The following is a 72,089-nucleotide window of genomic DNA, read 5'->3' on the forward strand; positions in this document are numbered from 1 at the left end:
TTGTAAATTGTCCAGTCTTGAGTTGGCACTCCAACCTAATCTTACATTGGGAGGGCTAAATATCTGTCCATCTATCCCACAAATTGCCACACTCTCGTGCAACAGATCAGAAAGAGTGCAAATTCACTCATCATTTACTATCAGCTTTAGATCCTTTGTCTCTCAAAATCATAACTACTTGTCATTTTCCCCGTTCTTTAGAGTAAACTTTACCCACGGAGGGGAAATGTTTGTCAGGCACTAACTTCATACGCCGAACATTGTTGATAATTCCTGCTATCTACTTACAAATAGAATAAATAGAAAAACTTATAAATATAAAGGAAGAATTATCAACAGTGCTTTGCCCGGAGGCCCACTGAGAATGTTACCTACTCGGGTGAGGCTGCGCTCTCTCCTGCACTTCTTCGGCTCTTCTTGGGTCTCATTCACTACCTTACTAATGCCACTGTGTTCCGTTATTTTTTCCACATCTTTTCTCACAGCGCCTTTCTTTAACGACCCACACTGATTTTACGTGTCTGACGTTACCACAGTGGAAAACCCTGAGATCATTCCAACCTCTTAGCCTTATTTTTTTTAATCCTGTGATAAATCCTTACCAGTGTTCTCCACACTTTGTTCGCAGTTAGGGCACTCCTTTTCTCCCAACGCCTTTCCATCACACGATGAAACGCAGGCCAGGAACTTGCCTTGTGCATTACGATATATTATCTGCTAATTCTGCTGTCGTTTTCATTTCCTGAATTTTCTGTTCCTCCACTGAAATTATTTCTATCTCTGCAAGTGGGATTGTAAACCCCTCCAACGTATAATCGTTCGAACAGCCTCGAAGGTTCTTATGTATTCTTAAAGCACGCACCCATCCATCAAATTGACTATGTTTAAATCCTTCCAACTCAACATAAGTCTGACTTGGTTCTTACTTTATGTTCCTCAATCGCAGTCTATATGCATTTTGTTGCCAGTTCAGATCACTTAAAAGAACCTGATTGACCTCTTCGTAATGCCTTGACCGCTCATCTGACAGCGCCACAAAGTTCGGTCTACAAGTTTATTCTGAACTAGCAATACTCATAAATCCTCTGACCGCTCCATATACCTCGCCAAGTTTTCAAGTGCAATAAGTAAGGTTTCAACGTCTTTCTCATCGAAATGTGGCAGAGTTTTGACATATTTGTATATATGACAACCATCCTTTAATCTTCAACCGGTTAACTTGACTTTGCTGACTAAGTTGCAACTTCTCAAGTTCGCGTTCTCTTTCTTGTTATTTCTCCCTTTCTTCTCTCTCTGACCAACTAAGAGCCATTTCTCTCCCTGTCGTTTTCCTCTCTCTGTCTCTTTTTCTCTATCTCTCTCGCTCTCTTTCTCTTTGTTTTTCTTCTAACTCCATTTTCCTCAATTGTAATTTCTGTTTTTTTTCTAGCTCTACTGCACGTGTCTCTTTCTCTGACACACATAAGTGTTTGTGTAACTTACTTACAATTTCAACTTTACTTTGGCTTTAGTTGAACACAAATCTAACTTCTTAGTTAAATCAAAAAATATGTTCTTTTTCTTTATTTCTAAACTTTCTGGAATAATTTGAGAATTCTTGAACTGCTTTCACAATTTTAAGAGCCATTTCTCTCACTTTTAATTGAAGCAACCACAAGTCAAAAAATTAAACAAATGCTCTCACCTAAATTTTATTGAAAGATCCAGGGCACTAACTTGCAAGTGTTCAAATCTGCTGGTATTATTGTCGTTCCTTCAAATCTGTCTCAACCAGTTTATATCTCAGATGAAAGACCACAAGCTGATAAATTCCAGCACCGAGACCCAAGTTAAGACATGGGGTTAGCCCCAAGCACTCCCGCCCCTATCCCCCTGATTTAAACCAGAAACACAGAAATTATTTAACCAGAGTCGTTATTTGTGAAAGTTCGAGAAGCCAAAACCATTCAAAATGTCACTGTTCCAAGTAAACTCTAGCAATACTTGTCAGGTCTAACAGAGAACAATTAATTACTCCATCTAATGCTCTTTTAGGGAAATTATTAACCCTATTGTCCCTGCACGTCTCCCCTCTCACCCTGCATATTTATTCCATTAATTCCAGTTGTCTCTTTGGGGACCTACAGAACAAACCTGATAACGTCACCATCCCGGACTTATTTCATGGCTCCACCCACAAAGCCTCACTTCAGTTATTTTATCCCTGATCACTGCTGTGATGCTCACCTTAACCAAACATGCAACACCTCCTCCGCTCCTTCCTAGACGTCTGGCCCTCCTTAAGCACCTGTACACTGGTTCATTAAGTTGTCAGTCCTGTCTCTCCCTTAGCCATTTTCCTGTAATGGCCATGATATCCCTATCCAATGTATCTGTCCACGCTCTGAGTTTATCGGTCTTACCAATCAGCTGTCTTGCTTTGAAATGGAACCAATTTAATCCAATAGACATTCCTTGCTCACTGTTGTGTTCCAGCCTGACCTGTATGTCCAAATTACTATTTTCTGATTACTATGTCTCCTTCTTGCCTCGGACTTGCTTCCCAGCTGTTTAGGATCACACTTCTCCTACCAATTATAGTTTTAACCCTCCTTTGGAGCCTCGGTGCGATAATATGCCCCCCCCCCTCCAATCCAGGGACAGACTTGAATAGGTCACCTCTGCCACAGAAGAGATCCCAGAGATCTAACAATCTGAATCCCTGCACATTACACTAATTGTTCAGCTACGCATTTATCTGCCATATTCTCCTGTTCATGCCCTCACTAGCACGTGACACTGGAAATAATCTTGTACTATCATTGTCATGGTCCTGGTTTTTAACGATTTCCCTCGCTATCTGCAGCAACTCCACAGGACCTCACTGATATTTCTATCGATGTCATTTATACCAAATGTACAATGGCGTCTGGCTGCTCACGCCCAACATCCACACCCACACCATCCGAGGACGTTCTGCAGCCACTTGTAGATAACGTGTACCCTGGCACCTGGGAGGCAACACTCCATGCTGGATTCCCATTTGCGGCCACGACGTTTCCTCTCTGCTCCCCTAACTATAGAGTCTCCTATCTCTAAGCAAACCCCCTTACTTTTATCCTTTCCTGCCTTGCCCCAGAGCCAGTTGTAGTGCAAACCGACCTTGCTACCGCTGCTTTCTCCTGAATAGTCATCCGCCTATCATTATCTGAAACAAATTTACTTGTTTATGAGGGGAATGGCCACAAGGGATTCCTTCACTCTGCCTTCTCCCTTTGCCTTTCAGGGTGGTCAACCAGCTACTCTCTGCCTGGAACACGACAACTAGCAAGGAACACCTGGTGGATTAAATTGCATCTATTTCAATGCAAGAGGGCTGACAGGAAAGGCATGAATTGGTATGTGGGACTGGGATACCACAGTCATTACAAAAGGAGGAACGTGGGTGTGATCACCTCACTAAATTTCTTGTCTATGAAGTGCTCAGCATCTCGAATGATCCTGAATGCATCCAGCTCCAGCTCCCGAAAACGTTCTCCCCGGATCTGCAGATGGGTGAACCTCAAACGCATGTAGTCATCAGGGATAGTGGCAGCCTCCCTGAGTTCCTACATTCAGCAGGAGGAACACGCAACTGATCTAATTGCCGTCTCAACTCCTGTAAGACGGAAGTTTAAAGGACTTTACATGAGCTAACCAGTACTTTTGGCTGAGCTGCCGCTATCTGAAATCTCTTGAACCAAACCCTTACTTCTGACAATGTTACCAAAAAATTTAGCAAAAGCATATCACTCCACCCCTCTACAACTCTAATCCTCCACCAATCCGTTTAGATTTGGTTTGGGAAGGAGGGAGACACTGTAATAATGTAGTGTTTGGACCTTTAGCACTCTTCAACAACAGGCCCAGGATGTTCTTCTGCACACTGCATGTCACTGGTTGGCCTTGGAGGTTGTTTGCCTGATATCTTCCATAACAATCTGCATCATCACAGTCGTCTGCTTGTCCTTTCTAGCTATTAGTATGCATTTATGAATTCCTTCAATCCGTCGATTGCATTCCAAACTGTGCCTCACTCCAGATGGAGAGAGGTTGATATTCCAGTGAACACAGGGCTATTGGAAAGAGTATATCAAAGACATAGGAGCAATAGCATTCCTACCCCTCACTGAGTCTGACTTTCCTTTCAATAACATTGTATTTATTCTGACAATCCCCTTTTCCACTTCCCTGCAATTATACCCAGAACCGTTGTTTAAAAAATATTTCTCTCTCAGCCTTGATGATATTTAATGATTCCATAAGTCCATAAGAAATAGGAATAGAAGGAAAGGCATTCGGCCAATCGAGTCCACTCCACTATTCAATCATTGCTGATGGGCATTTCAAAAGCCACTTACTCGCACTGTCCCAGTATCCCTTGCCCTTGTGAGATTGAACATTATATTAAACTCTACCTTGAAGACATTTACTGTCCGCTGCGCTCTGTGGCCATGAAGTCTCCAGGCCCACCACTCTCTGGCTGAAGAAATGTCTCCAAATTTCCGTTTTAAATTGCCCCCCTCTAATTCTAAGGCTGTGCCCACGAGTCCTGGTATCCTCACCTGATTGAATCAATTTCCAGTGTCCACCCTTTCTAAGATATGCATTATCATATAAGCTTCCATCAGATTTCCCCTCTAACGAATACAACTCCCGGCTCTTCAGCCGTTCATCATGTGTCAGGCCTAACATTCCAGGGACCATCCGTGTGAATCTCCGCTAGACACGCTCCAGTGCCTGTATGTCCTTCCTGAGGGGGTCCAGAACTGGACACAATATTTTAAATGCTGCCTAACCAGAGCTTTATAAAGTATCAGTCGCAATTCACTGCTTTTACATTCCAACCCTCTCGAAATAAATGACAACATTACATTTGCTTTCTTAACCACGGACTCAACCTGCAAGTCATCCTTCAGAGAATCCTATACAAGCACTGTTAAATACCTTTGTAGCTTGGATTTGGAGATGCCGGTGTTGGACTAGGTGTACAAAGTTAAAAATCACAAAGCACCAGGTTATAGTCTAACAGATTTAATTGGAAGCACGTTAGCTTTCGGAGCAATGCTCCTTCATCGGGTGATTGGTTGAGGGCTCAATCCTAACACAGAATTGATAGCAAAAATTTACAGTGTGAAGTAACTGAAATCATGCATTGAAAAATTGATTGTCTGTTAAGCCTTTTATCTGTTAGAATGCAGTGATAGTTTCACTTCTTTCATGTGTAAATCACAAAACCTTTTTTTAATAAAAGTTGCATTCTCAGGTTAGATATTAACAATGGTGATATCTAGACAATATGTTGAAGGTGTTAGCGCCTGGTGTTCTCTGTCTATGCCATGATGTTTAGATTGATTCTAATCTAAAAGGTGAGATAACGGAGTTTTACATAAATTAATGCAGTTTTTGAGCTCAGAGGTCTACATGAATGTATGCAGTTTTTGAGCAAAGTACAATGCAACCCTGAAAATACAAATACACCTCACAAAATATATGTGTGCATGTGGGTCTTTGTCTGTGTGTGTGTGTCTGTCTGTCTGTCTAGGGTGTGGGTTGTGACTGTGAGAAAGTGTATGTGGGTGTGTAGTGATGCAGAGTCTCTTAAGTCTGTGAGGGGGTGCATGTGTGAGTGTGGTAGTGCGTGTATCTGTAAGCGTGTGTGTGGGTGTCTGTGTCCGTGTCTGTGTGTATGCATGTCCGTGTGTACGTGTCTATAGGATTGCCTGTGTGTGTGTGTGACAGTGTGTGTGTAGGAGTATCCGTTTGTGTTAGTGTAATGGTGGTCACCTGTAATGTGACATCAACCCAATATCCCAGTTGAGGCCCTCCCTATGGGTAGCTCACGTTGAACACCATGGGTCCTCATCTTACTCAGCAGCCTCCAGTCAGGCATCTTACCAAAGGCGTTTTGGAAGTCTAGTTACGGAACATCTACTGGGTTTCTCTGGTCTAAGTTACTTGTTATTTCTTCAAAGAATTCTAATAGATTTGTCAGGCACGACTTCCCCTTACTAAATCCATGCCGACTTGTTCTAATTAGCCCCTGTACTTCCAATAATTTTGAAATGCCATCCTTAACGATGGTTTCTAGATTTTTATCGCCAACCGAAACTCGTCTAATCGGTCTATAATGTTCCATCTTTTGTCTTGATCCTTTCTTGAACAAAAGGATTACAACAGAGATTTTCCAACCACCTGGGACTTTCCATGAATCCAGTGATTTTTGAAAGATTAAAAACAACGCCTCCACTATTTCTTTTGCCAGATCTCACAGAACTCTACGGCGTAGCCCATCCAGGCCAGCAGATTGTTCAGTTCTAGATCTTTCAGCTTATAAGTACTTTCTCCTTTGCAATGACCACCATACTGAACACTGCCCCTTGACTCTCCTTGATTGTTGGGATATTACTCATGTCTTCCACTGCGAAGACTGACACAAAGTATTTATAAAGTTCTTCAGCTATTCCCTTTTATGCCATCACTAGACTTACTGCATCAATTTGGAGAGGCCAATTTCAACTTTTCACTCTCGTTTGTTTCTTATGAATTGAAAGAATATTTAAATTTAATTTCTAATATTACTGGCTAGCGTACCTTCACATTTGATCCTCTACTTCCTTATTTCTGTCTTTGTTATCCTCTCTTTGCTTTTGTAGCCTTCCCAATCTTCTGATTTCCCAGTGCTCTCGTGACTTTATAGGCTCGCGCTTTTTCTGTGGTACTTTTCCTGAGTACCTCCTCAGCCATGATTGTCTAATCCCAACCCAGGTAATCTTTCTTTTCTTTGGGATTCAAACTGAACAGCCTTCAGAATTTTCTCAATTGTTTCCCGACAATTAATGACAGAATTGATAGTCTTTATTTCAATGGCGTATTTCTCACAATCTGAAAATTAAACCTGCATTAGATGTATCTGTCCTATCAAACCCCCTCAGTGACCAGAGGCAAAACGAAAAGGAAAGAAAATACAAAAACCTGTGATCTCCTCGCTCATCTCCCACGTCATCCGAAGGTACAGCTCATCCAGATCTGCGGATTTGCCTACTCTTTATCCCGCATAAACTTCCAATTCTTCCTGAGCTTTTGCATCAGTCTATTCGAGGATCTCACTGTCATTCTCCCTGAATTCAGTCACGGCTTCTCCAAAGTGAAGATAGATATGAATTGCGTGTTTAACATATTTTTTAGCTCCATGCACATGCTGCCTCCTTGGTCCTTAATACAAGCAATTCTTTCACGTGTTATCCTCTTCCCCTTCACAAGCCGATGCAATATCGTTGGATTGTTGTTAATTTTACCCGTTAATGTTATATCACATCACCTTTTTGCTTTTCTACTCACTTTCTTCATTTCAGCACCACACTTTCTGTACTCTTCTTGTCCCGCTACTGATCTGCTCACATTATACCTGCTTTAAGATATCATTTACGTCTTCTATTCCATTTTGAAAATTTGTCGACATTCTAGGGTCTCTGTGCTGGTTTTCCAAACTTTCAGCTTCGATGTAACATGTTGGGCCGGCACTGACATCATTTCCATTTAAATCATGTGATCCCATCTCACCCTGTTCTGCTGCAATGTTAAACAGATATAACTGCACTTTCGCCAGCTCCTGTCATTTAAAAAAAATCTGCCTCCGCAATCGAAAAACATCTTATTTCTTAGCCCTTTTGTTTTGACTTTTCCTGGACAAATTGAAAATGTACGAGACATGGTTACTGGTCCTATAATGGTTTCCAAATCCTGCCTGGAATAACTGACTGGCTTCACTCCCCACAATGAGGTCCCAGTATTCCACCATCCCTTGTTGAGGCTTCTACATTTTAATATAAGAAACTCTCTGCAATAAATTTCAAACCATCTGGCTACTCTGAAAAAAAAGATATCACGGCCCCAATAAATGTTGGGATTTTAACAATCTCAGTATAACCATCATATTACTGTGTTTATATCTGCTTCTGTATTTACATTCATCTGTCATCGTTTTAATCATAACCTCCAACCACAAAGTCTCGCTTGAAGATTCTTCCAAGATATCATCCCTCCTTAAATCAGTAACTCACTCCATGATTAATAAACAAATCCACCTCCAGTTTTACCCCCTCTTCTCTCCTGGCTATGGTTCCTGCACAGTAGAATACTGAGTAACCCGTCCTGCTCTCCCTCAGCCACATTTCTGTGATGGCAAAAATGTCACACCTCCACATCTCAAAGAAAAAAGAACAAAGAAGAACAAAGAAGAAATAAAACTTACAGCCTAGGGACAGGCCCTTCGGTTCTCCAAGCCTGAGCTGATCCAAATGTACTGTCCAAACCTGTCGTCAATTCCTAAGCATCTGTATACCTCTGCTCCCCACTAACTCATGCATTTGTCCAGACGAGTCTTAAATGAATCTACCGTGCCCGACTCTGCCATCACTCCTGGCAACGCGTTCCAAACGCCCACCACACTCTGTGTAAATAACTTACCGCTTGAAGCCCCTTTAAATTTTCTACCTCTCAGCTTGAAAGCGTGACTTCTAGTTATTGAAACCTTCACCCTAGGAAAAAGCTTGTCTCTATCCATCCTGTCTTTGTTCTTCATGATTTTGTAAACCTTAATCAGGTCCCCCCCCAATCCCTTTTTTCTAATGAAAATAAACTAACCTACTGAACCTTTCTTCATAGATATACCAGGCAACATCCTCGTAAACCTTCTCTGCACCCTCTCCAAGTCATCCACATTATTTTGATAATATGGTGACCAGAACTGTATACAGTATTGAAATGCGGCTGAACCAATGTATTGTACATTTTTAACATAACGTGCCAGCTCTTATACTCAATATCACGTCCGAAGAAGGCAAGCATACCATATGACTTCTTGATCACTCTATCTGCTTGTGCAGCCACCTTCAGGGTAACAATGGATCAGATCTCCCAGATCTCTCTGTGCATCGACTTTTCCCAAAGCTCTTCCATTTACAGTGTAGTTCGCTCTCGAACTAGACCTCCCAAAATGCAGCACCTCACATTTGCCCGGATTTGAATTCCATCAGCCACTTCTCTGCTCAAATCTCCAGTTTATCTATATTTTCCTGAATTTTTTAAAAGTCCCCTGTGGTTTCTGCTACTCCAGCAATCTTCGTGTCGCCTGCAAACTTACCAATCAGACCATCAATGTCCTCTACCAGATCATTTATTTATATTACAAACAACAGTGGCCTCAGCACTGATCCATGCGGAACACCACTGGTCACGTTTCTCCATTTCGAGAAACTCCTTTCAACTACTAGTCTCTATCTCCTGTTGCTCAACCAGGTCTTTATTCACCTCGGTTGAAGACAGTGCGCACCATGTGACTTCACTTTCTTCATTAGTTTACCCTGGGGAAACTTATCAAACTCCTTACCAAAGTCCAAGTATATGACATAGACATCACATCCTTCATTCCTTCATCTATGAACTTGGTCACTTCCTCAAAGAATTCTAATAAGTTGGTAAGGCACGAACGCCCCCGCAAATAACCATATTGCCTATCACTGTTGAGATCATTATCTACCAAATAGAAATGGATCCTATCCCTCCGTACCTTCTCCACCAACTTTCCCACCACTAACAGGCACACAGGTCTGTACTAACCTGGAATATCCTGAGAACACTTCTTGAACAGGGGAACAACATTAATCATGCTCCAGTCCTCTGGAACTTCACCTGTGTTTAAAGAGGTGACAAAGATCTCTGTCACAGCCCCTGCTACTTCCGATCTCACCTCCATCAGCAACCTGGGATTGATCCCATCCAGTCCTGGGGATTTACATAGAACATAGAACATAGAAAATACAGCGCAGTACAGGCCTTTCAGCCCTCGATGTTGCGCCGACTGAAGCCTACCTAACCTGCACTAGCCCAATAACCTCCATATGCTTATCCAATGCCCGCTCCAATGACCATAAAGAGGGAGAGTCCACCACTGATACTGACAGGGCATTCCATGAACTCAGAACCCGCTGAGAAAAGAATCTACCCCTAACATCTCTCCTATACTAACCTACCCTTAATTTAAAGCTGTGTCCCCTAGTAACAGCTGACTCCATACGCGGAAAAAGATTCTCACTGTCAACCCTATCTAAACCTCTAATCATCTTGTACACCTCTTTCGAATCTCCCCTAAACCTTCTTTGGTCCAATGAGAACAGCCCCAAGTGCCTCAGCCTTTCCTCATACGATCTTCCTACCATGCCAGGCAACATCCTGGTAAACCTCCTCTGCACCTGTACCAGTGCCTCCACATCCTTCCTCTAGTATGGCGACCAGAACTGTACACAATACTCCAGATAAGGCCGCACCAAAGTCTTATCAAACTGCAACATGTCCTCAGGACTCCGGAACTAAATTCCTCTACCAATAAAGCCCAGTACGCCATATGCCTTCTTCACAGCACTATTTACCTGGGTGGTAACTTTCAGAGATCTGTGTACATGGACACCAAGATCCATCTGCTCATCCACACTACCAAGTAGCCTACCATTAGCCCAGTAATCCATCTTTTTATGACTCCTACCAAAGTGAATGACTTCACACTTAGCTACACTGAACTCCATTTGCCACCTTTCTGCCCAGCTCTGCAACGTATCTATATCCCGCTGTAACCTGTCACATCCTTCTTCGCTGTCCACCACTCCACCGACTTTCGTATCATCCGCAAACTTGCTCACCCAGCTGTCAAGCCCCTCCTCCATGTCATTTATTAAAATGACAAACAGCAATGGTCCCAAAACAGATCCTTGTGGAACACCGCTAGTAACTGCACTCCAAGATGAACTTTTACCATCAACTACTGCCCTCTGTCTCCTTCCAGCCAGCCAATTCCTAATCTAAACCTCTAATGCACCCTCAATGCCATACCTCCGTAATTTTTGCAGTAGCCTACCATGGGGTACCTTATCGAACACCTTGCTAAAATCCATATACACCACATCTACTGCTTTACCCTCGTTCACTTCCTTGGTCACCTTCTCGAAGAACTCAATAAGGTTTGTGAGGCACGACCTGCCCTTCACAAAACCATGCTGACTATTTTTGATCACATTATTCCTATCCAGATGTTCATAAATCTTATCCCTTACAATTCTCTCTAAGACTTTGCCCACAACAGAAGTGAGACTCACTGGCCTATAGTTACTAGGGCTGTCCCTACTCCCCTTCTTGAACAAGGGGACCACATTCGCTATCCTCCAGTCTTCTGGCACTATTCCTGTAGACAACGACGACATAAAAATCAAGGCCAATGGCTCCGCTATCTCCTCCCTAACTTCCCAGAGGATAATAGGATAAATGCCATCAGGCCCAGGGGACTTATCTATTTTCATCCTTTCCAGTATTCCCCGGACCTCTTCCCTACATACCTCAAAGCCATCCATTCTAATCACTTGTGACTCAATATTCACATCAGCAACAATGTCCTGTTCCTGAGTGAATACTGACATAAAGTATTGTTTTAGTGACTCTCCAATCTCCTCTGCCTTCACGCACAACATCCCACTACTATCCTTGACTGACCGATACCTACCCTAGTCATCCTTTTATTCCTGACATATTTGTCCACCTTATTATCATTTAGCGTACCCAACACATCCTTTCTCCTTTTGTCCCTCATGATATCAGTACTTTACAGGACTTGTAATGTTGCCTTCTTCAACAACCCTCCCAGGCAATGCATTCTGGCTACATACCATCCTCTTTGTTGAAAGCAGATTCCACAAATACTTTCACAATGTCTTGTTTTTCACTTTAATCCTGTGTCCCCTAGTTTTCAACTCATTTACTAAGTGGAACAGCTACTGTCTGTTCACTCTATCCGTACCTCTCACGATCTCTGTCAGGTTCATTCTTCAACCTTCTCTGTTCAAAAAGCAAATCTAGCCTATCTTCATGGTTGAGTACTCTCTATCTTGTTTTTTCTTTCAAAGTGCAGCATTCACATATTCCAGCGTTAAGTTCTTTGTGGGTCATTGTGGGCCATCTGAACAATCTGTTTCTACCATCCTGAAACCGAACACGGTCCTCCTCACTGTGAATGACCCGGCTAAGCATTGTGTCATCCACAGCATTGTTTATAATCCTACAACACCCCCTCCATCGCGCACATTCTAACCATCAACATTTATGAATATCAGAAACAATACTTTATTTTCTTCCTCTTCTACACAAGCTGTTAGAGAGGAAGAAGTCATAATTCCATTCTCCCTTATTTTTCTCCCTTCCTGAATTTGTAGCGTGTTGCCGTTGAGGTCTTTTGTGAGGGAGCCACAAATAGTATTTTGCACATGGAGCAGAATTCTGCCTTTATACTCTGCTCTGCGTTGGCACAGTGGTAAGCACTGCTGCCTCACAGCACCAGAGACCAAGGTTCAATTCATCATCACAGGCTACTGTCTGTGTGGAATTTGCACATTCTCCCGGCATCTGCTTGGGTTTCCTCTGGGTGCTCCGGTTTCCCCCCATAGTCCAAAAATGTACAGGTTAGGTAAATTGGCCATGCTAAATTGCCCGTTTTGTTAGGTGACGGGATAAAATGTTGGGGAATGGGTCTTGGTGGGTTGCTCTTTGGATGGTCGTTATGCACTAGTTGGGATGAACGGCCTGTTTCCACACTGGAAGTAATCTATAATCTAATGTATTGTGCATAAGACTAGTACATCATTACTTTCAGACAAGCTTTTGGCCCTGTGCATTGTAACATTTCCGTTTTATGCGCACCTGCAGCTTATTCTTTATGTCTTTCACTGCAATAGTCAGATCTGAAGATCTTTTTTCATCTACAGGATGGACACAGACTCTTTCGTTAAGTTTGCTTGAAAGAGCTCGAGCGATGAGAATAAAGGTTGCATGAAATTTTACAGTTAAACATTCTGTAGAAGATCAATTTTCTCGTTCTCATCCCTAGGTTGAGTTGGAAGCAAATTCATAGAAGAAACAACCACGGTTCTGAATATTGTTTTAAAAAGTGACGTCATGTTGAAATAATGCATTTAGGAGAAAAGAAAATGTTGTGTGCACTTGACAGACATACAGAAATGCAGAGTGAATGCACAATATGAACAAGAATCTAGTGTTAATTTTAAAAGTAGGAGAAATCTTTTCTGAGGTTTCAAAGGAAACAAGACCCCAGATTTCATGAACAGTGCGATTTGATTGTCCATCAATCTCACTTTTCCAAATCCAGGCTTTTCTTTTCCACTGATGTTTTTACAGCCATACTTCCTCTTCGCCTTCCTACACTTTCCTTTAACATTTACTTCCGTTGCATCGCGCCTTTAGCTGCTACAGACTCTTCCACTGACCATTTCCCTTCACACTTCCTGCACTGTATGTCATTCCACTTCCCCTATTACTCCCACTTTCCCTGACTATCACTTTCGCTTTTTGCTCTCAACTAGCTGCTGAAAGTTTCAGATTTCTGTGCTACTGCAGGTCTTCAGTGAATGATGAGTTTGGAATTATCAATTTCCAACAGCTAAGACAATAATATGTTTCCAACTACTGCTGCACTGTGAACTGAAGATTTTGGTCAATACTGATACAAAGAGGAGCTTCTTTCCATCCCTCTTTCACAAAACTTTACCAAAGAGTCTTATTCCTAATAGGACAGAAATCTTCAGACAGAATTAAAAGTCCGCGACCAATTTACTTTTGAAAATTTTGAGGACATTGTTGAATAAAACAGTTCTCTCATCTTTTGCTCTTTATTCTTTCAATGGATCTTCCAGTGTAATTTGAGGTGAGATAAGAGTAAACTCCCTTTCCATCGAAGCAGAACTTGACGGATGGTAGCATCAAGGACCCTGACCACATTGTGACAAATCCGAATTAGAGAATATTCTGCACTAGTATTGGGAATAGTGAGAAAAAAAACAACTTTAGCAAGTTATCTTCCAAGTTACATGTCATTCTGTCTCGGGACTAATTTGTTGTTAATTCACTATCAGTTGTTACAAACATGTTGAAATGTCCCTAAAAACATGTTGAAATGTGTATATGTGCATCACTTGGAGAAAAGAGATTCATTCAGACAGCTCTCTGTCACCTTCTGCAGAATGATCTGGTTTGTCAAATACAATCTTCCAATGCTAGTGCGTTCAAAACTCATGGATGAATATGTCCTGTATAAATATGCCAAGATATTTTATGTTTCATAAAGGTTGAGAACTTGCTAGATGAGTGCGACCCCTGTGACATCAGGAAAAGACATGACATTGAGGTAATGCGGATTGGGGTTTTTACTTGAATCGATTACTCTCAGACGGTTGATAATGCGAAATCAGGGCCATTGATTTCAACATTTTCATGGCGAATTATGAGAGTCCATGACGTTATCGATTTTGAGAAATTTGTCAAACACAATTTTTTTTAAAAAATTACATTCAAATACTTAACCAAATGCTTGAGAGCTTCACCATCTCCTTTCAGGTCATATATATATCCTGTCCAAAAGAAAAAAGACAGTTGAAAGCGCAGGAAAACTTTAGCACATCTGTTAGCATCTGAGCAGCGAGAAACAGGATTTACGTTTTGAGACCAATATGAGTTTTTCAGAACAGAGTCACATCAGACACAATATGCCAATTCTGCTTCACTCTTCGATCCTGACTCATCTGATGCATTTCGCCACCATTTTCTGTTTGCATTTCAGATTTCCATGTTCCCGAGTATTCCTTGTCACAGTAACGAAGGTACGGTGGCACGGTGGATCAAGGGTTACCGCTGCTGTCTTATAGCATTATGGGCCTTGGTAAAATTGTATCCTTAGTCCAGTACATGTATTGAGCTTTCACATTCTTCCCTTGATTGTAAGTGCTTCCTTTAGCTGCTCCTGATTCCTCCCACCGTCCAAACATGTAAAGTTTAAGGGAATTGACCATGCTAAATTGCTCATCTGCAGCTACTTGAGTTGGCTCTGGGAGGAACAGGGATAGGGGAGGTGGCAGGATAGCCATAGGAGATACATAGATAGGGTAGCAGGTGGTTCTGGGTGCAGTGCTCTTCAGAGGTCAGTGTAGGCTCGATGGGCCGAATACCTCACTATTACAATTTAGGATTCCACGTGAAAATTACAACAAAGGCGGCAGTTACTGAGACCATCATCTCTGCACCAGCTCGGAATAAGTTATTTCTTGACTTTGATGTTCTGTATTCTCACATGGCCCTGTGCATTGTGTTCTCTGTCTGTGTTTTTAATTCCGAATATCCTATGCATATATTCTTAACCTTATCGATCTGTATATCCAGTGATTAAAGTTTATACATAACATACTCTTCTCTCCTTTTAAACTTATCCTGTTTGGTTCAGATTGTGTTACGTCCTATCTGGCAGAAAGAGAGAAGATGACTGGGGTGATATCTCCACAACCACTGTTCGCATTTCTTTCTGTCTCCTAGTTAATGATATATCCACTCGGTCCCTGACACATGAATCCATGGTTTTTAATGACAAGTTTCACTTTGGTCTGAAGTCAAGAAAAGTCAGTTATAGTTTTACAACGTGTAATACAGCAATAAGATGCTTACAATTTTTTTTTTAAAACATGTATCGTGACCAGCACTCTGCGTTGACATGACAACGTGGACTTCTGAGGGCAGTGAGAGGAACGTCCAGACAAATACAAGCTCCTTCTGAAATGCCAGGGCAACTCTGCCATTTGACAATCTTTTGGTTGGCATTTCTTACAGCGGAGGACAGAACAGCACAGTAACAACAACTTGAATGTGTGATTTTTAGGGAGGCAAGCGGTTACAGCATTGTATATGGAGAACATTCTGAATTAGTTAACTGGGACTGTTTGTTCAGAGACTGTGATTGATGTTAGACTCCATGGATCCAAACTGTGTCACTGGAGGCTTTCTCTCTCCTATTAGTACGGTGCTTCATTCAATGTGTTATGCCATTGTAGCAAGAGCTGCATCAAGTCCGTCATGAATAGAGTTCAGCAGCTCCAGAGACAGGGCAAGGAGCGATAAAAATCTGAGAAAATTCGACTGGAATGCTCCAACAATCGATCAGAATCTGAGAACAATGGACTGGAATGTTGAATCAATGGATCCGAATCTGAGAACAATGGACTGGAATGTTACAATTACGGACAGGCGTTTCTCCGAAGGTCTTTCCTGGTTCCACAGATCTAAGTCAGATTTACCAAGACTGATACTATGTGTACTCTTGATGATTCAGGCAGGTTATTATCCAGTCCTCGCTATTGTTGGTGTTCCTGGTAAGTCCTTTTAATTCTGCTCATTTATTAATTTCAGAAACCATGTTGTTTTTTTCTGTTTTGTATATCTCATAAATATACAAACTATTGTATTTAGTTTCATTATAACCTCCATTCATTATCTGCATAATTCAGAACATTTCCTCACAAATATCTGAGAACAAGACAGCAAGCACCGTTTTTGTCTTGAACTAAGTTATATATTGAATTATCTTCCATCACCAAACCTGTCCACTACCTGTTTCATAATACCCCGAATCTCCAACTCTGCGTCAGTGTGGTTGCTGAATAAACCATTATCTAAGCCAAGGTGAACATCAGACTTTACAGTTCCGGTTCTCTTCTGGTCACTGATCCAGTTCCACATATTTCAATCACAAACTTGTGCGTGTCTTCAAATTTGCTTCATAATGGGGACAATGTATCATAGTAGGAAAGTCGCTGGATGGATAAATCAGAACCACAGGTCATTTCACGAAAGACACTGTTTTATGTCCTACCACAGCTGGTAGCAGAACTTAAATTCAAATAATAAGAATCGAAGTTAAAAAAAAAACAAATTGCACGAACTGTGACCATAAAATCAGCAGTATTTTGTCCAATAACACATCCGTTTTACTGATATCCTTTGGTAATGAAATATGACACTGTTACCGAGTTTGGATTAAGAGTGACTTCATACCCATGACAATGTGCTTGGTTCTATACTGCCTTGTGGAACGATCACAGTCAACGGAAATTAGTGATGGTCATCAAATGCTGCCCTTGCTGAAATCCCGTAAAGTAACAAAATAAAGGGTAAACCAAACAAAGAAAGATACAGGAGATCTGAAACAGAAAGATGCAGAGTGCTGGGGAAACGGACAGGTTTGGCAGACTCTGTTGACAGATAAACAGATTTTTGAGTACACTGATCACGGGTCAGGTCTGAAATTATTTGGGAAATAGTGTAATGTGTGTTGGTGGAGTGATCTAATATATGAAGAAATAGAGAGAAAAAATAAGGAATCGGCAAAGGAATTGTTGATAATTATCTGGGATGGAATAAAAATATGAGATTAATATCACTGATTTCTCACTTTTTTCCATATTCCTGAGTATCATGCCCAGGTCAGGATATGGCCCTGTATAAAGTGAGTTATGTTCCTTCTGTTTCGATTCCTTGAGTGTGGTCATCTTCTTTTATTCACTAATTGTGCATCAGTGTTATTTCTGAGTCAGTATATGTTTCCTTTTCGCAGTTGCCCTTGATAAGGAGTTGGTGAGCTGCTTTCTTGAACCACTGCAGGATGCCAGTGCTTAGCCAGAAATGCAAACTAATTAGAGGAGGCATTTCTAACATTAGCGGGTGTACCACGTACATGAAGATTTTACTTGTTCCTTTTCTTGGACATTCAGCGGAAATTCACTGGATGGTAATCTTGGATTTGAGTTGTCAGTTGCTCTGATTGTTCAGGGTGATCTGAGGGTCTTGTATCCCCACAATGAACAAGGTGTAGGTACTGAAATTACAAATTGTCTGGGTCTGCAGAGACCTCACAGGGAGGGCCAAGGCACTCCACTCTCATTTTAGCTATTTCCCAATGTTGTGTCCTATCCAGGTCCAAAGTGGAGGTCACAGAGCTTTATAACGTCATTCAGCACAACCTGTAGTTCCATACGACACAGAAGACTGTCGTGACAATACCCAACAAATGTTTTGTTTTCGAGAACAATCCGAACATGTGGGGCTGATGTATCAAATATGCCACAGTGTCATCCTCTCACGTGTTTGCTACGTGACAGAGGCCATCTCTGTTCGAGGTAAAATGTTGGTTGTTTCTCCACAGAGGAAGCAACAGAAAATCTTTTGGAAATGGGTTGTAGGTTTGCTCGCTAAGCTGTAGGTTTGGTATCCAGACGTTTCATTACCTGGCTAGGTAACATCATCATTGGCGACCGCCAAGTGAAGCAAAGCTATTGTTTCCTGCTTTCTCTTTACATGTTTGTCCTGGATGGGATTCCTGCAGTTTGTGGTGATGTCATTTCCTGTTCGTTTTCTGAGGAGTTGATAGATGGTATTTAGATCTATGCGTTTGTTTATGGCGTTGTGGTTGGAGTGCCAGGCCTCTAGGAATTATCTGGCATGTCTTTGCTTAGCCTGTCCCAGGATAGATGTGCTGTCTCAGTCGAAATAGCGTTTTGTTTGATCCGTGTGTAGGGCTAAGAGGGAGAGAGCGTCGTGTCTTTTTGTGGCTAGCTGGTGTTCGTGTATCCTGGTGGCTAACTTTCTTCCTGTTTGTCCTACGTAGTGTTTGTGGCAGTTTTTGCATGGAATTTTGTAGATGATGTTGGTTTTGTCCATGGGTTGTACTAAGTCTTTTAAGTTTGTTAGCTTTTGATTGAGAGCGTTGGTGCATTTTTCTTCTATCAGGATTCCGAGAGGTCTTAGTCGTCTGGCTGTCATTTCTGAGACTTCTTTGATGTATGGTAAGGTGGTTAGGGTTTCTGGCTGTGTTACGTCTGCTTGTCGTGGTTTGTTCCTCAGGAATCTGCGGACTGTATTTTTTGAGTATCCGTTCTTTTTGAATACGTTGTATAGGTGGTTCTCCTCTGTTTTCCGAAGTTTGTCTGTGCTGCCGTGTGTGGTGGCTCATTGGAATAGTGTTCTGATACAGCTTTGTTTGTGTGTGTTGGGATGGTTGCTGGTGTAGTTAAGTAGTTGGTCAGTGTTTATCGGTTTTCTGTACACGCAGGTTTGTAGTTCTCCATTGTCCTTTCGTTTGACTGTGACTTCCAAGAATGCGAGTTTGCTGTCGGTTTATTCATCCTGAGTGAACTTTATGCCTGTGAGGGTGTTGATGATGCTACATGTCTCTTCTATCGTGTTTCCTTTTGTGATGACAAAGTGTCATCTACGTAGCGGATCCAGATTTTTGGTTTGATGGTTGGTAGGGCTGTTTGTTCTAGTCTTTTTGAAATTTTAGAGAACAGGGTGACTGGCGAAAGTGAGGAACTTCAAAAAACTAGAGATATGAAAGTTTATGTATTGGAAAAGTTCATGGTAATGAAGGTAGGTAAGATGCTGGACAAGATAAGTGATGAATTTAGAGGGCTACAGAGATAGTGTTGGAGAGTTGAGCTCGATGGATAACACTTTTTGGACCTGGTAGAGACCCTCTTATCTAATATTTTGGTAGGCTGATTAGCTTCAATCTTGAGGGTGCTCAATGATCTCCTTCTGCACCGTCAATTCCTTAATTCTATGTGGGAGGAAAAAGTTCATCAAAACACTTTGGATGATGGAAAAGCGTCCTGCAGACTGCAAAGTAACCTGTCTGAACGCAAAGTGGAAAAACAGAAAAACAACAGATCGATAACTTGACGTCGGGTATGAGGAAAATATTCGCATTTTTTTTGTAATTAACGATATCCAGACCCTTGGGGAATAATGATATGATTTAGCAGAGTCAGTCGACATTCATGACCAGGAAATTATTTTTGCTAAAAATACTGGAGTTTATAGAGGATGTTGGTTGTGTCATCAACGAATGAGAAGCAGTGGGAGTGGTGCACTTTAATCTGAGAAGATATTTTCACATGGTTGCGCACAGGTGAGTGAAGAAAGTAACACTGTAGGGTAAGGGGGAATATACTAAATGCATTTAGAATTGAATGCTGGAGAGAATACTGAGAGCAGGGCCCTGTTCTGTCCTGAAGGCTACTACTCATTGGTATTGCATGCGTGAGTCATTGAAACGCCACTATTCAAAACTCAAATAAATGATTTGAACAACAAATAATGTGACCATTGTATACAGTCCATTTCATTTTGTATTACTTCGAAGGTGAGAAGTAGGGAAGCGTTTTTCTCGAAACGCACCTTGATGCCCTTGGTTATAAGTCACTAACAGAATTCATGCAGACCATCCATGAATCAGTACAATGAATTGCATGCTATCTTTCACTACAAAATGACACCCTCGTACAGCTGTAGAGAGTTCCTGAAGCAGTATTTGGGGTATTCTGGACAGAGGTTATCTCCTTTATAAGCAAAAGTCTCCACATCACAGAGACAGTGCAAAGGATTTTCACCAGACTAATCCATGGGTTGATGGTACTATCAGGAGAATGTGAAGGAAATAAGTGTTCAATTTGTAGCACTCTGACAGAATAAGAGGTGATGGTATTAAATGTTGAAGATTATGGACTAACACTCATTATGTCGAGTGAAAGACATTGATAGCAGAAGAAATTGCATTTTCGCGATAATGCCTTGCCTGATGGTTTAAGTATCTTTGTGGGGCCCCCCCTTTGGCGAGACAGAGCTCCAGGCTCTGAATACATTCTCACTATCTCAATGTGCAGTTGGCTTGTGACCCTTCACTGAAGATCATGTTGTTCATAAATCTTATTGCTGAAAGAGGTAGCAAGTCCTACCAGCTTCTGACCTCCAAACAGAGCACTGGCCTGTCTTATTGGAGATGGAATTTGCTACTTGAAGACTCTGCACATAACACTAACTCACCATCAGCAAACCACTATAAAGTACCACGTGTGTACCATTAACACTGGAGCCAGGAGGAACAACGTGGAGCAGTCTGTCCCTCTCGTCCTTGCTTCGTGGTTTGTCATGTTGGGGGCGTTGATATCATCCTCCTCAAAGTTTGGGAGAAGATTTGTAGCTCGGATGCACGTTGTTGTGGTTCTGTTCGTCGAGCTGGGAATTTGTCTTGCAAACGTTTCGTCCCCTGTCTAGGTGACATCCTCAGTGCTTGGGAGCCTCCTGTGAAGCGCTTCTGTGATGTTTCCTCCGGCATTTATAGTGGCCTGTCATTGCCGCTTCCAGTTGTCAGTTCCAGCTGTCCGTTGTCGTGGCCGGTATATTGGGTCCAGGTCGATGTGTTTGTTGATGGAGTCTGTGGATGAATGCCATGCCTCTCGGAATCCCCTGGCTGTTCTCTGTTTGGCTTGCCCTAAAATGGTGGTGTTGTCCCAGTCGAATTCATGTTGCTTTTCATCTGCGTGTGTGGCTATCCTAAGTAGCCACACACGCAGATGACAAGCAACATGAATTCGACGAGGACAACACTACTATTATAGGGCAAGCCAAACAGAGAACAGCCAGGGAATTCGTAGAGGCATGGCACTCATCCACAGACTCTATCAACAAACAAATCGACCTGGACCCAATATACCGGCCACGACAGCAGACAGCTGGAACTGACAACCGGAAGCGGCAATGACAGGCCGCTCTAAATGCCGGAGGAAAGATCACAGAAGCGCGTCACAGGAGGCTCCCAAGCACTGAGGATGTCACCGAGACAGGGGATGAAACTTTTGCAAGACAAAGTCACAGCTCGGCGGACAGAACTACAACAATATCATTCTCCCATTTGAGGGTCCTGAAAGACTGAAGCCTCCTGATCTAATTGAAGAAGCTTAAGGTCATGATTTGGCTACCGCTGGTTCCTACTTAACAGCTCAACATTTTGACTAGTTTCTTTCTCTTCCTGTTTAAATAGCAGGAGGGAGAGAATGTGCTATCACTCTTAGCTAATATTTTGGGAGGCTGATTAGCTTCAATCTTGAGGTGCTCAATGATCTCCTTAATTTTTCTGGGGAGATATGCACTGTCTAGCAGTACTATTACATGTATTTTATTCACACTTTAATAGCACAAGCCTGAATGTTGTCCAATCTTGCCGCACATGAACATCCACCACTTCAGGAGATGAGGGGGCCACATTGTTGTGAACATTGTATAATCTTCAGCGGCCATCCGCACTTCTGATCTTATGATGGGCGTAACATATTGATGAAGCAGCTGAAGATATTTATGTTGAGTAATCTATCCTGAGGATCGCCTGCAGAAATGTCCCATGACTAAGATGGTAGATGTCCACGAACCTCAAACATTTCCTTCGTGCTCTAAATCACTCCAACCAGTGGAGAGATTATTCCTGGTTGCCATTAAATTCAATTTTCTTCAAGTTTCTTGATACCAACCTCAGTTAACTCTTGCTTGATATAAGAACCTGACACTCTTCCCTTGTGTGCATATATTTTATTCATGTCTATAGGTCACGGTGTACGTGCAGTGAGTGCTTCGTTTTTGCAGAGGGTAGTGACGGACGGGACATCTCCTCTCCAGAGAGTTAGGGGAGATCGATCACTAAGAATAATAGAAGATAGGTATTGATAGATGTTTGACATGTCAGGCAGTTCAGGAGTTGGGGCCGAAAGCTGATAAGCCATGGTCTGATTGAAGGGAACGTTAGGCTTTAGGGGCTGAGTGACCTACACCTGCTTCTCATGTTATTTTATTCTGTGATGAGTGGTTTCACTGTTTTTATTTTCCCAGAAGTCCTGTGAAGGAATTTTGCAGTCAGAGAGACCGAATGTTTTTACGAGTAATGTCTGGGTGCGGCATCAGGCATGTATTCATAGTGAATCTGGGTGTACAACATGGCTAATAAATAGAGACAAGGGAACTTCTGCAAGAAGAAACGAAACGAGGGGAATGTTTCTCTGTCACACCTGCTCTTCCCTCAAGAACGTTTTCCAATCCAAATCAAACCATGCTTTACTGTGAGCAGGGGCTGAATTTTTTCCGCTTTTTTTTCTGTGCATCAGTTACAAGGAGAAAGTGGTCTTCAACTGCTCCTGTCTTGCAATTTTGAGGAGCTGACTGAAATGAGGTGACGTAGAACTGAGGAGCAGGAGTTGTTTTATGTTCCACCTGTCACAAAGATTCTGGCTGATCAGATTGTGGCTCCATTTTCCCATCTGTGGTTCATTATATCATCGAGTCACTTTTCCGAAAAATATTTAACTAACTCACAGCTTTGAATAAATGTACACACACAGCTACGATAAACTTGTGGAGAATTGAATTCCCATCAAACGGCCTTTTGAGAATTTCTCCTGATTCCCCTTCCTACTGTAGTTGGAGAGTCACTGTTTCTTTTTCTAATCCCACTTCTCCATAAATCCCAACAAATTCGATACGTGAACAAATGTGTCTTGTGGCAGTTGATATCGGTCTCAGACTGGGTCAGGTTCAATGTTACTAGCAAGTCATGCAGATTGTTACATTTTAAAAAAATAAGTTATAAAACAAAGTTACTCGAGCTACGATGGAATGATAAATGAGAAACAGTTTGGACATCAATAATATGTCCATCAATATTTATTTTTCTGAGACGCAGAAATGTGCACAATCCTGCAAAATATTAGTTCAGAAGAGCTTCCTCCAAATAATAATAAATTCCATGACAAAAAGAAAATTGCGATTGTCTCAGTTGTTATTCTACCTCAGAAGTTTTCTGTTCACACAAGCTGCTAGCATTGGGGTGCCTTCCTGGAATAGTTTGATTCAGCTGAATTTCCTTTGCTGCAGGCAGTAGAGATATTCCATTGAATCCTCAACAGGGTTCCTACATAAATGAAAAAGTTGTCTGATGGGATATCGGCTCTCATATGTTGCTGTTACGTGAAAATCAACCTGAACCATGTACAGTCTCGTTGAAAGTTCCCCTGACTGCATGACTCCATCATTGGTCTCTTCTCAATTTAGGAGTGATTCAAAGTTTAACATGAAAATACATGTTTACATGTGCCTGCATGAATTTATTCACAATAAATGCATGTCTTCAAAGTTCCTGTCATAAAATTAATTTATTGTTTTCTTAAAATTGAATCCTTAGTTTCATTTTCTCATCCATCGGCTTTGCTTCTGATGCACTCTCCTCAGGCTAGATGGTTCAATACGAATATCTTCCACTTTCATACCTGACCAGCCCTCGACTTGTTTAGGCCACGAGGGATGTAGATACGGTTAACAGCTAAAGTTATTTTCAGAGGCTATAAACTCGAGGGCATATATTAAGGTGATAGGAGCAAGATTTTCATGCAGAGGGTAGTGTGCATATGGAAAGAGCTGCCAGAGGAATTGGTAGCGTTGGATACTTTTGCAAACTTTATGAGGCATCTGGATGGATATATGAATCCGAAGGGTTTAGACGGTTATGTGCCTAATGCGGCAAATGGAATTACATCGGATTGAAGTATCTGGTCTGTGCAGATGAGCTGGACTGAATGGACTATTTACGAGCTGTATGACTCTATGCAGCCATCAGGCCTTCATTTTAGTAACGAGTAAAGTGCAACATCTTTGAAAAACTTCTAAATAAATTGCATATTTTTCGAACAGTATAGGGGTTCAGAACTACACACAATGCATCAGTATATAATCTAAGCATTACCATATACAAATGCAATAAAACATCCCCAAGATTATTCCTGATTGCATTTGTATGAAACTGCATCATTGCATATACTTTCTTAAACACTTCCTAAATCTCCCGACTAATTTTAAGTGATTCTTGTACTCCAACATACAAATCGCTGAGTATCACAGAATATTACGTTTTCTTTTTCTCCGTTTAAGCATGTTAATATAATTTTGTACGTCCGTCAAAGCACGAATCGTCGTTATACCTTTACTTCCGAAGATTTTCTCAGTAACCTCCCCTGTCTTTTTTTGCCCATTGCAGAGTCTCCATATCCAATTAAATGATTATCTTAGTGAATGAACTAATTGAGCTCTAATCCATTAAATCCCCTCATCTACCTCATTGGTATAGATTATAAACAGTTGATAGCCTCACACTGATTCCTGAGGCACTCCACTACGTCACCACTTCACATCACGAAAATAAACATTTATCGTGAATATTTCTTCCCTTAGAGTTCACCAGGGCTCACCTGTTGCAGGGCAGCTGAGTAGAAACTTTGGTCCCCTCTCTCCCCCCCCCGCCCCACGATACTGTGTAATACAATTAAAGGGCTGAATTATTTCAATCTATTCCTGTGTAAATCCGTCGAGAGTAGAATGGATGAATGGACCTTCACCTACCACTTCAACAGCCATGATAAGTGCACATGGGTTAGGAGAAGCAGTTATCCCTTCAGTCCGTCGAGCCTGTTGCACCATTCAGAATGCTCTTTGTTGATGTGAATGTGGCTGAACATCCCATTTGTGCTTGTCTTCTTGTTCATCAAAGCCCTCTGGAATCCAACCTTGAATATTTTCAGACACCCAGTCCTCACAGCATATTGAAAATGAGAACACCACAGATTGCACAATCCTAAAGAGAAAGCAGTATCTCTATCCCAGTCTGAAATGGGAATGCCTTATTCTCAAAGATTGTTCTCTTCAAACCATACACTGCCCTTTTGAAACACAACAATTAGGAACAGATATAGACCATTCAGCCCCTTAAACCTGACCACACTCCCATTAATGCTCTTCACTCAAAAATTTCCAAATTTAGCCTCCACTTAATTCGCAGAAAGACAATTCTGTACACCATAAGTTTGTATGCGAATGTGAAACTGGAGCAGAATTAGACTATTCGATTCATCATTGCTGAAATGCTTCTCTAAGTTATTCACCTGCCTTCTCCGACTGATCATTGATTGCCTATTAATTGTTGTGTACTCTTAGTCTTACCAGATCATAGGGTCTGCTCTTTTATTAGCAAGAAACGACTGATGGTGATTTAACCTGAGGGCCACCAGACTGCAGGTGAGGGAAACGGAGGCGAAGGAGGGTCCTTCATGTGGAACTCAAAACGGAAATGGGAATTGATCCCATACTGTTGGCGTCATTCTGCTCTTAAAACAACAATTCAGCCAACTGAACTAAATTAATTATCTGCCTATTGGAATTATAGAGAGAGAGAAATATATTTGTATCTATATTTATATATACATACATATACCCTGTGTGTTTGGGGGTGCATAATGGGGATGGGGGGGGGGTTATGTGTTTGTGTGTCTGCGCCCATATTTGTGTGTATCTCTTTGTGCATGTGATCTGTGTATTCGTGTCAGTGTCTCTGCTTGTGTGTACTTCTGTCGACATCTCTGAAATCTTGTTTTCCGAGTAATTCCATTAAATTTGGAATCAAAGTCTCCCACCTGTCTCTCTGTCTGTCCGTTTTTTAATATATTCATACGACAGTACACTCTGCTGGCGACCCCACACGATTGCATGAGTGGCAGTTTTTCTTTCGAGAAGACACCAAATGATGTGAATCTCGAACGTTGAACAGTTGTTTGGTTTTCCAAACAGTATATTTGGAAGCACAGAGCAGTTTTGCCAATAGTAAGCGATGTTGTTCCTGCGATATTCTGACCACTATTGAGCCTTTTTTCAGACTCTTCAATTCTTTCTCCTACAATGTTTAAGCATTAGAAAACATTGCAAGTTACTGAGTGTGCAATAAATTATCTCATCCCCTGAAAAAGTGGTTCAGTCGGAGGTGCACAGTTCTATTCTAACAGACCCAAGTCTATTTGCAATTCTTCCGTATGTGCGTGTGTTTGTGCACGCGCACGTGCTGTCAGGTTGGATAGTGCTGTGACCTGCAATCCTCCCTGTCTGCATCCCAGACTGAATCATTGAGGCATATCACCCTCTGCCCCTGCCGCTGTGTGCGATGTTGAATCTCTTTTAGCATCACTGACACTGCCAGACCTGCATCCACAGAGAGACTCACGCAGAGACAAATACACATATAAATGTACCTACACTTAAACACATTGATACAGATGCACAAACAGTAATACAGAAACACAGACATAAACAATAATGCCTTGACATTTATACCGACGTAGGGAATCTGTAAGTATATCTTTTGATCTTTGGTTATTTTCTCACTATTTCACTCGCTGTGCCGTGGTTTCTCAGCATTACTATTACTCAGACCTTTGACTTTGTCAGTCTGTCTGTTGTTTTGCGTGGAGCACGATGTAGTACAATTTCCATGCCTGCAGATATGTGACAGATGAGGATCAAAGTAGAGCAGTGGAAGGTGGTGCACTTTGGTAGGAATGACTTTGAAAGACAACTTAAAACAAACTGTATCTTTTTCGACGTGGTCCAAGAGCAAAGGGTCCTGGGTTTATATGAGCACAGATTATTGGAGATGCCAGGACACTGAGGGAGAGCAGTAAATACCACAGATTCGTTTCAGTTTCTGAGCTGTTTACAGTAGGGTGCGCAAGAGAGTGACACTATGCATCCTTCCTGGGAGGTGTTGGGGACAATGTGTTATGAGCACACCCTCGTACCCACTGAGACAGTGGGGATTCCATTTGTACGAACTAGACACACACAAGGTAGATGGCATCAGGGCCACATCTTCTGAGGTATGCCGTGGGTAAAGGGAACTGCCAGTGGGTTTAAAGTGAGAATTCTCCCTCAATGAACATTGCTTCTGACTCACTTGTAGGGCGCGGATATCGCCAAATCTCCACACGAGGCATCCTAGTCCTCTCCAAATTGTACCAGGGTCCCCTCCACATGGTGGCAGGAAGGAGGTGAGGACACAGATATCTGGCACTCCTACACTTGGCTTGGTACTTTCCGTCTTATTCCATGCGTTTTCTCCTGGAATGGGAGATAGGAAAGGAGGGAGTGAGGGTGGGAGTGGATGGCCGTGCTGTTTGTGTTGGCATATGAATTGGCATAGTGTCAGTACGTAGTCAATCCGCAGTGTTGAATCCATGCAGTATTATTAATGTGGGAGGATAGCAGAAGGTTGTTGGGGGATTAAAGAGAAAGAGGGAAAAGGAGAGAGAGATAGGAAAGATGCTGTATGCAATGGAGAGTGGTGGAGAATGAGTTGTTCACGGGGCAGGTGCTATAACAGATATACAGTGAGCATGAGGGAGCAGAGCGAATACGGTGAAGGTCGTTGATGCTTGCCTTGTATTGCTGAGCATTTCTTCAGACTGCAGATACTGCACTAGGCTGGGTGGAAAGATCAGACCATGCTTGATGGGTCTTGTGGTGTGCCCCCCTCTGGGAAGAGAAGGTTCCTCTTCTATACTAGCCCATCCACCAGGATTTCTGTGCCCCCGCCGACAAAACTTTGTGTAATTTCCGCTTATCTGGAATGCTCACGGTAAACTGTGCAGGATAGCTCCCAACTGAGAAACCTCCATTGTCCTTTTTAGGATAACGCTCGTGCCAGGGATTGCGGGATATCCAGGAGCATCCAGGAGATGGTGAGAGTCACCAACCATTATGGGTGGGAGAATTGAACTGTCATTGAATGAGAAGGACACCATGGAGTGGGGTATGTAGTTACTGAAATGAGTTCGAAAGGAAACTAGCGAGGCCTCCTGCAGACGGTTTCCTGTAACACTCAATGAAAATGTGACTGAGACACAGTATTGTTAGATTCAGCCCAAAGAAACTTAGACTTTGCTGAGCCCATCCCCCGTTTCAAAGCTGCAGCTGCTTGTCCATTACTCGCTATCACAGAGAAGTAGCTAAACGTGACTTACCTTTGGGGGGGGGGGCACTATTTGTGGCAAGTCATCATAAATTTATGAGTTTTAAAATAGAGGTGGAAACAGACGAACTAGATCTAAAAGGTAAAGTTCGAAATTGGAGGAAGGTCAAACTTGACGATATTAGGCACGAACTTTGAAAATACGATTGGACCTTATAGTGGCAGGTAAGTGGCCAGCTGGGAAGAGGGACGCCTACAAAAACGAGCTGTCAAGAGTTCCGAGTCAGTATGCTCCTGTTAGTGTGAAGGATAAAGGTGGGAGGTGTGAGAAATGCCGGATGACTCGAGAAGTTGAGATTCTGTCACTGGATAAGTGGGAATCATATGTCAGATATAGACAGCTGGAATCCAGTTTTTTTCAATGTTCAGTCACGGGATGAAGGTGTCATTGGGTAGGCAGAATTTATTGGCCATCTCTAATTTCCCATAGGGCAGTTCAGAGTTAAATAAATTGCTGTGTGTCTGGAGTCACATGTAGACCAGACCAGGTAAGTATCGCAGTTTGCTTCCTTAAAGGACATTCGTGTATCTGATGGATTTTCCAAACAATTCAAAATAGATTAATCATCGTCATTAGACTCTTAATTCCGGATTTAAAGTGAATCGCCACAGGGGTCTAAAGGCAGTTGGAATGCACCTCAGAAGGAAATCAGGAGGGCAAACAGGGTACATGAGATAGCTATGGCAAGTAAAGTTAAGGAAAATTCAAAGGCATTCTAGAAAGGCGTTAAAGAGAAAATAGCAACTAGGGAGATCAACAACGTTACCGATGTGCAGAACTGCAAGAAATGACGGAGGTATTTAAAAAAACACTTTGTATCATATTGACTGTGAAGGAGGATATTGAAGCTAGAGAATTCCGAAAAAAAAATGACATCTTGGAAAGTGCCTGGATTACAGAGGAGTTCTTAAAACGTATAAAGTTGGAAAAATCTCCAGGACCTGATCAGATGTACCCTAGAAGTCGTGAAAAGATAGGGAAAACAATGCTGGGCCCCATGCTGACATATATGAATCATGGATAGCCACAGGTCAGGTGTTTGAAGACTCGAGTTTGGCTAACGTGGTGTCATTACTAAAAGAATCTAAGTAGGGTGATAATGAAAATCGGTGAGCCTGACGCCAGTGGTGGACAAGCTGTTGGGAGAGGATTATGAGGCACAGGATTTGCATCGATTTTGAAAGGCATGGACTGATTAGGAATAGTCAACGTAGATTTTAACATGGGAAATCCTGTCTTGCTAACTTGACTGAGATTTCTGAACAAGTGACTAAGATGATTAATTGAGGCAGAGAAATGTACATTGTTGAAATGGACCTCAGTAAGAGATTTCACAACTTTCCACATGATAGACCGGTTAACAAGATTAGTATGGAATACAGGGAGAACTAGCTATTTAATTAGAAAATTGACTTGAAAGTAGGAGTTGAAGGTTGTGGTGTAGAGTTGTTTTTGAACTGCTAGCCCGTGACCAGAGGTGTGCCACAAGGATTGGTGCTGGTTCCACTAATTTTCATTGCTTATATGAATATATTGGATGTGAGCATAGAAGGACCAGTTGGTAAGGTTGAAGATATCACCAAAATTTATGGTGTAGTGGATAGGGAAGAAGGTTACCTCAGAATACAACGGAATTTTAATTACATAGGCCAATAGGCTGAGGAGTGGCAGATGTTGTTTACAATACACAAATGTGAAGTGCTATATTTGGAGAGGCAAATCATTGCAAGACTTATACACTCAATGAGCAGGTCCTGTGTCGATAAACAAAGAGACATGGGAGTGCAGGTTCATGGCTCCTTGAAAATGCAGTCACAGTTAGACAGGATTGTGAAAAGGCTTTGGTATGTTTGTCGTTATTGGTCAGGGCTTTGACAATAGGAATCGGGACTGTAGTCAGGACAGTAGTTCCATCACTTTTCAAATAATGCATTCAATTCTAGATCTCCTCCTGTGGGAAAGAACTGTGAAACTTGAAGAGGTTAGAAAATATTTACAAGAATGTTTCTGGAACTTGAGCTTTAGAGAGAGGTTGATAAGTTTGGGGCTACGTTGCTTGGACCGTAAGGGGCATGGACAGGGTGAATATCAAAGTCTTTTCCCCAAAACTAGAGGGTTACAATCTAAGGTGAGAGGGGAAAACAATTAAAAGCGACCTAAGGAACAACATTTTTCGTGCAGTGGGTGGTGTATGTTTGGAATGAACTGCCACAGGACGTGGTGGAGGTGGGTAAAAATACAACAATTAAAACGCATTTGGATAGGTATATGACAACAAACGGTTTAGACCGATATAGGCAAAATGCTGGCAAGTGTCGCTAGATTGTTTTAGGATATCTGTTCAGCAGGGATCAGTTGGATAGAAGAGTTTATTTCAATGTTATACATCTCCATGACTCTCTGACTCTGTCTGAGCTCACACCAAAATTCTGTTTATGCATCATTACAGGAAATACTGCAAAATGCTGTTGAAATGTCTTAATTTCAGCATACTGAAACCTGTGAACACATCCTTCGACAATGCTCTCTCCCAGTGTCTCTCCCGCTGTCTACTTTCCAAACCCTCACATTTGTTGTTAATTAAACTGACATTCAGTTTTAAAGTGAATAACTGTCCTGTAGCATTCCATGGCCTTTAGTGATGCTTCCCCTCGTGATTCCACTATTAAGAAGCTGAGGAAAAGTTTATTTTTTAAAAGCATAGCTTGCGGTTTCTTTGCTCTACACGGTGCTTCATGTTGGTCAGTGGGATTTCAGCAGCTTTCAGAAACGTCTTTGTAACTTGTGCTGAGCCTATTTACTGAAAGCCCGTGATAACCACTATTTGCTGATCATTTGCTCAGTTGCATGAAGAATCCCTTCAACTGTGTTTGATTCAGACTAGGATTCTAACTTGTCTTTCAGTGACATCTAATTTAATTCGGTTATTGAAAATTTACTGGAAATGCTGGGGATTGTTTCCATGGAAGTTGTGTTTTAAGCTGCTGTGTACATTCAAGAAACTTAGAGCATTTGGTGACCCACTCTGGAGAAGTTATAAAGTGATGAAGTTGAAAGCATGAAATTGAACGAATACCTTTAAGAGAAAGTTGAAAAGCTGTCATGTGGCTGACTGCAGGCACAAAGTGTCCTGAACAATTTGAAAATGAAACATTTTGGCTGTTGCGTAAGAAACCTTGTTGCCTTGTTGTTTTTACAGCATTTCGAATTCAACCAACCTGTTTACAGTATGCTCCAATAATGCCCCGATACTCTAAAAGGCAATCGAATTTGAATTTTACTGTTTTGACAGTATTAAACCAATGAGACGATCCAGTGTTTTGGGGTATAAACGCCAACATTACCGACAGTTAGCAATAAAAAGAACACCTTCTGCCATTGAACGACTGCAATTCTCTCTAAAAGAAACCATTTTACACACATATATATAAAAAATCTGTAGCAGAAGGCCGTAGACGTCCCGGGGCCTGCAGAGGAGCATCAACACTGCTGGCTGGTTTTGAAAATTTTAGGTTGTAAATTTTATAGGGGCTATATTGGATCAGTATATTGTTACAGAGAAGTTAGCTAAATATGTAATACAAAGGAGGCTCGGAGTTGGAATATTTTGTTATTTAATGATCACTTTTGGAGTTAAAGAAAAGCATTTTAAGTTTTTTTTCGTTAAACAGTGCTTTTTGGGGTCGTCCTCTGTCACCCATGCTTTAACAGATTATGAGACAAGATGAGCTGTGCTGTCTGCATGCTTTAATTAGCAGAAGCTTTTACCGCTGTGTTGCAACAACGGAATGGATGACAGTTGCTGAGGGAGAGACCATAAATCTTTCAATCATTTTAATTCTTGTATGTGTGAATAGTGCCAGATCAGTGCAGGATTGTACATGTCCCAACCTGTTTATAAAAACAAGACAGAGATAAAACAACAGACCAGCTGTCTAAAATATCTGATGGGGCCATGTCTCGAGGCCACAAAGCAACGTAAAAATGTTACTTGTTCGCTGACTTTTTGCAATGCTGCTCCATGTTTTAATGACCAGTTATTAAGGCCTTTCAGAACATTGAAACATCTTTCAGAGCACCGACACTGCTTCTCAGGAACGGGGAGAAACTAATCTGACACCATGTGCCTGTAACAGAGGGATATGAGGTTATACACGCGCCTTATACCACGGAAAGAGGTGGAAAGCTGAAATTTGGCACATTTTGCAAAAGGAATTGGTCAAAACGTAGAGAGGTGGTGCTGCAGGTGCACGAGGTGTTAATGAAAGGACACCTGGAGTAAATAGTGCTGTATGTTTTTTCCGTAACTGAGAAGGGTGAGAGCACCAGCAAATACTGTTTACTGGCTGTTCATTTTCCATGGGTTGCTGCGTCATTTAATGCCGCCGGCCTGCTATACACGCTTAGGAGAAGACCATTCAGCCTATTGAGCCTGTTACAGAGGGATAGGATAAGGCAATTCCATCCAGACCGAGTAAATGTTCGCATTTATTATGATATAATAATTCTGTAAGGAAGGGGTTAACTGAACCCATTTGTTCAGTCATGATTTGAAGACGCTGGTGTTGGACTGGGGTGTACAAAGTTAAAAATCACCAAGTTATAGTCCATCAGAATTTATGGCAAAAGTTTACAGTGTGATGTAATTGAAATTATATATTGAAAAAGATCCAGATTATTTCTTTCATATGTAAATCACAAAAAATTAAAAAAGAAACATTCTCTGTTTATTGGTGCTTAGTATCTCTATGTTGATTACCCAAACCTTTGCCAATTGTTCACATTTAAAATGATTTCCTCCGTGTGTATTCTATCTCATAAAACGGTTTTCATATCGATGACCAAAAACACACCCACACAGATGCACATAATGTATTACCTTATACTGGTGCAAATGAGATATAGAACCATACATTTATGGGAGTTCATTTACTGTCACTCGATGGATTGCATATCCCCCCCATGCAACACAACACATTTCTCAAATGCAAGTATAAGAGTGATATATGGCAATGGTTTGCAATGTTCCCCATGCTGGGCAGATAGCCCAATTTATGTGGTACTGCAGTAGAACGGTCTGCACAGCTCTCCATCCTGGCTGGTACCTTGCCCCGTTAATGGTGTCTGGGGCGGTTCTATGAGGCAAATTCAGAATTTGAAGTAACAAACCATTTCTACTGATCTGACAATGTCTTTATTGAATTTTCTCATCCTTGTGATTGGGCCAACCATTGTCTCACTCTTACAGTTAGTTCTATTCTTCTGTCTCCTTATCCATAAGTTCACAACATGTCAGCCATTAATTAATCACTTGTCTTTCTGTGTCTTTCCCTGACATTGGTTTTTGACTCCCCATTGTGTCGAGTGTTGAACATCAGAGACAATGAAATGGTGTGTGTCGGGTTGTTGTTCACTTCCCAGTGTGTCCCATATGGTGCTCCATGTCGGACATAGGGCATTCAGCAGCTTTGATTTATGTCTTTGTATCTTGGTCTGTGCCAGTCCACGGACCGCTTGTTTATCCCTCTCAGCTGATTGTGCTGTCAGTATTACGACGAAGTCCCTCGAGTATTATTCGAAAGCGTCAAGCATCTATCTTGCAGATTAGGGACTTCTGGCATTTTCCTGTTATTAAAAAGTTAGTGCAGTGCTGGGGATGTTATGTTGGAGGTTGTACTGTGAGCAACCTCAGACATTCAGGGAGACAAGCAGAATCTATAAGGGAAGACAAGACACTCTGTCTTCCCTTCTTGTGGATCATTTCACGGAACATCTCTAGGTCACCCGCACCCACCAACCCCACCGCCCTGTTGCTGAAAACTTCAACGCCCGCTCCCTCTACATCACTGACATACAGATCCAGCCAACCGTTGCTACTCGACGCCTGGATGAAGAATGCCTCATATTTCGCCTTGGGACCCTACAAAAACACGGGATCAATGTAGATTTTAACAGCTTCCTCATTTCCTCTCGCCCTACTTTAGTCCAATCCCAAGTCTCCAACTCGACACCGCCCACCAGAACTGTCCATCCCTCCTCCCTCAGACCTATCACCTTCTCCTTCACTTTAAAATACATATCGTCTTCTCAACTACCTTCCATTAAACCCCAACCCCGACACATTTAACTCTCAGCTTTGTTCCACAAGCCTCATTCCTGCTGAAGGGCTGATGTCTGAAACGTTGATTCTCCTGCTCCTCGGTTGCTGCCTGACCTGCTGTGCTTTTCCAGCAACACACTCCCTGATGATGTTTGTAAATAGAAGGTTTGGGAGAAACGTTTTTGTGTTGCAAATAATAGTTATCGACAAAGTTAACATGACTGTCCGATGCAGTATAGAGAAACAGTGGATACAGTGCATTTCAGATTTTAGGAATATTTTTCAAAGTCCCAAGCCGAGAGTGCAAAATCAAACCGAGTGGTAATGGGGCTAATACATGAATATGGTTTTAGAATGGGCGAGCTGACAGGAAGCAGTGTATCGGTTTAAAGATATCCTTTTTTGAATCAGAAGCATCATGGAATACCACAGACAGTGGTACTTCGTCCACAACTATTGCCAGTACATCTCAAACATTTGATTGAGAGGAGCAAATGCAATATTTCCAAGTCTGCTGATGGCACTAACCGATGTTGGATGGTAGTGGGTGAGGAGGATGTAATAATGCTCCAAGGTGATTGAGACAAGTGAATGACTGGGCAAATACGTGGCAGATGAAGAGTATTGTGTGTAGATCTGATGTTGTGCTCTTTGGTGGGAAAAATAGAATGGCAAAATACCATTTGAAAAGTCATTGGTGAAAGAATGTTGTTAGAATAAGGTGAATTATGATCATTTTCCTGTTTCTTGCTGCAAACCCCTCCGAGTCCATGCAGGACAGTGAGTTCTGAAGCCAGAAGTCAATACTGGGAATGGCATTGGCATGCTGACCAGTGTATATAGACCCACACGGGTAGCTGTAGCACAGAAAAGGATCTGGATCTCTTTTCACTACAGTCAGCGAAAGCAAAATTGCAGGAACAGAAAGCAGTTAAGAAGAGAAATGTTATGTTTCTCATTTCCAGAGGATTTGTGTCCAGCAGTGATGGTATCTCACTGCAACTGTACAGGGGCTTGATGATACCTCCTCTTGAACATTGTGGAGGATTGTGTGAAGTTTTGGAATACTTAACTAACAAACGACACCAGACATTGAGGGAGAGCAGCGAAGTAGAGCCGGACTGATCTCTGGGATAAAAGGATTGTGTAGGAGAAGAGTATGGGACGAATGAGCCTGTATTCCTTGGGGTTTAGGAAAATGAGTGGAGATCTCAGTGACATATATAATTCTATGACAGGGTGAGACCGCTTGGAAGCAGGGATGATAATTCCCGTGGCTTGGACGTCTAAAATAAGTGCCTAAAGGTCAGTCTGCATTGAGATGACAATAAATGTCTGCGCTCAGAGAATGGTGAACCTGGGGGACTCTCTCCCACATATGGTTGTGGAAGTCAAGGCACTGAATATAAATGAGGATTTCTATACACGAGAGGGAGAGAACAGGTGTATGTTGTGGAGATAGAGCATCAGCTTTTATTTTTGGATTATGGTAGAAAACTCAATGAAGCAAAATGATTAATCAAATGTCTATTTTTATATTTTTTATAATAGTTAATGATATTAAGGAATATTCACATTGTGTGGGTAAAGTGTATTGATGGGATATTCTCAAATGAACTAGAATGGGTGGAGACTCAATGTGTTGAATGACCTACTCCTTTCCCGATGCTTCTCTGCAGTCTGTGGGAAATCTCGGCAAATGTTGTCACAAGCAGCCACGTGTTCGCAAGGAGGGCTCTTGACTGTTTATTCGGATGTTTTTTTTTGCAATTCTGAGGCTGGTGATGGGTGTTCTATCCGGTTTATCCTTGAAGACCTCAGAGCAATGTGTTACAATTGATGTTCTTGCTTCGCCCTTTCAGAGACTATTGAAGAGTTCAGCATATGTCTGTGTGTCTGACGTCATGTTTAGGCCAGACCAGGAAAACAAGCGAGATTTGCGTCCTGAAAGTACATTGGGGAAAAAAAGTGGTGCTTCCAGTCGCCGCTGAATTCAGGGTCACTGTTACTGACACTAGACTTTAGAACTCAGTATTTTATTAATTGTTTTTAACTTCCAGCCGCTGTCAGACCATTAGCCTGGCCTGGATTAGTAATCCAATGACATTTCCACAACAGGACCATCTCAACATGGGAACCTATCACAAACCACACTGAGCAGGTTATTTCTGAGCTGCTTGACAGGTCTGTCAAAAAGAACTCCCACCAATGTTATTGTCTTGATGGGACTGAAGTGGTGGTATTGGTCAAATTGTAATTATTCACCTCTTAGGGGATGGCACACAGCTAAATAACTTTTCACGTTGTTAGGGAGCTGTGAGGGTTGGAGCTGGAATGAAACAGTTTCCCCAGAGACAACACGCAACAGACGTTTTCTGTCCTATTCCAGGAATGGTGTCGCGGCCCATTGTCTTTGTTACAGCTCTTATATTCAGCTGTTTCGTCACGTCAGGTGCAGTGAATCAAATTGGTTGAAGACGAAAATCTGTGATTCTGTAGGTATCATGGCGAGGGTGAGGTGGATCAGCGACTGAACACTTCTGGCTGATGATAGTTCAAATACTGCATGCTTTGCTTTTATCCTGATGCGCAGGGCTATTCCATTCCGAATAATAGGATATTTGTGGAGGCATCTCCTCCAGTAAGCTGTTTATTTTTCCATCACCATTTACGAATGGATGGGGCAGGACTGAAGAGTTTCGATCTGATCTGTTGGTCTTGAAAGCATTTCAACTTCTCATTCAGATGTTAGTTCTGCTGCTTGGAATGCAACTAGTCCAGTCCAGTAACATTAACAGATTGTGATCAGGTTTCAGTCCACACGTTTCTAACTTGCATGTGCAACACACTCATCGCTGAATCATAGATCGGCTCGTTGGTAATGGTAGACTGAGGGAGTATACCGGGCAAAAGGCTTCAGGTCGTGGTTCAATACCATTTTGCTGCTGCTGCTGCTGTGGCTTGCGGTACTACATCAATGTTAAGAATGTTATTATCAAAGTAAGAGGAGCACGATCTTTGAAGTGGATATTTGTCCTAGAAATGAGCTGAGAACAGCAAAGCATTGGTGATGAAAGACATTTATAATGTCATAGGGTCTTAGATTCACACAATATGCAAAGAGACCCTTCTGCCCAACGTGGCCATGCTCACCAGGTTTCTTAACGTGAACTAATCCTATTTGTCTGCATCTGGCATATAGCCTTCCAAACCTTTCCTACTCATGTATCCAATGAATTGTATTTTAAATGTTGTAATTGTATTTCCCTGTACTGCCTTCTCTGGCAGCTTATTGCATATACATAGCAGTCTGTGCGAAACAACTAACTCTTCGATCTGTTTTACGTCTCTCCCCTCTTACCTTAAACGTGTACCTTTGATTTTGGACAACTCTTCTCTGGGGAAAAGACTTTGGCTATTCACCCTATCCATGTCCATCATTATAATAACACTTTGCAAGTTCACCACTCAGCCTGCCATGCAAAAGGGAAAAAATTCCCAGACTATGAAAGGCACTGATCTCGGGATTACTACCGGTACCACAAGCTAGCCAGCATACAAATGAAAGAATAGGCAGGATGAACTCGTGGCTTGGGGGATGGTGTAGGAGGTTCAGGTTTGTTGGACATTTGGACCGGTTCTGGGGAATGTGGCACTATTAAAAATTAGATGATCTACACCTGAACAGACTGGAACAAACGTCCTTAGGGGAGTTTTGCTACTGCTGTTGGGCAGGGTTTTAACTAATGTGACAGGGGGCTGGAAACCAGAATTGCAGAGAAGAAGACAACAAGGTGGAAACTGGAGACGATAAGAATCATGAAGTTAACATTAATAAGGGGAAGAGTAGGCAGAGAGCAGATGAACGCAAAGAAATGGTGGCGTCAAGTGCATATACTTTCATGCGAGGTGTATAGTGGGGAAGGCAGATGAATGTCGGGCTTGGGTTGGCGCCTGGAATTATGTCATTATTACAGTCACAGAGACTTGGTCGAAAGAAGGGCCTGATTAGCAACTAAATGTTCCAGAATATAAACGCTTCAGACAGGGCAGGGAGAGACGTAAAAAGGGTGGGGAGGAGTTGCATTGCTGGTCAGGGATGATATCACGGCTCTGCAAAAGGTGGGAATTATGGTGGGCTTTAGGAGTGAAGCATTATGGGTGGAACTGAGAAATAAGAAGGGTGCAGTTACATTGTTGGGGCTGTATTACAGGCCTCCCAACAGTGAGTGTGAGGTAGAAGGACAAATAGGTGAACAGATTATGGAAAGATGTCGTGGTGGTAAGACATTTTAATTTTCCCAAACTGGACTGGCAGACAATTAGTGTCTGAGGTCTGGATATTATAGAATTTATAAGAAGCGGCTAGGAGAGTTTTCTGGAGCAGTATGTCAATAGTCAAACGGGGGAAGAGGCCATATTGGACCTGGTGTTGGGGAATGATCCAGGCGAAGTGGTAGAAGTTGCGTTGGAGGATTTTTTGGGAACAGTAACCACAAATATGGAGGTATTAGTATACTCAAGGACAAAGATTAGAGTGGTCCTAAGGGAAGAGTATTAAACTGGGCCAAGGCCAATTGTATCAAAATTAGGCAGGAGCTGGGAAATGCGGATTGGGACCAGCTATTTGAAGGGAAGTCCACATTTCATATGTGGAAGGCTTTCAAAGATGGTGCAAAGATAGTACAGGATAGGCATGCTCCTGTTCCTTGGATGCTGCCTGACCTGCTGCGCTTTTCAAGCAACACATTTTCATACCCTGTAGAAAGCAAAGGATCAGAAAGGCAAGATTCGTGAACTGTGGATGACAGGAGTAATGGAACGAGTAGCCAAGAGGAATAGGGAAGCGTACATAACGTCCAAGTAGCTAAGAACAGAACGGGCCCTGATGCAATATCGGGAGAGTAGGACAATTCTTAAATGAGGAATTAAGCGGATTAATAAGATTGAAGAATTCATTGGCGCCTACATCTCCTGGGAATACTCGGATTCTTACCCAGTCGTGGGGTCCCAGACGAGCCCCCAAGTTTACAGTCGTGGAAATTAAATCGATTCGAATCAAATTCCAGCAAGAGCAAAGAGAAAGCTTTGTTGTAACTTCTGCAGGGGGCTCAATACATTTTGCAATTGCCGTATGTGAGGGGCAGCACAACTTTCACATATTCTTTTTGTACTACATTTCGTTGATTCTTCTCGAGGACAGGAACTGGGAACATTCGGCTGTTGATATGAAGTTTATGTTTTCCCTGACTATTGTGGATTCTGACAGTTTTGCAAGACTTGTAAGGGCAAGTAGAATCCAGCAAAATTTGGCTGTCTACTTAAAATTTTAGGAAAATGTTAGATTTAGCAAAGTTATCTCTTTTGGATTACACAGCAAATGTTAATTTTAATTATCTATTATACGTGCTTCCTGTGTTTGAAGGTAACAGCGCGCCCACCCCCATAAACTGGGCTTGTCCCCCCATCAGACAATGTTGTGTTCAGTTGAGGTGATTGTGCACTTCCCTATGCAGCCGGAAATGTGGTAATGTCCTCAGGAGCTCGATTCAAATCCTGTTCATGGGTTCAGTTTTGCGTGGCGGTGTGGCCGAGAAACGAAAGGTGCTGTTTGTAAGCTTCACTGTGAAAGTCGCTGAGGGCTTGCATCCCATCGCTGCCTTTTGTACTAATTGGGTGTTATGCTGAATCTTCGTGTGAGTGAGCAATGTTTAAATTGAATATGTCAAAAATGTAATCTATTTCTTGCAAAGTAATCTATGATGAGGGACAACGCAGAGCCTTCAGGAAGTCAGCGGCCACACTGTGATTCTGTAAAGTGGTAGTTGTTATATTCACCTCCCGTGGTAAAAGACCCAAGGTAGAAACAAGTGTATGCTGCTCCTTTATTATGTAGGCAAGCTCAAAGACCGACAGAATGTAGCTCAGTCGTTAGCACTGCTGCCTCTCAGCGCAAGAAAACCGTGTTCAATTCCGTCCTTAGTTAACACTCTATGTGGGGTTTGCACATTCTCCCCGTGTCTGTCAAAGTTTTCCATTGATATTCCAGTATTGACGCACAGTCCCAAAATTTGAAGACTAAGTGGATTTGCTATGCTAAATTAACCAGGATGTCCGGGAATATGCAGGCTCGATACACTAATCATGGAAAGTGCAGGGTTTCAGGGAATGTTTGAACGAGAGCAGTGTTTCGGATTGGGATGTGATGGTCTCCTGAGGCTCAATGCGGAGTCCATGAGTCAAATAACCAGCTTCCACACTATAGAGATTCTATGATTAAAATCTTCACCGTGGAAATAAGTGAAGGGAACAATCTCTTGGTTAATTCAAATATCCTTTACTCAGTGTGGAGATTAAATCTGTACACGCTACTCCAGGTATGATCGCACTAAGATACTGTACAGCAGTAGCAACATTTTACCTGCCTGCTGTAAGGTTCCCACACCGGTTAGAGCGGTCTCAGTTGTCTGGGGGAATGCACAGCATTGTTGAAATATTTTGCTGTTCTCTACTTCACGAGCATAACGGGAGAAATGGTGAAAATGTCAGAATGACACTTGTGAAGAACGTGTAGGATGCGGCGAGATAATATCAATGTTCAAACATGCCTTGGCCAAACATTTCGCTGAATCGGCTATTAATTTTCCTCGATCCCACGTCGGTCAGATTCCACAGAATCTGCTAAAGTGGAGTTTAAAAACAACAAGGATAATCAAATATTGATGGGAGGTATTTATCAATGTCAATGTTGTGACACAAATGGTGTGTATGTTACAAAATAGGAAAAGAGAAATACAAGATTTCAGGTACAGCAGTAATTATGGAGAAATTAGAATCGCATCTAAACAATGTGAATCAAAGTTAATGTTAATGCTGGGAAAATGGGTTTCATGAGTGTGTATGAGCTGCTTTACTTGAACAATATATTGAACAGTGAACTCGAGATCAGGCTGTTTAGAAGTTGCTGTGTGATCAGAAGACCTATTTGAAAACCATGCGGAAAAGGACCCTTTGGAAATAACCATTTTAATATATTAAATTTTAAATGACGTTTGAATACAAACTTTTTTAAAATTAAAATGCGTGTATCTGACTGGAGTCATGAATGCATGAGCAGCAAGGTGGCAATTTTAAAAGTGCGTCATAAAGATACACTGGAAGACAGGCCCTTTCTGTTGATTAGATTCCCTCCAGTGTGGAAACAGGCTCTTCGGCCCAACAAGTCCACACCAACCCACCCAGCCTCATTCCTCTACACCTAACACTATGGACAATTTAGAATGACCAATTCACTTAACCTTCACACATTTAGACAGTGGGAGGAAACCGGAGCACCTGGAGGAAACTCACGCAGACACGGGGAGAATGTGCAAACTCCACACAGACAGTTGCCCGAGGCGGCAATTGTACCCGGGTTCCTAGTGCTGTGAGGCAGCAGTGATAACCACTGAGCTACCGTGCTGCCCTTCATTTATCGAAACACTATAAGTTGCACAGTATACATATATCCTCAAGGCGCATATGGAAAAAGGATAAGGTGACTCAACCATGATTAACAGACAAAGTTAAAAATTGTATTATATCAAGGAAAGTCGATCAGAAAAATGGAAGACGGTATGGATTCATTGGAGCAAAGGAGGAGTAAGAAATTGATAAGGGCATTAAAAAGACATCAAGAATGCAAAATAAAAAAGAAACATAAGGACGAATGAAAAGCTTCTGACAATATTTGAAAGGAAATTTTAAATCCACTTGAAATGTTAAGCAGTGGGGAACAAATATGGATCGGATAATTTATTGCTGATAAAAGAGACATTGCAGGGAATCTAACTCGTTATATTGTGTCTGTCTTCGTGGAGGAATACATAACATCCCAGAAATACAAAGTGACCATGAGACTTGTGTAACTAAAGACTAAAATCGTTCATATTAGTAACGAGGCGTGTTTGTAAACATAGGCGGGTTAGTGATTGATAAGTCTGACAGAACAAATGTACTTCATAATGAAATTTCAGAGAGAGAGCCAATGCACAGATTGATTGCACTGGGTAACACAGTACTTCCCCTGTGCAATTTGGAAGATTATAAATGCATTCCACGATCCAAAAAGGGAAGAAGAGGACAAGTGGAGAAGTATAGACCAAGCAGCTTGTCATGCACAGGAGGGAATCTGTTTAAATCTGTTATAACAAATGTGGTATTGGTCATTTAGAAAGTAATAGCAAACTTCAAGAGAATGCATATATGAAAGGGAAGTTGCAATTTTCAGACATTTTTTCTTGAAGATATCGCTTGTAGATATAAACAATGGAGACCAACAGATATGATACAATTGTATATTCAGAATGATTTTTTTTAAAGAAATGCCACAGCACGCTATTGGAAAGAAAATGAAGAAATATGTATTGGAGAAACAAGTGGAAACATGAAGATAGATTTTCGGTTTACCTTTATTAAATGGGAATCAGAATGTAGATAACGAACAGTCATCCAGACTGGACGCATTAGTTTGCTCTCTCTCCGTTGGTGCTGTCTGAACAGCTATGGTCATCTGCATTTCTTGTTTTCAGTACTGATTCCAGCATCTACAGTAATTTACTTTTTAAAAAGGTAAATGTGTCTTCCCTCGCTTACACCGAGTGTTGCTGAGACTGTGCCTTTAATACTGTATAAAGTTTCGGTGTCCTGATCTAGGGAAAAATATACTGGCAACAGAGACTTAAAGGACATTCTCCAGATTAATCCCACAGATGGCAAGATTGTCTGGTGAGGGAACTCGGCCTGTGTTATCTCGAGTTTCAACGATTGAAAAGCAATCTTAATGAAAACGAGAAAGTTCACACAGAAAGGGCTGAATAAAATAGGGACTTGGAAAATTGGTAGCAGGCAAGATTGGGGAGAGTCCTAAGATTTTCCAAAAGGACATCAAGCAGAATAATATTACAAGTGAACAGTTAGAACCCATGAGAAACCATCTGTGTGTGAAGGAGGAGGCATGGACAGAATTTGAGAAGATGGAGTGGGAAGCAATTTCGCAAATTCATATAAGATGTGATCTTCGATTGATGGTTTTAGCTGGTCTAAAAATTGGATAAAAATGATCCGGATGCATTTTATCCCAGGCTGTTGTTAAAGAGAAGGAAGAAAAGACCTGCCCAATTTTTTTTATATATATATTGAATCTAGTGACAGGAGAGAGAAGCTAGAGGATGGATGCGGTTACACTGTACTGTAAGGGTGGTGCAGAAAGACCAGGGCACTGTAGATCAGTGAGTATCAGATCACTTTCAGGGAAGCAATTGGAGAATAAGAAGAAGGATAAAAAGATTCTCCATTTGAGAGGCAATGTTTCATCAAGGACAGTCACCATGGCTTTATCGGAGGGAAGTCATGCCTAATGAATTTTATTGGAATTTTTCAAGGTGTTCTTTTAATGGTTTTCTCACCAAATCCATTGACAAAGCACCGCATGGGAAACTGATAAATTTATTATAATCTTATGGTATCAAGATTAACTTAACAAGTTATATCCAAAACTACCTCAGAGGAAGGAGAAGGAGGGTGGTGGCAGAAGGCTGTTTGTGTGACTGGAGACTGGTAACACAAGGATCAGTGCTGTGTCACTTCCTATTTGGGGTACTCTAAAATAATGGAGATATGGATGTTGAGGTTTGTGAGGGAATGTGGTTAATAAGTGTTTGTTTAACGGTGAGGAGGAAGGTCTTATGTAGCAGGAACATGTAGATGGAATGGCCAGATCAATGACAGATGCAATGTAACACTGATAAATACGAGGCGATGCACCTCAGAAGTAAAAACGCAGACAGGGTAGTACTCAATGAACGGCAGAAAACCGGAAGTCCAGAGGGGGCTTCTGAACTGATCCCTGAGTGTGAGAACACTTTTTTGGGGGTGGACGTATCGTGGTGTGTGACAGGAATTGGGCCTTGGGCCTCAGGTATTCCCAATATACCTCAAACGTTGGTTTGTCGGACCCAAGTGCAATATTTCCAAGCCTGCTTACAGCACTAAACGGTGTCTGACTGCGAGTGGGTAAGAGGGATATCAAATGCTTCAAGGTGACTGAGACAATGGGGTGAATGGACAAGTACATGACAGATGCAGACCAATATATGTAAATGTGATGTTGTGTACTTTGGTGGGAACAATAGGACAGTAGCCTGCCATTTCAAAAGGGATAGGTTAAAAATATTGTTTTTATGGGACTTATGCAGATTTTCTTGTTTTCATCTACACAGACCCTCGAGGTTAATCCACAGCTGTGAGTTCTGGCGCCAGAGATCAGTACTGGGAATGGAATTGACGCAGTGACTGGTGTACATATACCCACTAAATGGTTAGCTGTAATATTGGAAGTAATCTGGATCTTCTTGTACACTCGTCACTGAAAGCAACATTTAGGTAGATAAATGGTATATTGACCGTCATTTCAAGGGAATTTGAAAACAGGAGTAAGCGTGTCTTACGGCAGCTCCAATTTGGTGAGAACCCTTGTCTAATATTGTGCAACATTATGTGCAGTTTTGATTTCTGTCCATAATAAAGGACAAAACTGACCTTCAGGAAGTGCAGTGAAGGATCTCTGGGATATCAGGCATGTTGTGGGAACATACTTTGTGTGAACTGAGCCTGTATTCCAAGGGCTTTAGGAAAATGAGTGGAGATCTGAGTAATTAATATGGACCTGTGACGGTGCGACAGATTCGAAACAAGGATGATACTTCCCCTGGCTGGGACGTCTGAAACAAGAGGCCACTTTATGAGATACAGCCAGGACATTCTGCATTGAGACGAGAATAAATATCTGCACCCAGAGACTGTTGAACTTGGAGAATTCTGTCCCACTCAAGCCTGTGAGATCAAACGCACTGAATATGCATAGACGCTAAATAGGAAGAGATAGCGCAGGACCATGGTTTGAAGATAAAGGATTACATTGAGTGGGGGTACAAAACGATCGATCGAAGGGACTGCTGAAGTTAATATTTAATATTTGTCCATTGGTTGATAACATTGAGGGATGCATACATTTTGGGGGAGAAGTGCATGAGGGAGATGTTCAAGAACTGGAATGGGGGATGCTTAATGTGTTGAATGGCTTACTCGTTTCCCAATGTTTCTGTGCAGTCTATGGGAAAGCTCTGTAATGTTTGTCACAAGCTGTCAGATGTTAGGAAGGAGGCCCCGACAGGGTCGGTAGGACCGTACTTCCCGTTCCTTTTTCCGATAGGGAGGCTAAAGATCGGTGCTGTATCCGGGGTTAAAAGCAAAAACTCCAAAAGTACAAAACTCCATGACGGAGCAGCGCTCTGACAGCAAGTGCTTCCAGTTACAACTATTGGACTATAAGCTGGTGTTGTGTGATTTTTAACTTTGTACACCTCAGTCCAAGACCAGCATCTCCAAATCATGAATTCCATCTGGGTCTATCCTTTCGACCTCGGAAGAATTTGATACAATTGATCGCCTTGCTTGGCCGTTTTTGTGCAGCTCGACAGCTGTCAAGAAGAACTTCCACGAATTTCACTGTCGTGATGAGTCTGAGGGTGTGGTACATGTTCTTAATGAATTATTGCCCTCTTGGAGAATAGGACATAGTTGAGTAATTTTCCACATTGCCAGGGAGAAAACAGAGTTGGAGCTGGAATGAAACAGCTTCCCCAGTGACACGGCTTGTTATGCAGCACGACTCTTCAGTCCCATTGCAGGAATGATGTCAGGGCCCATTGACTTTGTCAGGTTACTGTGTTCTGTCGTTTCTTCACGTCACGTGCAGAAAATCGAATTGATTTAAGACTGGCATTTGTGATGCTGTGGGAATCATGCGAGGGTTAGGTAGATCAATGATTAAACGCTTCTGGCTGGGGATGCTGCAGGTACTACATCCTTGTCTTTTACACTGAGCTACAGAGCTGTTCTATTATTTTGGATGGGGATATTTGTGAGTCATCTCCTCCAATGAGTTGTTTAACCGTCCATCACCACTTATGACTGAATGTGGCCGGACTGTTGGTCGGTTGGTCTTGGGATTATTGTGCCCGGTCTGTCAGATGTTAGTCCAACTGTTTGGAATGTAAGCAGTAAGTGCGTAGGTTAAAGGTTTGCCATCAGGTTTAAGTACACATGGTTCTGTCGGGAATGTTCACCCACACTTATCACCGAACCATAGATAGCCTCCGTAGTAATGGCAGACTGAGGGATTATCCCCAGAAGAAAACGTTGCAGATCGTGGTTGAATATAAGTATGCTTCTGCTGCTGCTGCTGAGGTCTGCAGCACAACATCAGCATCAGGAATTCTCTCTATCATGTTTCTTAAATGGAACTAGTTCCATTTCTCTCTGCTTTTGGCACATACTCGGCCAAATCTTTCCTGGACATGTACCCATTCAATTGGCTTTTAAATGTTGTAATTGTACTCAGCAATACCAGTTCCTCTGATAGCTGGCTACATATACATACAAGCCTCTGTGAAAAGCAACTGCCCCTTAGATCCCTTTTAAATATCTTCCCTCTCACCGTAAACCTATCCTCTCTGGTTTCAGACACACTTACTGTGGGGAAAAGGCCTTGGCCGTGCATCCTATCTGTGCCCCTTATAATTTTATAAACCTCTGTAGGATAACCTCACATCCTCCTCTGCAAAGGGAACAAAATCACAGACTTGCCATATATCTCAAAACCTCCCATCTTCACCACATCATTGAAAATATTTTGTCTCCTTTCCAGTTTATAACATCCTTCCTGTAGAAGGGCGACAAGAATTGTACTCAGTACACCAAATGTGTTCTTACCAGTCTCTTGCATGGTCACAACATGATGTCCCAATTCCTATACTCAATGGTGTGTCATTTGAAGGTAAGCGTGTATAATACCCTCTTCCCTACCTGGTCGACCTGTGACTCCACTTTCAAAGAACTATGTGTCAGCAACCTGGGTTTCTCTGTTGGAAAACACTGCCCAGGGCCCAACCGTTAACTGTGTAAATCCTGCGTTGGTTTGTCGAACAAAATGCAACATTGTTGTGGTTCTGTTCGCCGAGCTGGAAACTTGTGTTGCAGACATTTCGTCCCCTGTCGATGGGCTTCGTCAGTGCTTGGGCACCTCCTGTGAAGCGCTTCTGTGATTTTTCCTCGGCAGTTAAAGTGATTTGTTCCTGTCGCTTCCGGTTGTCAGTTCTAGCTGTCCGCTGCAGTGGCCGGTATATTAGGTCCAGGTCAATGTGCTTATTGATTGAATCTGTGGATGAGTGCCATGTCTCTAGGAATTCCCTGGCTGTTCTCTGTTTGGCTTGTACTATAAAAGTAGTCCTTTTAAACTACTATTATAGGACAAGCCAAACAGAGAACAGCCAGGGAATTCCTAGAGGCATGGCACTCATCCACAGATTCTATCAACGAACACATTGACCTGGATCCAATATACCAGCCACTGAAGCGGACAGCTAGAACTGACAACCGGAAGCGACAGGGACAAATCACTTTAAGTGCCGAAGAAACATCACAGAAGCGCTTCACAGGAGGTGCCCAAGCACTGACGAAGCCCATCGACAGGGGACGAAATGTCTGCAAAACAAATTCCCAGCTCGGCGAACAGAACCACAACGAGCACCCGAGCTACAAATCTTCTCACAAACTTTGAAAATGCAACATTTCACATTTAACAGAAAGAAGCTCCATCTGCCATTCCTCAGGCCATTGGCCCAGTAGATCAAGATTAGATAACCTATAGTGTGGAAACAGGACCTTCTGCCCAACAAGTCCACACCGACCCTCCGAAGTTAACCCAACCCAATCCATTTCCTTCTGATTAATGCTCCTAACTTATGGGCAATTTGGCATGGCCAATTCATCTGGCATGCACATCTTTGGATTGTGGGTGGAAACCAGAGCACCCGTAGGAAAGCCAGGCAGACACGGGGAGAATGTGTGAACTCCACACAGAAAGTTGCCCGAGGCTGGCATCGAACCTGCGATCCTGGTGCATTGAGGCAACAATACGAACCACTGAGCCTTTGTTCTTTTCCGGAAGCTTTTTCACGACCCACTATAACAAATAATTTGGGGGGTTTCATCGTCAAAGTTACGTTCCAAGGTTCCTACATTCCCATCCAAATCATTTACAAAAACAATGAAAAGAAGCATCCTGCTCCTTGTGGCACACCGCTGGTCACACGCGACCAGTAGAAACAATAAAATCTCTCCCAGCACCTTCTCCCTCCGACTGTTAAGACATTGCTGTATCAAATTGCCTAGCTCTCCCAAATGTTGGGGCTTGCTAAGGTCCACGTAGAAAATGTGTGCTGATTGCCCTTCATCTATCTTCTTGGTCACCTATGTAAATTATATTTGAGACCAGTTCTCCCACACAACAAGCCATGCTGACTATCTCTAATCAGTCCTTGTTTTTCCCAATGCATGTAAATCCTGTCTCTAAGAAGCTCCTATACACACTTAGCCATATATAACGTCAGAGTCACTGGTCTGCAGTTCCTGGCAGCCTTTTTGAAAATAATGTTGCCACATTAGATGCCTTCAAGTACTCACCCGTGGCTGTTAATGATACAAATAAAAAAAAATTGAAAGTACTGCATATTCTGTAAATCAGTAAGAAAGACAGAAGGATATGGGAACGTTCAACAGGTCTGGCAACATCTGTGCAGAGAAGTCGGAATTAACGATCCAGTAACCCTTCACCAGAGTTCTAAGGAATGATACAAACATCTCAGCCCGTGCTAGCACAGTTCCTTCCCCAGCTTGCTGCAGTGATTCCGGATACATTTGAACATGTCACGGGTTTTTAACCTATGGTTATGCACTTTAAGACCATCAGCTCTTCCGCTACTGTAATGTGGTCTCGTTTCAAAGATCACTTATTTTTATTTCTCTGACTTTCCTCTCTTCCGCATTTTCCTCCACAGTAAATACCGACGTGAAGTTTTTGCGTGGGACCTCACCCTTTGAGCAGAAACAGATGATAAGGCAGCAGAGTGGGGGAGTTCGACTCCTGATGTAGAGTGTGAATTCAGCATGTCCAGACTCTTATGGACTCTGTTGTTGAACAATGAACTGATTTTCTGTGTTTTTCCACTACTGCAGGAAATGCCGTAATGTTTCACACTTAATTTTATTTTCTTTGTTTTTCTGATTTCTACCAAGATTTTGAATCTTGGAGGTGGGGGCGGGGGGACGGGTGGGAGGAAGGGGGAAGGACGGGAAGCTTTGGATCTAAGATTGTGTCACATGTGACGACTTGTAATCTTTTCACTGTCCTCACGTGAGTACATGTGACAATAGACCTAATAAACCTCATTCATCTCCTCTCCTGTGGAGCCAAACATTAGATGGCTGATTGACTTTTATGGGGCCCTAATGTCTCTCCAGTTTCTCTTTTGTCGAATCTCTTTCAAATCTCCTTAAACTCATCAGCCAAAGCTACCTCATGCACCTGTTTTGCCCTCCTGATTTCCCTGGTAAGTGTTCTCCTACACTCCATATGCGCAAGGGATTCCTTTGATAGCACTTGCCTGTACCTGATGTATGCCTTCTTTTTTCCTTGTCCAAAGCCTAAATATCCCCTGACATGCCCTGTGCCCTACTCCTGTTCGCATTTCCCTTCACACTGACGGGAACATGTAATTCCTGAAGTCTCACTATCTCACTTTTGAATGACTCCCACTTCCCTGAAATCCTTTCACATTCAACAGCTTCCCCCAATCATCTTTTGAAAGTTTTTGTCCAATTCCTTCACAATTACTCTTGCACAAATTGTAACATAAACTTGTGGAGGAGGTATATCCTTTTTCGGGACTATTATCAAACCAATAGAATTATGTTCACCGGTCCAAAATGCCGTCATTCTCACATGAAAGTCCCTTGCCCTTCATTATTTCCCAGGTGGAAATAAAGGTGAGGCCATGCTCAGGTCAGCCACGGAATGTCATGGCACGCATGATTGATGATTGGCTGAATATCTCCATGTGTCTGCGCGAATATGGTGTGTGTGTGTGTGTGTGTGTGTGTGTGTGTGTGTGTGTGTGTGTGTGTGTGTGTGTGTATGTGTGTGTGTGTGTGTGTGTGTGTGCGCGCGCACATGCTTCAGCATCTTTGAGCATTTCGGTTTCTGTTCTTAGGGAGTAAATCCAGGGAAATGATAATCAAAATGTTCCCCCTCACTCTCTTACTGCCTGTCTCTCCCTCTTGTGTTTAAAGTAAAGTAATAAAATTTTCTCTGGACGCTCCATTTCACTGCACAAGGAGCAGGTTTGTTTGGAAGGAGCGTCAAAGACAGTGACTCTCTCACATTTGAACTGAATTGGCTTCATCGTCACGTGCAGTTTAATGATTGCAGCAGAAAGTTTGCAATGACTTCACTTACGCACCATCATCGGTACAAGAAATCTAGGTGTAGATTCTTAAGTATTTGGTACAACCTTGAAAGAATAATAAAGGAACGTCCAGCAGAAGAATAAAAATGAAAGAAAGAACTGACTCGAATTACAACCCAGTCTGTGCTAGCAACAAGTATCCAGACAGCACTGGGCCCAGTCTCCAGACCTGACCAGGCCGAGTCTCCAGACTGCACCAGGCCCAGTCTCCAGACTGCAACACGTCAAGTCTCCAGGCTGAACCGGGCCGACATTCATAGAGCATAGAAAGTTACAGCGGAATAAAGGCCCTTCGGCACTCAATGCCACCGAACGGTGAAAATAATCTGATTCACATTTAACCTACACCGTCCCATTGTTATTCATATGTCTATCCGTGGCCCATTTAAATGCGCTTAATGTCAGCGACTCTATTACTGTTTCAGGCAGGTCATTCCTAGCCCGTATTGCACTCTGATTAAAGAAACTACACCGAATATCAATCCTATGTCTATCACCCCTCAATACAAAGCTATGCCTCCTCGTGTTTGCCTTCACCATCTGAGGATAAAAGGCTCTCACTGTCCATGCTATCCAACCGACTGATTATCTTGTACGTCTCGGTGATGTCACCTCTAAACCTTCTTCTCTCCAACAGATACAGTGTAAGTCCTCATTCACCCTTTCCTTGTAAGACCTTCCTTCCATGTCAGGCAACATTCTCGTAAATCTCATCTGGAACCTGCCCAAAGCTTTCATATCGTTCATATAATGCACTGACCAGAACTACAGACCATAATCCAGGTGGGGCCTTATCAGTGTCTTGCTCAGTTGATCCTTGTCCTGTTGGCTCCGACACTCAATCCCCCTACAAATAAACGCCAACACACATTATGCCTTCTTAACGACCCTATAAACTTGAGTGGCAACTTTCAGGTATGTATGCACCCGGACAATGAGATCTCTCTGTTCATCTACAATGCCAAGACATTTACCATTAGCTCAATGATCTGCATTATTGTCATTTCTTCCGAATTGAACTACCTCAAACTTTCCTGCATTAAACTCCAATTGCCACTTCTCAGTCTAGTGCTGCATCTTATGTATTCATCAGAACGATCCAAAACTTTGCCTCCCCTCGTGTCGCCCACAAATTTACTAACCCATCCATCTTCGCCCACATCCAGATCATTTATAAAAGTGACAAGCCTCCGTGGTCCTAAAACAGGTCCTTGTGGCACATCACTGGTAACTCACCTCCCGGATGAGTATTTTCCACGAACCACCACCCTCTGTCTTCTTTCAGATAGCCACTATCTGATCTAAACCGCTGAATCACCTTGAATCCTAAAACTCCATATTTTGTGCAATACCCTATCGTGTGTAATCTTATCAAATGTTTTACTGAAGTCCTTGTACACCACATCAACCACTTTACCTTCACCCACCTGTTTTCTCACCTTATTGAAGAACCCAATAAGGTTGGTGAGGCATGGCCTACGTTTCACAAAACTACGTTAACTACTTCTAATCAAATTATTCCTTTTGAGATGATTAGAAATCTTATCTCTCACAAAATTTTCACACATCTTACTCACAACTGATATAAGGCGCACTGCCCTTTAGTTACCAGGGTTGTCCTGATAACCCTTCTTAAGCAAGTGAAAAACTTTTGATATCCTCCAGTCTTCTGGCACTACTCCTGTCGACAATAATGACATATATTTTGAAGTCAAAGACTCTGTAACGCCTCCCTGCTTTCCAGAAACCCAGAGAATAAATCCAGCTGGCGCAGGGTTAATACCTATATTTAGATCTTCCAAAAATTGCGAAAACCACCCCTTTGTCAACATTATTCCCATCAAATCTTGTAGCCTGTATCTCCGTATTCTGAATGACTGCCATTTTCCAATGAGAATACTGACAAAAAGTAATAACGAATTGCATCCCCATGTCCTCAGATTCAACTAACACTTCCCACTACTATCTTCCATTGGACCAAATATCACTAGCGACATTATACAATATCTAGTCTCGAGACTGTAGGTCACAGCAGGTTCAGTCGGCAGACCACACCAGGCTCAGTCTCCAGACCGCACCGTGCCCAGTCTCAAGGCCGTACGGGGCCCAGGCGCCAGACTATACCAGGGCCAGTGTTTAAAGCACTCGGGCCAAGTGACAAGGCCGCAGCAGACCCAGTCTCTGGGACACACTGGGTCAGACTGCAGAACATTTTGGGACCAGTCTCCAAACTGCATCGGGCCTATTGTCCATGCGACACCGGGCCAAGTCGCCTGGCCACACTTGGCCCAGTCTCCAGACTGCACGGGTCCCAGTCTCCAGACTGCACCAGAAACAGTCTCCAGATTGTCCGGGGTCCAGTATCCAAACCACACTTGGACATGTCTCCAGGCAGAACTGTTCTTCAAACCTTGAAGCCTTGATTTCCCCTCCCGATCCTCTGATCTGAGACTCACTTCCCCCTTTCCTAAAGGAGTCACGTTAAAAGTATAATAGTTTGGCAACAAAATACTCTCCAGAAAATAGAATAAATAAGAAAGAATCAAAGTGTCGGTGGAGCATAGCTGTTCAAACTGGAACATTCTGAACCCTGACGCCATCTTTACGACATTCCACGCTCTTTCCTTCTTCAAAGAATACCTTTGAAGATTCAGAGCAGTTTTCTACGATTCCTTGCAACGTTGTCCTTGAGGTAATAACAGAAAAAGACAGACATGCCCTTTGCATATCCATATGCTGCCATTTGGGTTGTTTCATGACTTTACAATCGATTCTCAGTGTACTTTTGAAGAGTATTTCCAAATAAACATTCAAAGTTGGAGAAAGCGAACTAAAATTAAACTCAACTTGTCCTAAATTACTTCACTAAGGGTGACCTCGATGCAATTTAACAGCTGTGGTCTGCATAGTTCCCTGTGTTGGACAGATATCGAGTCCACGTTTGTCGGTAAATGCACTGATTTTGGTGAGAATGTGATAGACAGGTGAAGGTGGGGTAGAAGGTGATAGGTCAGAGAGGAGAGCGGACCAGAAAAAGTGCAATATGAAGGAAAGTTCAAGGATGTGGTGCCAAGTTGGAGGCTTCGGATTGTGATAACGTAGGGGGGAGAGGAAATGCGGAAAATAATGAAATCTACATTGACCCTGTTCAGTTGCAATGTCCCACAGCGGAATATGAGGCGTCTTCCTCAAGGTTTCGGCTGGTTATTGTTTGTAGAGGAAGAAGCCAGGTCCTGCATGTCGTTGACGGAGTGGGAGGCGGAGTTTAAGTGTTCAACATGGGGCGGTGGTGGTGATTGCTGCCGGTGCCCCAGAGGTGTAATCTGAAATGATATGCAAGATGGCATTCAGTATCCCCGATGTAGAGGAGACCAAATTGGGTGCCAAGGATACTGTAGGTGACATTGGCAAAGGTACAGATAAATATCTGTCAGAGGCGAAAGGATCCTTTGTGACCATAGATGGATATGAGGCAGGAGGTGTGGGCGCATATTTTGCAGGTCTTGTGATGGCCGGGGAAAGTGTCGAGAGTGGGATGAGGGCTGGTGGAGGGCGTCAATCTGATGAGGAAGTTGCGAAGGGAATGGCCTCTGATCAGGGTAAGGAGGGAACTATATTCCAAGTTGTGAGGTCTGTTTGTAGGTGGCATAAATGGCAAAGGATGATTCGATGTATGCAGAAATTGGTGGGGTGGAAGGTGAAGGGGTTCTGTCCTTGTTGCATTGGGAGCACTGGGGTTGGGTGTCACTGGTACAGGAAGTGGACGAGATGCGCTGGACGGCATCATCAAACATGTGTGAAGGTAACTTGTAATCTATGAAGAAGGAGGCTAACTGGGTTTTGTCTGCGGTGTAATTGGTCCTCCGAGGAGCAGGTGGGACGGAGATAGAGTAATTGTGAATAAGGAATCGCGTTTGTACATAGGCACGGTAGAAGGAGGTGTAGTATCTACGTAGGTCACTGCTCTTATAGAAAATGTCCTTTGTTAATTGGTCGCCAGGAATGGAGATGACGAGGTCCCGGAAAGGATTAGGTGCACAAAATGGTCCAGGTGAAATTGAGGTTGGCTAGAATTTATTTGTGAAGGTGATGAGCTGTTCAACCTCCTTGTGTGAGCAAGAGGTAACTCCAATACAGTCACCAATGTAGTGGAGGAAAATATGGGGAATGGTGCCAAAGTAGCTGCGGAAGATTTCCCGAATATTCTGTACCCAATATTTTATAACGGACATTCCCCGAACATTCTATCCTGGACATTATTTGTGAACGGCCGGACGTGAATAAATTGCTGAAATGGTCAGATGCCGAGGGAAAGGATCCCGTTCCAGGGAAAGAGAGACTGCTCCGAAGTCCCTCAGGCAGTGAAAGTGTTGAGTCCGTTTTCCCTGCGTTTACATTCCTTTACGACACAGGATCGACCACAACTTAGACTGAAAACCAGAAATTTCGAAACTCCGTTTCTCTTCAAGGAACTGGGAATGAATCGTTTGGAACAGCAACTTTTTCACCCTCCGTATTAGGATCTGGAGAGAAGTAACCTGTGCCTGCTCTCGACTGATCGAGTGTGTGGGAATGTTTCAGGAACCATCTGTTCTTATGGACGTGTCTCTGTGTGTTTGGGGAGGGAGGGTTTCTTGTGGTTTGTGACATTTTGTCAGTAATTCAGAATTTCCCATTTGTTATTGCAGCTCCAATTATTTCAGTAATAATTCGCTGTGTACAGTGACACATTTGATAATCTCACTGGGTCCTCAATCAGACTCAGAAATTTGCATCCAGGCTGATGGATAATCTGCTTGTTTTCCTTCCTCACAGTTAATGCACTGACAATCTACGTCCTGCGTGAGAAAGATTGTGGATTGTCTCCATGTGTGAGACGTTACCTGGCGGCCATGGCAGCGGCAGATCTACTGGTTATTACCTTCGAACTGATACTGAGAAGGATTCCCGTTGTTTATGCAGAGTTGTTTTATTTTTACACGTCCGTTCCCGTGTGTAATATCCACGCCGTCCTGGTTTATGCATCCATTGACTGTTCTGTCTGGTTCACCGTCACTTTCACCTTTGATCGGTTTGTGTCCATTTGTTGCCAGAAGCTGAAAAGTAAATATTGCAGTGAGAAAACAGTGGTAGTGGTTCTGGGAGCAGTGACTGGGCTGAGCTGTTTAAAGAACATTTCCTGGTATTTTATGTTCACAACTCAGTATGCGATGATAAACCGCCACTGGATTTGTTCTGAAAAAGAAGGTGTTCAATCCTCCCATGTCTGGGTCACAGTCCTTTCCATCCACTACACTGTAACCCCGGCTCTCCCATTTCTCCTTATTCTGCTGCTCAATGGTCTCACCGCCACACACATTATCGTGATAAGCAGAGCCAGCAGGAGACTCCTAGCTGCCACCAATGGGGATGCTCAGTCCGACCCAGAAATGAGAAATCGAATTAAATCTATCATTTTACTGTTTTTGATCTCAGCTAACTTCATCATACTGTGGTCAATAGTTCTGCTGTATTCTATGTGGGTCCGGATTAAGTACATTGTGAATACCCCTGTATATCTCCATCCTTATCTGCGGGAATTGGGCTTCATGCTGCAGCTCCTCAGTTGCTGCACAAACACCGCAATTTATGCAGTGACACAGAATAAGTTCAGACAGCTTCTGAAGAATGCGCTGAAATATCCATTTACCTAAATTCATCACTCAATCCAATTCAGTCCTTAATCAGTCCATCCAGGATTTCCTCATATCAGTGCAGAGTTTCAGAGATGGAGCAGTCTGTCTCTATGTTAACAGACTGGGGGTAGCTCTTGCCTGTCCAACATTACCCCACAGTGGAGTTACGGGGACACATGAGAATGTTTCTCTCAACTTAGGAGCCAATGAGCAACAGCAACATCCCACTGACTACTCCATCACTTCAATTTGTAAACAACAAATAATGTTCATTAAAAAGTGCCAAGCAGCAGAGTGAATGATATTGTTGTTTGCTTTTGCTTTGAAGAAGCTGGGCTGGAGAGAGACAGACTCAGCCCCAAGTTCTGCGCCACAGGAAGGGGAGGGAATGGGCCTGAACTCAGCAGGTGCGTTTATGTCACTCTGTCCTTGCTTCCACCTCTGCGTCCCCCCACTCTGGCCTGGTCTTCTGCACAATTCATCTCTCTGCCTTTTTCCCTCTCCATCCACATCTCCCTCCCATGCTCACACTGTTCCTCTGTGTCTCTCACTCCATCTTCCATTTACAATCTATTTCACTTTACCTCCATTCCCCACTCTCCTGAGCTCTCTGCCTTCTGCACTCGTTATCTCCCAAACTCCCAGTCTCCAATTCTCTTTTCCTCGAATCCACGCTTTACATTCCATTGCTGTGGGGAAAGGAAGAGATGTGTGGATATTCAGGCTGATGCTGGAGGAGGAAAGATGAATGAGTCGTGACAGGCTGTTGCTCACTTAATACCTGGAGCTTGGTACAAACGTCTTTGCTCGGTGAATGTGAGAGCATTAGTCGTAAGAAGGAGGTAATAATTGGGGAGGCACCATCGGCTGTGGCAGGGACAAAAGGGTGGGTATTGGAGAATAGGCTGCTTCACAGGAGGAAAAAATGTGGAAGCCATTGTTGATGCTCACTGATCTGAGTGGGAATGTGATCAAAGGCCAGTTCGAGAGAATGAATGAGGGACGAGTACATGACCAATGCTTAGGGTAGGGAGTGTGCGGTGAGTGAGCGCAATGGAGAGGGAGAATCCAGGCGGATGAGCGTGACGGTGTGGACTGTGCAGTAGCGTAGGTGTGACGGTGCTGGAGTGTGCAAGGAGTGAACATGACGGTAGGAGACTGTGCGGGGAGATTGAGTGGGACCGTGGTATAGTGTGCGGGAGACTGAATGCGATGGTGGTGAAGTATTCTGGGGAGTGAACATGAGACTGTGAGCATTTCTGGGGGAGAGAGCGTGATGCGGTATGAGTGTGTGGGGAGGGAGAGTGATGGCCGGGGAGTGTGTGGGGAAGTGAGTTTGACGATGATGGTGCATGATGGTGGGGAAATGTGCATACGAGTGAGGGCTATGGTGTTGACGTGGGAAAGGTAGAGCGTGTCACAGTGGAGTAGAGTGTAGGGGAAGTAAATGTGATGATGAGGGAGAGTGTAGGGGAGTGAGTGTGATGGTGGGAAGTGTGCAGCATTGTAGGCGTTATAGTGACGATGTGTATGAGAATTGAGCATTAGTTGGGGGACTGCGCGGCGCAGTGAGCATTGTAATGTGGGCATGTGGGAGAAGAGAGAGCGTAACGTTGAGGGGTGAGGGTGGGGGAGGCAGTACGTTGGTCGGTGAGTGCGGGGAGTGAGCGTGACGGTGACAGAGCTTGTGGGGGAGTCAGCTTGACTGTGGGAGAGTGTGCAGGAGTGTGAGCATGATGGTTTGGGCGTGTGCGGGGAAGAGAGGGTGACAGTGAAGAAGAGTGTAGAGGGAGTGAGTGTGATGGTAAGGGAGTGTGCAGTGAAGTGACGATGATGGTGCAGTAGTGTGCAGGGGAGTGAGTGTGACAATGATGGAGTGTCTGGGGAATGAGTGTGATGGAAGCACGTTTGCTCGGGAGATGGTATGACAGTGGGATAGAGAGCTGATGAATAAGTGTGTCAGCGGGGTTGTGCGTGGAAGAGTGAGCGGGACAATGGGAAGGAGTGCAGGGGAATGTGTGTGATGTTAGGACAGTGTGCGTGGTATTGAGCATTATGTTGTGGCGGTGTGTAGGTAAGTGAGCATTCGATGGGGGCATGTGCTTGGTCTTGAGTGTGATTTTGGGAGCGTGTGCAGGGGAGTAAATGTGACCATGGCGAATTGTGTAGGGGACTGAATGTGACTGTGGAGAGCATTCAGGGGAGTGCTCATGATGGTGGAGAGTGTGTGAGTGAGTGAGGGTGATGGAGGGCATATGTGTGGGGAGTAGGCTTGTCGGTGGGACAGTGAGTTGTGGAGCGAGCATGACAATAGGGGAGTGTATGGGGGTGTGATAATGATGGTGGAGGGATTTGGGGCTGTGAGTTAGATGGTGGGCAAACATGTGGTGAAGAATTGCAATGGTAGTGGAGTGTGTGAGGGTGTGAGTTTGACAGTGTGGGAGCTTGCAGGAGAGTAAGCATGACGATGTGGGTGTGCAGGTGGAGTGAAAGTGACGTTGGCATATTTGTGCATATGAGTGAGCCTGTCCATGGGGAAGAGTGCAGCAGAGTAAGTGTGACAGTGGGGGAGTGTATGGGTGCATGCATGACATTGGCAGAGCGTGCGAGGGAATGAGCGGAATTTTGGGGCAATATGTGAGAGAGTGAGTGTGATGGTCGGGGAGTGTGCAGGTGAGTGAAAGTGAAGGTGGACAAGTGTGTGGGAGGAGAACATTACAGTGAGGGAGAGGAAAGAGGAATGAGCGTGATGGTTTTGGGAATGTGCAGTGAAGAGACAGTGATGGTGGGGTAGAGTACGTGAGAGTGACTGTACAGTGCGGGAGTGTTTCGGAGTGAGTATGAAAGTGGGGACGTGTGCATGACATTGAAGGTGATTGTGGGTGATTGTGAGTGTGACAATGAGCAAATATGTGGGGTGGTGAATGAGAGTGTGCAGTAATATTGGAGTGAGTGTAATGTTGGAGTGATTGCGGGAGTGTAGTTGACCATGGCACAGAGCGCAGGGAGTGAACATGATCACATTGGAGTATGCAGGGGAGTGAGTGTGATGTTGATGGAGACTCCTGCTGAGTGAGTGCGACATTGCGGGAATGTGAAGCAGTGAGCGTGACCATGGGGGAGTGTGTCGGGGAGTAAGCATGACAGTGGAGGAGTGTGCGAGGGAGTAGTGTGACGGTGGAAGCATATGCTAGTGAGTATGTGTGACAGTGGGGGTGTGCATGGAGAGTGAGCGTGATAATGAAACAGTGTTTGGGAAGTCAGTGTGACGGTGGCAATATGCATTGGGGAATGACTGTAATGTTGGCGGAGTTTGTGCGGAGTGGGCACGATGATGAGAAAGTGCCTATGATGGAGGGGGAATACATGGGTGAGAGTGATGGTGGGGGAGTGCGCGGGGGAGTGGGCATAACAGTCTGGTAGCAAGAGGGAGTGAGTATGATAGTGGGAGATTGTGTAACGGATTAATTCTGACAGTGTTGGTGGGCGGAGTAGTGAGCGTGATGGTGAGGGAGTATGCAGCAAGTAGGCATGATGGTAGAGGAGTGTGTCAGAGAGTCAGCGTCAGGTTGGGAAGTCTGTGAGAAGTGAACATGAACGTGAGTGCATGTTTAGGGTAGTGACAGTGAGAGAGTGTGCAACGGCGGGAGTCTCATGGTGGGAGTATGCATGGGGAGGGAGAGTGACGTTGGAGAAGTGTGTGGGGGCATAAGTGTGATGATGCTGAAGTGTGCAGGTGAGTGAGTGTGATGGTGGGGAAAGTGCAGGAAAGTGAATGTGATGGTGGTGGTGTGTTCAGGGAATGATCGTAATGCAGAGTAGTGTGAAGGGCAGTGAGTGTGATGGTGGGGAAGTGTACATAGTAATGAACGTTCTGTCGTCGTGTGTGTGGGAGGGGAGTGAGCGTAACGGTGGGGCAGTGTGCAGGGGAGTGTGTCTGATTGAGTAGTGAGCATGAACGTGGGGAAGGATCTTGGACAATGATTATGATAGTGGGTGTGCGTGTGTAGTGGATTGTGTGTGACGGTGGGGGACCATGCAGAGGAGTAGGTGTGATGGTAGGGGTGTGCAGGGAGGTGAAAGTGACTGAGTAGTCTCTGATGGGGAGTAAGCATGATAGCGGCAGTGTGCACGGAGACGTGAGTGTGATGGTCGCATGTGCGTGGTGGAATGAAAGCAACACTGGGGCAGTGTGCGGGGAGTATGAAAATAACAGTGAGAGAGCGTGCAAGGGTGTGAGCATGACATTGTGGTGTATGTGGGGGGAGTGAGAGGGACTGTGGGGGAGTGTGTGGTGAAGTGAGCAGGACGGTTGGACATGAAGTGTGGGAGTGAGCTGAACGGAAGTGGACTGTGCGGGTGACTGAATGTGATGTTGGATGAGCGAGCGGGGAAGTGTGCATGATGGTGGGGAGCGTGCAGACAAGAATGTATGAGGGTGGATGAGTGTGTGCAAGAGTCAGTGGGATGATGCGTGAGTTTGTAGTGGTGTGAGTGCAACGGTGGAGGACTATGCCAGGGAATGGATGCAAAGGAAGTGGTGCGTGGGGGGAGGGAGTGTGATGGTAGGACAGTGCGTGGTGGAGTTTGTGTAATGGCGCAAAGGTGGATAGGGGAGTGACTGTAATGGTGGGCGAGTGTGGTGTTAATGGAGTGTGACATTGAGGCAGTGTGTGGGAGAGTGAACTTCATTGTGTGGGAGTGTGTGGGAGAGTGAGCATGAGGGTGGGAGAGTGTGCGGTGGACTGAGTGTGACGGTTGAGGAGTGTGGGGGCAAATGAAAATGACATTGTGTGAGACTGCAGGGGACTGAGTTTGAAGGTGGGAGATTTTGTGCGAGAATGAGCACGTTGCTGTGGGTGTGTGTGGCGCGGTGAGCATGATGTGAGGGGCGTGTGTGTGCGGGTGCAATGGTAGGGGCGTGTGGGCAAGTGAGCGCTACGGTGGGGTTGTAAGAGTGTGAGGGTGAGGAAGAGTGTGGTGGAATGAGCATTACTGTGGGTCAGTGTGCAGGGTAGTAAGTGTGACAGTGTGGAGACTGCGGGTGAGTAGGTTTGATAGTGGGTGAGTTTGCAGTGCAGTGAGTGTTACGTGGATGAGATTGTGGGGAATATAGCTTGATGTTGATGTTGGGGCGAATGAGGCAGTTCCCTGGGTGTGTGCAGCAGAGTGATGTTGATGGAGGCGGACTGTGTAATGGAGTGAGCATTGTGTTGGGGAGTGTGCGGTGAAGTGAGAGTGATGGTAGACGAATGTGCACAAATATGACCATAACGCTGGAGGTGTGTGTAGGGAAGTGAGCATGATGATGGGGATTGTACAGGGAGTAATCGTGATGGTTGGGGTGTGTGCCAGAAAGAGAGTATAATGGCGGTACACCACTTGCATGAGTGACAGAAAAGGCTGGGGAGCAAACAGAGAAGTGATCTTGATGGTGTGGAATTGTACAGGTGAGTGACTACGACTCTGGGTGCATGTACAGGAGAGTGTGCAGCGGAATGAGTAAGAATGTAGGAGAGCGTGTCAGGGGATGGCTTTGGTGCAAAGCAAGTGTGCAGGAGAGCGAGCGTGAGGTTGGGGAAGTGTGCGGGTGAGTGAGCTTTACAGTGGGGGTATATGCACGGGAGTGAGCGGCACATTGGTTGATGAAGCGTGAGATGGAGGGTGACGTTTGGAGATCATTTGGGGTACTGGTGAGGGAGCACAGTAGTGAGTGTAATAGTGGGGGATTGAGTGAGGAAATGAGTGTGATGGTGCAGGGGCATGAGGGCGGTTGGGTCAGGATTCTTATAACTGCATGAGTTTGAGGGGTTCATGGTGACAGTGATGGAGCGAGTGTAAGTTGGCCAGGGTGACAACGTGAGTCTGAGTTGGCAGGATAACTTTGAGAGTTTGACTGGGAGGCAGACAGGTTGGCGGGGCGGACTGGGTGTGATTGAGTTTGTGTGACAGAGTGAATGTGTGTGATCAGGGTGATGGTGACGAAGTGAGTGTGAGGTAGTCAAGGATACAGTGATGGAGTGAATGTGAAGTAGTCGGGTGACAGTGAGGGACGGAGTGTGAAGTGGTCAGGATGAGGGGAATAGAGTGAGTGTTATGGGTCAGGGTGATGGAGGGAGTCTGATTGGGACAGGGTGAGTGTGACAGACTGAGTGTAAGGAGGGCAGGATGAAAGTGATAGAGTGCATGTGAGTGGGTCAGGTTGGCAGTTACAGAATGTGTGTTCGTCTGATGGGGTCAGGGTAATGGAGACAGAGTGAGAGTCAGCGAGTGAGGGTGAAAGTGACTGAGTAAGTGTGATGTGTTTAGATGACGATGACAGAGTGAGAGAGAGGCGTTCGGGATAATGGTAACAGAGTGAGACTGAGGGGTTCAGGGTCACAGTGACGGAGCGTGACTGAGGGCGTCAGCGTCATGGTGATGGAGTGAGTGTGATGGCATCAGGGCAATGGTGATGGAATGAGTGTGAGGTGGTCAGAGTGATGGTGATGGAGAGAGATTGAGGGTGCCAACTTTACTGTGATGGAATGAGACTGAAGGGTTCAAGGTGACCATGGTGGACTGAGTGTGAGGGATTCGGGGTGATGGTTACAGAGTGAGTGTAAGGGGGTCAGGGTGACAGTGATGGAGTGAGAATGAGGGGGTCAGTATGACAGTAATGGAGTGAGTGTGAGTGGCTCAGGTTCCACTGATAGAGTGAGCGTGAGCGGTTAGGGTGACAGTAATGGAGTGAGTGTGAGTGGCTCATGTTACAGTGATGGAGTGAGTATAAGGAGAAATTTGTGCTGGAACGGACTCAGTGTGATTGGGTCAGGGTGACAGTGACAGAGAGGGTATCAGTGTGTGTGTGGACCAGTGAAAGACTGAGTGTAAGGCGGTAAGTATGACGAGGGTGGAGTGATAATTAGTGGGTCAAGGCAACGGAGTGAGTGTGAGGGGGTCAGGGTTGCAGTGATGATGTGAATATGATCAGATCAGTGTGAGGGCCACGGATTGAGAGTGAGGCAGGTAAGAGTGATAGTGACAGAGTGTGTTTGAGGGGGTCAGGGTGATGTTGACAGAGTAAGTGTGAGAGGGTCAGATTGACAACAGCAGAGAAAGTGGGAGGCGGTCAGGATGACAGAGTGCGAGGGGGTCAGGGTGACAGAGAGAATGTGATGGGTGATTGTGACAGTTATGGAGTGCGTATGTGAACATTAGGGTGAAAAAGTGAATATCAGGGTTTCAGGGTGATGGTGAAAGAGTGAATGTTGGTGAGTCAGGGAGACAAAGGTTGAGTGAGTGCGAGGGAGTCAGTGTCTCAGTGATGCAGTAAGTGTGAGGGGTCAGGTGTGTGGACATTAGGGTGACAGAGAAGGAGTTATTGTTACAAGGTCTAGGTGACTATGATGGTTTTAGTGTGTGTGTCAGGGCGACAGAGTGAGTGTAAGGGGGTCATGGAGAAGGTGATGGAGTAGACTGAAGGCGTCAGGGTGACAGTGATGCATTGAGTGTGAGAGGGTCTTGGTGACAGTGACGGAGTGAATGTGAGGGAATCCCAGTGACGAAGGCGGAGTGGTTTGAGGAAATCGTGTTGATGCAGTGAATGTGATGTGGCAAGGATGGCAAAGATGGAGTAAGTTTGATATGACCAGGGTGACGTCAATGGAGTGAGTCTGACGGGTCAGGGTAATAGTTGCAGAGTGAGTGTGGGGGAGGGGGGGTCAGGGTGACAATGACCAAGTGCCTGTGAGTGGGTCTGAGTGACAGTGACAGTGTGACCGTGAGGTGGCCAGGGTGACATTGACGGAGTGAGTGTGAGGGGTCAGGGTGAGAGTTTCGGAGTGTGAGGATGTTAGGGTGACGATGATGGAGTGAGCGTGAGGTGGACTGGTTGACAGTGACGGAATAAGTGTGGCAGGTTCAGGGTGACTTTGGTGGAGTAAGTGTGAAGTGGTCAGAGTTACAGAGATGGAGTGAGAGTGTGTGAGTAGCCAGGGTAACATCGACACAGTGAGTGTGAGAGTCAGGGTGGTAGTTTAAGAGTGAGTGTGATGGGTTCACGGGGATGGTGAAGGAGGGTGTCTGATAAGGTCAGCTTGATAGAGATGGAGTGAATGTGAGGGATACAGGGTTATGGCGATGATGTGATTCTGAGGGGGTCAGGATGATGGTGAGGAAAAGAGTGTGAGTGGGTTAGGGTAACTGTGCGAGTATGACGGTGGGCAGGGTAGGGGTGATGAAGTGATCAGCGGGGGACAGGGTGCCAGTGAGGGTGACTGACGAAGTGTGAGGGAGCCAGTGTAGTAGTGATGGAGTTTTTGTGATCATGTCAGGGTGAGGGCGATGGAGTGCGTGTGAGGTGGGTCAGTGTGATGGTGAGCTAGTGACTGTGAGGTTGTCACTCTGACAGTGACAGAATCAATGTAAATGGTCAGGGTTACAGTAACGGAGTAGTGTGGAGGGGGTCAGGGTGACAGTGATGGAGGGAGTGTGAGCGGTTCAGGGCAACGGTGACTAATTGGGTGTAAGTGGGTAAAGGTTACCTGTGACAAATTGAGTGTGAGGGGGTCGGGGTGACAACGGCGGACTGAGGCTAATGGAGTTAGTGTGACTTGACAAGGTGAGTGTCAGGAAGTTGAGGGTGACAGTGACTGAGTGAGTGTGGAGGCATAATGTGATGGAAATTGTGTTAGTGCGAGGGGTCAGGGTGACAGTGAGGGAATGAGTGTGATGGGGACACAGTGACAGTGACTGAGTGTTTATGAGGGGGTCAGGTTGCCTGTGACTGCGTGAGTTTGAGGGGTTCAGAGTGACAGTGACTGTGAGTGTGAGGGGGCCTGAGTGACAGTGACGTGGTGTTTATGAGGATGGTCAGTGTGATGGAGTGTGTGAGAGGGCTGCGGGTGCCAGTGACAGAGGAAATGTGAGGGGTTTAGGGTGATCCTTGGGGATTGAGTGTGAGGGAGTCAGCGTGACACTGACAGATTGATTTTGAGGGTTCAGGATGATAGGGAGGATGCATGTGTGCGACCGAGTCAGAATGACGGCGTGAGAGTGCGTGATTCAGATTGTTGGTGATGGAGTGAGTGTGATTGGTTCAAGATGACTGTGATTGCGGGAGTCTGATGGGGTCACGGTGACGTGGACAGAGTGAGAGTCAGCAAGAGAGCGTGACAGTAACAGAGTAAGTCTGACGGTGATCAATGAGAGATGGGCGTTCATGGTGATGATAACTGAATGAGTGTAAGGGGGTCAGGATGTCGGTGATAGAGTGAGGGTGAACGGGTGTCCGGCTGGTGGTGAAGAAGTGAGTGCAAGGGTGTCAGAATGACGATGACAGATTGAGTGTGAGGGTGTTAGTGTGTGACAGTGACAGAGTGAGTGTAAGGGGATCAGTGTGTCGGTGATGGATTATGCGTGAAAGCTGTTAGTGTGACAGTGATGGAGACAGTTTGAGGGTGCCAGTGTTACTGTGATGAAGTGAGATTGAGGGCGTTAGTATGACACTAAAGGAATGAGAGTGAGGGCTTCAGTGTGATGGTGACAAAATGTGCATTAGAGGGTCAGGGTGATAAGAGCGGAGTGAATGTATGGGGTTTCAGGGGGACAGAGTGAGTGTGAATTCATGAGGGTGATGGAAAGAATGTGAGGGGTCCGGGTGACAATGACAGAGTGAGTGTGAGGGGGTCAGGGTGACAGAATGAGTGTGAGAGGGTCAGGGTGATGGTGTCAGAGTGTGTGTGAGAGGGTCAGATTGTGAGGGGATCAGGGTGACAGAATGTAGTGGCTGTGAGGCTGGGAAGCGGAACAGTTACAAAGAGATTGTGAGAGTTTCAGGGTGGCAGTGGCAGAGTGAGTGTGAGATGTTCAGAGTGACAGTGACTGACTATGTGCGAGGGGGTAAGACGATTGCTGAAGGAGTGATTGTGATGGAGTCAGGGTGACGGTGATTGACTGAGTGAGAGGGGATTATGGTGGCAGGGAGGACTGAGTGTGATTGGGTCTGGGTGACAAAGTGAATATAATGAGGTCTGGCTGACAGTGACGGAGTGAGTGTGCGGGGGTCATGGTGAGAGAGATGGAGAAGTGTGAGGTGGCCTGGGGACAGAGTAAGTTTGAGATGGTCAGGATGACATTGAGGATTTGAGTGTGACAGGGTCTGGTGGCGTGGTGCACTGGGTGTAATTGGGTCTGGGTAATAGTGATGGAGTGAGTGTAAGGGGGTCAGGATGAAGGAGTGAGTGCGAGGAGGTCAGGGTGACAGCGAAGGAGTGTGTGTGGGGAGTCAGGGTGACAGTGAGTGTGTGAATATGAGGGGGTGAGGTTGATTGTGTCCAAGTGAGTGCCAGGTATCAGGCCTGATGGTGATGTAATGAGTGTGAGGGGATCAGGGAAACGGTGACAGGGTGAATATGAGGCGTATACGCTAATTGTGACTCAGTGACTGTAGGGGTCAGAGTGCCTATGACCGTGACTACAGGGTTACTTTGAATGTGATGGGCTCAGCATGACAGAGACAGAGTGAGTGTGAGGGTGTTAAGCTGACGGTGAGGGAGTGAGTATGATGGGATCAGTGTGACGGTACCAATGTGAGTTTTGGAGTGAGGATGACAGTGACAGAGCGAGGGTAGGGGGAACAGCTTGATGGAGTTAGTGCGAGTAGATCAGGGTGACAGTACCTGAGTGTGTGTGAGGAGGACAGAATGACAGTGATTGAGTGAATGTGAAGGGGTCAAGGTGCCTGTGACTGAGCTTGAGAACGTCAGGGTGACAGTGACAGAGAGAGTGTGAGTGTGTTCTAGGTTAAGGTGATGGAGTGAATGTGAGAAGGTAAGGATGACAGTGACGGATGAGTGTGAGGAGGTCAGGCTGAGGGGGATGGAGTGAGTGTGAGAGTGTCAAGGTGACCCTGACGTAGTATGTGTGAGATGATCAGGGTGACAGTGACGGAGTGAGTGTGAGGGGATCAGGGTGATAGTGTAAGAGTGTGTGAGGCTCAGGATGAAGGGGTTATTGCGAGGAGGGCAGGGTGACAGCGAAGGAGTGTGTGTGAGACGGTCAGGGTGACAGTGAATGAGTCAATGTGAGGAGGTGAGGTTGATTGTGTCTCAGTGAGTGTGAGGTATAAGGGTGATAGTGATGGAATGAGTGTGAGGGGATCGGGAAAAGGTTAAAGGGTGAATGTGAGGAGTATACGCTGATTGTGACTTAGTGAGTGTGAGGGGTCAGAGTGCCTATGACTGTGACTACAGGGTTACTTTGATAGACTGAATGTGATGGGCTCAGCGTGACAGAGACAGAGTGAGTGTGAGGGTGTTAGGATGACGGTGAGGGAGTGAGTGTGATGGTATCAGTATGACGGTACCAATGTGAGTTTCAGACTGAGGATGACAGTGACTGAGCGAGAGTCGCGGGATTAGGTAGAAGGTGATGGAGTTAGTGCAAAATGGTCAGGGTGACAGTACCTGAGTGTGTGAGAGGACGACAGGATGACAGTGATTGGGTGAGTGTGAAGGGGTCAAGGTGCCTGTGACTGAGTTTGTGGGCGTCAGGGTGACCGTAACAAAGTGAGTGTGAGTGTGTGTTATAGGTTAAGGTGATGGAATGAATGTGAGAAGGTAAGAATGATAGTAACGGATGAGTGTGAGGAGGGCAGGATGAGGGCGATGGAGTGAGTGTGAGAGTGTCACGGTGACCCTGATAGAGTGTGTGTGAGATGATCAGGGTGACAGTGACGGAGTGAGTTTGTGGGGCTCAGGATGAAGCAGTGATTGCGAGGAGGTCAGGGTGAGAGTGAAGGAGTGTGTGTGTGAGGGGGCCAGGGTGACACTGAATGAGTGAATATGAGGGGGTGAGTTTGATTGTGTTCGAGTGAGTGTGAGGTATCAGGCTGATGGTGATGGAATGGGTGTGAGTGTGAGGGGATCAGGGAAACGGTGACAGGGTGAATGTGAGGGGGACACGGTGATTGTGACTCAGTGAGTGTGAGGGGTCTGGGTGCCTATAATTGTGACGACAGGTTTACATTGATTGACTGAGTTTTATTGGGGTCGACGTGACAGTGACAGAGTGAGTGTGAGGTGTTAGGGTGACGGTGAGGGAGTGGGTCTGATGGAATCAGTTTGACGGTACCAATGTGAGTTTCAGAGTGAGGATGACAGTGACAGAGCGAGAGTAGGGGGAATAGCATGATAGTGATGGTGTTAATGCGAGTGTGTCAGGGAGACATTACTGAGTGTGTGTGAGGAGGACAGGATGACAGTGACTGAGTGAGTGTGAAGGGGTAAAGGTGCCTGTGACTGAGCTTGAGAGCGTCAGGATGACAGTGAAGGAGATATTCGGAGGGTTTCAGGGTAATACTAACGGAGTGAACGTGAGGGTGTCATAGGTTATGGTGATGGAGTAAATGTGAGAAGGTAAGTTTGAAAGTGACGGATGAGCGTGAGGGAATCAGGGTGATGGTGATGGAGTGAGTTTGAGAGGCTCAGGTAATAGTGATGTTGTGAGTTAAGGAGAAAAGCGCGATGGAACCTACTCAGTGTGACTGGGTCAGGGTGACAGTGAGATTGCATGTCACGGTTTGCATGGGCCAGTGACATTCTGAGTATAAGGCGGTAATTGTGATGGCAGTTGAGTGATTATTAGTATGTCAGGGCAACAGAGTGAGCATAGTTAGCAGTGATGGAGTGAATGTGATCAGATCAGGGTGAGGGCGATGGCCTGAGTGTGAGGATGTCAGGCTGATGGTAACAGTGACAGATTGCGTATCAGAGTGTGACAGTGACGGAGAAAGAATAAGGGGGTCTGAGTGTCTGCGATGTAGGGAGTGTGAGGGTGTCAAGTGACATTGAAGGTATGAGTGTGTTGCATTCATTGTGACGGTGTTGGAGTGAGTGTGAGTGGGTCATTGTGATGGTCGCAGAGTGAATGTGAGGGTGCCAAGGTTACTGTGATGGAGTGAGTGTGAGGGTATCATAGATTACAGTGATGGAGTGAATGGACGGAGGTAAGGGTGACAGTGACGGGTGAGTGTGGGGAGAGCATGGTCAGGGGTTTTCAGTGAGTGTGAGGGGATCCAGATGACCCTGATGGAGTGAGTGTGCGGGTGCCAGTATGACTGTGTGAGTTCCTCCGAGTGACAAGGACAGAGAGACTGTGAGTGCCTCAGCGTGACGGGGATGGAGTGAGTGTGTGTTTCCATCAGGTTGACATTCATACATTGTGTGTGAGCGTTTCAGGGTGATGGTAACTGTGTGAGTGTGACCCTGTCAGGGAAACAATTGCGGAGTGAGTATGAGGGGGACAGTGTGATGGTGACTGGGTGAGTGTGAGGGTGTCCGGGTGTCAGTAACTGAGTGAATGCGAGGGTGCCAGGGTGACAATGACGGAGTGAGTGTGAGTGCATCAGGGTGACAGTAACAGAGTGAGTGTGACGATGCCAGGATGTCAGTGACTAAGTGAATGTGTCGGTGGCAGGGTGACAATCAAGCTGAGTGCGAGGGTGCCAGGCTGACAGAGACAGAGTGAGTATAAGAGGGTCACAGCAATAATAACGGCATGAGTATGAGGGCATCAAGGTGACAGTGATGTAGTGTGTGTGAGAGGTGAAGGGAGACAGTGCCAGAGTGAATGTGAGGGTGTCAGGGTGACCGTGACGAAGTGTGTGTGACGGTATTGGAATAATGTTAATGAGATGATGGTGATGCACTGAGTGTGAGGTGGTCAGGGTGACAATGAAGGAGTGAGTGTGAGGTGGTCAGGGTGGGAGTGAGCGTGCCGGGGTCACGTTGATGGTGACCGAATGAATTAGAGGGGTTCCGGGTGGTGGTGACTGAGTGTGTGCGAATGGGTCAGGGATATGTGATGGAGTGAATGCGATGGGGTCAGAGTGATGGTGATGGTGTGGGTCTGATGGGTTCAGGGTGACCCTGATGGAGTGAGTGCAATGGGACCAATGCGACAGTGTGCTAGGTGGTGGCGATGGTGACGGAGTGAGTGTGAGGTGGGCAGCGTAACGGAGCCAGAGTGAGTGTGTCGGCATCAGTGTGGCAAAGATGAAGTGAGTGTGAGGGGGTGAGGGTGACAGGGACAAAGAAAGTGTGAGGGCCTCAGGGTAACGGGGACAGGCAGATTGTGAGGGGCACGGGGTGAACGTGACAGAGTTACTGTGAGCGCCTCAGCATGGCAGGGACAGAATGTGTGTTTGTGCGCCAGGTAAACAGTGACAGAATGAGTGCGATGGTGTCAGCGTGACGGGGACATGGAGAATGCGAGGAGCTCAGAGTGATGGTGAGTACCTCAGCATATCAGGATCGGAGTGCATGTATGTTTGTCAGACTGTAACTGAGGCAGTGACTGCGAGGGTATTAGGGTGATGGCGACTTAGTGATTGTGACCCTTTCCAAGGAACAGTGACAGAGTGAGCGTCAGGGGGGTCATGGAAACAATGACGGAGTGAATGTGAGTAGTTCAGGTAGACAATTACAGAGTGAGTATGAGGGGTTCAGGGAAACGGTGACGGAATGAGTGTGAGGGGACCCAGGTGTCAGTGACTGACTGTGGGGTTTGCAGATGTCAGTGACTGAGTGAATGTGAGTGTGTCAGGGTAACTGACAGAGTGAGTGTTGTGGTGCCAGCGTGACAGTGATGGAGTGAGTCTGAGGGAGTCAGGCTGATGGTTATGGAGTGAGTGTGAGATGGTCAGTGTGATGATGATGGATTCAATGTCAGGGTGTGAGTGTGACAATGATGTTGTGAATGTGAATGGCTCAGGGTGACGGTGACAGAGTGACTGTGAAGAGGTCAGGGGGGAGTGAGTGTGACGGGGTCAGTTTGACAGTATCAGGGTTATTGTAATGGAGTCAGCGTGAGCGGGTCAGGGTGATGGTGTGAGAATGAATGTGTGAGTTACAATGTGACAGTGACGAATGAGTGCGAGGCAACAAGGAGATTGTAACAGAAAAAGTGTGAGGGGTGATTAGTATGGTGATGGGGGAGTGTGACAGTGACAGGACGACTGTCATTGTAGGGAGTGTGTCAGGATCTGAGTGCAGCAGAGAGTGGCGGTAGCTGGGAGGAAGTGAAGTCAGAGTGCAGAGTCTATTTGGGAAGTTGAGCGACTGTTATTTAAGTAGGTGTGTTATAAGTCCCAGGTCCTATGGTGGCACGGTGGTTAGCACTGTTGCCTCCCAGCGCCAGGGACCTATGTTCAGGTTCCGCCTTGGGCGACTGTCCATGTGGAGTTTGCACATTCTCCCCATGTTTGCGTAGATTTCCTTGACTGCGAAGCTGGTTCAGTGTGCTGTGA

The sequence above is a fragment of the Chiloscyllium punctatum genome, chromosome 28 (assembly GCF_047496795.1).
Source record: "Chiloscyllium punctatum isolate Juve2018m chromosome 28, sChiPun1.3, whole genome shotgun sequence".
In the NCBI taxonomy this organism is placed as follows: Eukaryota; Metazoa; Chordata; class Chondrichthyes; order Orectolobiformes; family Hemiscylliidae; genus Chiloscyllium; species Chiloscyllium punctatum.